Here is a 68,669-nt window from a genome sequence, read left to right on the forward strand (position 1 = left end):
ACCATCTTTTTGTATCAGCTTGCCATGCCTGCCCATTGTTTTAGCTTGCTGTCTTCTTTAGGAGGCACCAGGAACTGAACCACAGACCTCCCATGTGGTAGGCAGGAGCTCAATCGACTTGAGCCATATCCACTCCCCTATAACCAAACTCGCAGGGTTAGGAGGTTCAAATGTATATATAAAATACACTTTGAAAATTATACAGTGCTATGCAGAAGTAGGTTATTATGGGATTGTGTTATCATACTAGCCAGCGTGTCTCTGAACTTCTCAGCCTGGGATTCTGGAAGGAGCCGGAAGGAGCCAGAGGGAGCCAGAGGGAGCCAGGGATCTGAGTGCTGGGTTCACATTAGCAGCAAGGACAAGTCTCAACCTGGCAGCAACTAGCAGCTCTCCCCTTCCCCTTAGAGGAGGCAGACAGCCTCTCTCAGTTCCTGGCCAATCAATCCAGCGATATTTATTGTCCATTTTTATTATGTATAAAGCACTCTGCTAGCCATTCCCCACAGAGCCTGTGAGTAGGTTGGGAGGCACGATAGCTAAGCATTGGGTATAACCCACAATGCAAAGATTAGCAAATGCCTGCTGGAAGGGGCATTCTCAGAAAGCAGAGGGAGAAAGACGAGGGGGGGATGGCAGCAAAGCCTCAGGGGGAGCTGAGTTTAAAGGGGGATGGATTCGGGGAGCCCAGCTGAGGGGGAGGGCAACCTGCTTTGGGAACGCGGCACTGTGAGCAAAGCCACAGGAAGGGCAGCCTGGCTTCTCAGGCCGGACTGGCCACTTCCTGTGGGCAAGACGAGGGCGATGTGGCTGGGGCACAGGCTGGGTGCAGGCTGCAGGGGCCCCGAATGCCAGGCAAGGGAGTGTGGCTGTCCATTCAGAGGCAGTGGGAGCCAGGGAAGGCGTGAGGAGCCAAGAATGAGGGGGCCTCCAGCGGACGGGGGTCTGCAGGGGGACTGCGGGGTTTAAGACTGCAAGCAGTGGGTAACTTGGTTAGGGGATAGCATGACCCCTGGGTGAAGTGGAGGGCATACCCACTGCTGGAATGTTCTGGGTTTGGGCTGACTCCTGAGGGTAGGTGGAGCACACTGGTGCACTGTTTGCAGAAGGGGTGGGCTCCAGTGGCTGGAATCCTTGGGCTTGGCTTCGAGGCGGCTCCTTGGAGTCACCCAGTCTGTTGGTGGAGGCCCCCCAGATCCGGTCAGCTCAGGAAACCCAGTCTTCCCTTCCACCGGGACTCAATTGGTGGCCAGTGAGCAACGGGCAGGGAGAAGGGAGAAAGCAGAAGCAGATTTTGTGGCCGCTGTGGAAGGGTTTGGCATCAGGTGACATTCTAGCAGGCTCTGCCCCAGGGCCCACTTCCGGGTACATTTCCAAAGGGATCATCCATGGGCAGCCGGTTGTGATGAATGAGCGTTTAATTCACCTGGTCTCCGGCCCCTGGCTTCCTGCTTCTTGAGGGACCAAGTGCTACCCACCCCCCACCCCGGGCACCTGAGTGCTGTCAGGAAGCCAGGCGGTACCTGCTGCTCTGTGCAGGAGTCCTGCCAGCCCAGAGAAAAGGAGACTTAGCAGCTCCTTGGGCAGTAATCAGTTAAAACAGCCTGGGAGCAAAGAGCGGTCAAATGCAAAATCTGTTTACCAGCAGTTGGGAGGCACTCAGCCACCTAGCAGGAGTCAGGGCACCTACCTGTCAGGGGGCCAAGGGCCCCACCCTCAGCTCAGCGAGGGACTCTTCCCATTCCACTGGGTTCAGAGACACAAGGCTAGAGGCACAGGAGCCCTCCCGAAGGGGAGCAGCCTCTTCCTCGGAGCAGGAAATGGCTGCGCGAGAGCTGCAAGCTGAAACTGCAGTTCAGGACTCCAGGTACCCGGGCGACGGGGAGTCCCTCCAGGGAGCACCCCCCTCCCCCCCCAGAGCACTCCCTAGATAGGCTCCTCCGATACCCCAAGCCTGGCTGCCAGGGCCCCTAACCCTGGGCTCTGAATGTGGTGCGTGGCGGGCTCTGGGGAGGGGGCTCTCCAGCAGGCACTGGAGCTTGTCTGCTTTCCCGGAAGGTGCTGGTGCTGGGGTGTGGGTGACGTGGCCCTGTGGCCGGTAGAAGCCTGCTTGCCAGGCCCCTGGTATGGGGGAAGGGGCAACAGGGGTTGCCTTCCGGGGTGTACTGACTTGGACATAGAATGCTGGATCTTCCACCCATATTCACAGAAAACATCTTACCATGTGCCAGATATTGGGGACGAGACGAGTGAGACGTGCCCCTGCTCTTGAAAAGGGCACAGTCTAATTGGGGAGACAATAATTGAGAAGGTTACTTATGACATAATAGGGAAAATGAAAAAGAAACGAATGCATAAGGCTATGGGTAAATAGGGCAGCTCACCATGGTTCTTTCTGGGGCAGGGGAAGAAGACTTGGGGGGAGGGTTAGGAGGCTTTGCAGAGGAAGGGCCACTGGAGCTGGGCTTTGAGGCAGGGCAGATTGAAAACAACTCTTGGTCAGATAGAGAAGAGGAGGTGGGAGGGACAAGATATTGGAGGGTGAAGACAGCCCAGGAAAAGGCCCAGAACAGGGCCTGGCAAGGCTACTGGATCATGGGAAAACAAAATCAAAGAAGGCCAGAGAAGCAGCTTCCACGTGTGGGCATTTGGGTGCACAGCCATCAGGCCTCTTTAGCTGACGGGACTCCAGGTGGAGTTGACCACTGAGCATCTAGAAGCGCCAGGCTTGTGTGCAGACCGTTCCAGGTATGGCTTCACATTTGGACCCTGCAGCAAGATGTGAGTTCAGTGTTGTCATTCCCATTTTACACTGGAGGAAAGTGGGGCTCAGAGAGAAGTGATGTGTCCCAGGTTACACAGATAGTAGTTGGCAGAGCTGCTCCCTCCACCCCTGGCCCCATGGGTGCCCAATGCTTCTCTGAGGAATTCTGGGACTCTGGGATGAAGGGAGCTCTTGGAGCTCAAAGCAGGAAGTTTGCCAATGAATAAAGGCAGTTGGGTGAACTCAAGCAATCGCCTTACGCCTTACGGTGGGAGTACAGGCAGGGGTTCTTCCCTCCAGGATGGTCAATCCAGTAAATCCAGGATCTCTTTGAACAGTGGGTGGGCGGAGCCTTAAAGGACCACTTGTCAAGTGTTAGAAAATGAGAGTTCCTAAAGAGTTAAATGCCTAAGGGGCACGGATGGACCTGTGGTTGGAGTCTTAGACAGTAACAGCCAGACTGGGAGAATTTCTGCGCTGGCCTGTCCCCAGGTCTGACTAGCCAGGACCCCTCTCATGGTGGGACACAGGCCTGGGGACTGGGGAGAGGGCCACAGGGCTCCTGGCAACCCAGAGGCCAGCTAATTCGCCCAGAGGGACTTGCTTTGTTCTGAAGGCGGATCCTGTTCCAGAAGTGAAATGGGGTGACAAGGGAAAGATGAAACAGTTCTCAGAAAGCTGCCCTACATTTCCACTGCCATCTCAGCTGCAGGGTGCCTAGGCCTCTTTCCAAAGGCCTCCCAGTGGGTGGCCAGGCACCTGACACCGCAAATGTCCCCTGCTGGGGCCAGGAGCAAGAGGAGAGTAGTTGGAGAGGAGAGAGGTCCCAGCAGCTTGAAAGCAAACTGAGGACGTTCCACTGGACCCATGGTTCACTCTGGGTCCCAGCCTCCCAGGCCATTTCCCCTACACCTGTCCCAGGTTACCTACCTAATTGGCTTTTTGCATGTTCTAAGGAAAGAGCCTTCCTGGCAAACTGACTTCAACATTAGTTCCACTGAAATCTAGAATTGGAGGCCTCAGTGACTTCTTGGTCTCACTTGGGTAGAATCAGCCACCTGCCTTTGCGGGTGAAGGTGGGGGAGACCGGACCCAACTGCCAGAACCTTACTAGGGTTTGCACACCCTTCCCTGGGGTCCCTCAGTCTTGGGGTGTTTGGGGATGTAGGTAGAAAAGGGTGTCACAGCTTTGCAGCAGAAATACACTCCTCCTCTAAATATTTCAAAGAACTGAAACAATTCCCTGGGCCCCAGGAAGGGGTACAGGGGCCTAGAAAACCAGGCCCCCAGGGCCTGCTCAGGCCGCTATGCGCCTTCCCTGCCCCAGCGTCAGAAGCTGGAGAGCAAGGAGGAGGGACAGGCCCAAGGTTTCCACGCCCAGGCAACTCTGGCGATTCGGTGAGCACTGAATTTAGACTCCCAGTTGTTATAGATCGAGGCACGCAAACAAACAGCCCGCCAGGCGCCCCTCCCCTTTCCCTCCTGCCTAGCCCCTAAGCCGGTGACCCGCGGCTTCCTCTGCCCCCGCCCCGCCCCCGCGGGCGCCCGGGCTTGAGCACACACGCGCGCCGCCCGCCCCTCCACCCACCGGCTCCGACCGCGCGCGGCTGGCGATCCCCCAGGCAACCTGGCGTCACGAGGACGGGCACCCCGGAGACCCGGGGCCCTGCCCTGCCCTCCCTCACGTCCCCAGGGCCCCGGCCAGGCCCAACAAGCTCCCCCTTCTCTAGTGCGCCTCGGCCCCTGGGGCCAGCAGTGCCGGCTAACCAGGCCCCGCCGCGGGACCCCCGGCTGCGCCCGCACGCTCCCGCTGAGCCTGCGGCCCCGGGGGAAAGCGGCCGCAAGATCTCTGATTTGTTTACAAGGCGGGAGAGGCCCTGCCAGGCTTCGCTTCCTTATTTCAGCGGTTCCATTCCAGCTGATTCCTGGACCCGAGGGGAAAGGGTGGCACTCCGGGGCGGGGGTGGGGTGGGTGCGCAGCGAGGAGGGAAAGAATCCGAACTCGTGGAGAAGTCCGCGGGCCGCGTGGTGGGGGGGAGGATTCGCAGTCCGAGGGTGCTGTGACCGCGGGCGCCGGCTTCGACAGGGTACCTCGGGGAACAAAACCGTGAAGGCTAATTAGGACAAGTCGGAACAGGGAACCGGGACGCGGGGAGGGGAGCGCGCGCGTCGAGCGGGGCAATCGGGGCGGTCGCAGGAAACACCGGCGCAGGCCCTGGGTGACTCCTGCCCACCGTCCGGGGTAGTTCGGGGCTCGGCCCACGGCGTGAGGGGCGCGCACAGTGCCATTCCCACGCACACTTGCTGACTGGGGTCTCGGAGAAGGACCGCGCGCGCAAGAGGCGGACCCTCGCGGTGAGCGGTGTCCACGTGTGCAAGCTCGGAGAGGGGAGGGGGGCGCGGAAGGCGTGACAAAGATTGACTTTGTGTCTGAGTCTGCGCCCCGCTCCAGCCCGGAGCAGCGAACTGTGCCCGGTGCGTGTCTCACCGGAGGGCCAGGACGATCGTGACAAAGGCTGGGCGTCCGCCCCGGAGAGACGCGCTCAGAGAGTCCCCGCGGGCGACTGTGCGTGCGCTGGGGAGATGCGGGAAGGGGAGCCTACCTGCGGGGTGTGCTGGGCGGCACCCCAAATTGCTTTCGGAAGAGAAAACAGAGTCCAGAAAGTGAGTGCGCGTGAGTGTGCGCGCGCTCGCGCCTGCGTGCGGGGGCGTGGCAGTAAACAGCAACAATCTGCGAACAAGCTTGGCCGGAACCCCCAATCTCCCTCCAGGGCCGGAAAGCGCGACTCGGCTGCGTCGGGAGGTGAGTCCGAGGGGGCAGGGCCGGGCCGGGCGGGCTTTGTTATCGCGTAGACCGATTGCAGGTACCTGGAGCCCTGCGGGCGCCCGATAAGCGCCCTGAATGGAGGTGATGTCACGGTGATGCAGGCGCCCGCCCACCCTCCGCGCCGAGAAAGGCGCCGAGCGCGGGGGGGGAGGCCGAGCGCCGGAGCGAGCGAGGGAACCCGGCCAGCTCAGCCCGGGCCCCGGGGAGCGGCAGGCCCTGCGCCCCGAGCCCCCGCCCGGGCCCCGCCGCCCCAGGCCACGAGCCCTAGTCCCGCGCCCGGCGCCGAACCCCTCCCGGCCCGCCCGCGCCCCGCCTGCGCCCCGCCTGCGCCCCGCCTGGAGTTGAGTCGGCCCCAAACGCCGCGCCGGAGCCGGCCGGGCGGCGCGTCCCAGGTAAGGGCTGCTGCCTGCCCGCTCCGCCCTCTCCTCGGCCGCCCGGAAGAGTCGGGTCGGGCTGGCCGCTAGTGGGCGAGGGCAGAGGCCCGGGCTGGAAATCGGGGAGCCGGGGGAGAGTGCGCCAACTCCGGGCGCAGAAAGTTTCCAAACCCGGGGCTGGGGGCTGGGGAGCGGGGCGCTGCTCGCTCCGCAATCCAGGTCCCCAGGAGGTGCCCCCTCTACACCCGCAGCCTCTTCAGCGCTAGCGCCACGGTCTAGAGTGACTCTTGGGGGCCGGCGTCCCTCCGCTGCCCGCTACCGGGGATAGGAAGGGCAGGTTTCAGGGGCCCGAGGAAATGGAGGAAAGCGTGGCCGGCCCCCCTACCCCATTTCTTCCGACGTGCGGAGGAGCGAGGGCGTAGACCCGGATAGGGGGAGAGGGGTGGGGAGGTGGCTCCGAGTCTTCCTGCGAGGAAGCTTGGAACCTCAGGCTCCCAGTGCGCCTCTGCTTCTGGCTGCGTGGCCTCCAGGTCCCTGCGCCCCTCCTCCCTTGGCTTGTCCGGCGCCCTTTCCGGCCGCGGTGGCTTCGGAGCGCCTCTCCTCCCCCAGGCCCCGCCGCTTTACACCCGGGAAAACCCAGTCACTTAAAAACGGCCGTGAGCCTTATCCTAACGCACGGGAAGCAGAGAGTGGTGAATAAGCTGTTGTGCTTCTGGAGGTGTCCTCCCCCTCCCGGAGTGCCTTCCAGGGTGCCTGGGGGAGGGAGCGCCTTTGGGGGTGGGGTGCATTCCAGAGTGGCATTCCAGAGCGGACCTTCGCCCAGAGGCCTCGAGGACTTCCCAGGCGCAGAATGCTCCTGCAGTTTGGTCCCCTTGCCCACCCTGGGTAGGGGGTCCAGGCTGGAGTTCTAGGATCCCACCCCCCTCTCCTTGCCCAACCTGGGCACTGCGGTACCTCCTTCCAGGCTCAGGCCTCTTGGGTGCTCATTCTTAATTCTTACTGCTTGAATTAAACGTTAGAGGCCCAAGGAGGGTGACAGGACCTAAACAGAGACACAGGGAAGGAGGTTGGGAGGAGGTGGAGGGCTGGGTGTCCTCAGACCTGTCTCTAACCTGCTGGGGGCTGGCAGATAGGGGAGGAGGGGCTGCTCCGTGGCATACCTGGGTGACCTTAAGCACCCCTGGGAGGGGCCTCTGAATGGTCATAGCGTCCTTGGAGGGTTCCATGTCAAGGAAACCATTGAAGGTGGGGCTGTGTCTTGCCCTGAAACCCATGCCTGGGAGACTACGCAGTAAAGTGGACTTTCCAGGTGGCATCCTGTGCCCTGGGGCTTCTCAGGCTTTGGAGGCAGTGGTGGGGATGGGGGAGGGGTGCTGTTCCAGAAGGGCCAGAGACCCCGGGCTGCCGGCAGGCCACTGTCCTTACCATGGTCAAGGTGAAGCCGGCCAGGGCTGGCTGCCTCTTGAGCCCACCAGCACTGCCATGGGCCTCTCTGCTCCCCCTGGAGAGGGAAAGTGGGAGGAAGGGGATTCGGGAACTGGATTGGACTGACTCATACCAGAGCTGGGGGCTGGGTGGCTGAGCCTGGGAAAGGCCGATTTCAGAGGTGATTAAAAATACTTGTACTCCTGATTCCAGGGAGGTGAAGCAAAAGGGCCCTTTTGTCCAGAAAAATAATCTGAGATGGGCTGGGGCTGGGGGAGACTCACGGGGCAAGAGGAGGCTGTCCTCCCACTTTCCTCTGTGGGTCCACTTAGAACCTTAAAGCAGAGGATGTGACTCCAAAACGAAGGCAGCAGGACCTGGCCAGGGAGAACTGGGCATTGAGTCAGTCTGGCAAATAATTTTCAAATGCCTGCTCTGTTCCAGGCACGGTGCTAGGCGTTGCAGAGGAGGCTAAGATAGAGAAGTGTCCTCACAGCCCTTACAGACCTCACAGCCACCTGCCTAGGGGAGACAGGTACAGGCATGACCATCATTCAAGGCTCAGGAGGCTCAGCCTGAGAGGTGGGCAGGGTCAGAGGCTGGGGTCGGGGGGGGGGGGGGGGGGGGGGGAGGGGAGTGCATCAGGGTCCAAGGGAAAGCTGGGGCCATCTCGTCCCCGTCCTTATCCCTTCAGTCAGCATCTTGAAAGGTGGCACCAGCTGACTGGTTGAATGTCCAAAGGGCTGGAGCTGAGGTCCCTTTTCTTTAACCCATCTGCTCACCTCTGAGGACCCCTGTCCTACCTGGCTCAGTTTCCCTACCTGAGTCTAGTGTATTTCTGTCTCCCCATCCACCCACCTATTTTCAGGGGACCAGAGAGATGAGACATTTCAGGGTGGGAATGTCTGAAGCCAGTTTCAGGGCAGCCTGCGGCAGTGATACCTGGATGGGGACCTGGGGGGGAGAGGGCGAGCGCAGGTTCCTGTTGGCCTTCTTGGAAGTTCTGACATTGCCCAGGTATGGTGGGCACAGGTGAGACTTGAAGGGTCAGGTCCAGGAAGAGGTTGGTGGAGGAAATGGGGGTGAGAGGTGTGAAGCTGCCCTGGCCCTGGCTCACGTGCCTGGGGAGTGCCGGGGACAGGTCTTTTCTAGGGCAAGATGGATCCAGAATGAGTGACAGGTCACAGGAGACCTGGCTATTACCAGATTCGAACCTGTGGCTTTAGCATCCTTTCCCGCACATCCACCCAGTCCTTAGATTTTGTTTTGGAAAGGACTTCAGAGCTAGTCATCATGGCCTTACCTTTGGCCTCCATCTTTAAACTGGGATAAACCTGCCCCCAACAGGTTGCCTGTGCCTTTTGTCCGACTCAGCTCTTAAAGCGTAGCCGGCTGTGCTCGTTGCCTTTAGAATAATGTCCCATGGAGCATTGCTAACCTGTCACCATCCCGCTGCAACCTCCTCCTTACAAAGTCTGTACGTGGCAGACTTGATTTTTTTCCTCACTCTGAACTTGATCATCTCCGGGCTATTTATGCCAGCCTTGCCACCTGTTTAATCCCTACCTCCCATTCTCAAGGCTTAGCTTCTTTGGGTCTCTGTCTTATGGCAATGTGTAGGATATGGTAGGTTTTTCACTAAAATGTTAACTGGCCTCATCCATTCGGTCTTCTCTGGCCCCCACACAGAAAGGCCTTTTCCTCCAGACACCATTCTCTCTCCCAGAGGTAAATTCTATTATATGGCACTGTCCCCTTCTTCCTTGCATAATTTTTTTATATACTTACCTTATCTCTCTCCTGTTCGATTCTGAATGCCGTCGAGCCAGGGACTGTATTTGTTCACGTTGGTATTTTCCACAGCTCTGAGAACACCAGGGCCTTCTCCACTCCCTAGATGGAGTAAATATTTGCTGATTTGAAGTAATTGGCTGTTCTTAACCCAGGGACCTGGCCGCGCCTTGAGTGGGGTGCAGGTGCCTGGGTGCCCATTCTCAGTGGTCTGTCCCACATCTCCAGCTTTGCCCCTTGGGATGGTTTGTCTGGCTGGCTCACAGTGGGCCCAGAGCAGCCCAGATGGAATGGGAGGTTTATGTCGTTATCCAGAAATTATCTCCTGGTTCCGTCTGACTCCTTATCCACCATCCTCCCTGGCTTTCTCTTTTTCTCTCTTTCCAGCATTTGTAAAAACAGCTTATGCTTTATTGATTACAATTACAGAGTCCCTGCAATAATTTTAAAAAAAGTTTATTTCAAACATAATGAATGATGCTTTTGTTTTGGAAGTGAAGAGAAACAAGCTTTGTTAACTGTGCCAGTCAGTTATTTAGGAAAACAAGTAAATTTCTGTAAGAATGGAAATTTATGGACGAGTTAATGGTAAGTGGTATTTGAGGGAAAACCAGCTTAATTGGAAGATGAAGGAAAATAAAAGCTTTTCAAGGGGCATATAGGGCTTTGGAATGATCTTGATGCCAGTTTAACTTAATTTTTTGAGTTATTTTTCTTGATTAAAGACGTGTTCTTGTCCTTATCAATTCTAGAGAGACAATTTCTGTGGGCTGAGTTTTAGGCATTGTTTGCCTATTTTGTGCAAAGTGAGATTAATCAGGAATGGTCAAAAACTGTAAGGGCGCAGCGTGCCTCTATTATCCACCTAAAGAAGAAAGTATCGTGGTGGGAGAGTTAAGTCGTGCTGTTTCTCTTGTAACCACTAGTGGTCGCTATCAGCCCCAGGGCAGAGAAGTGCTGAGTGTATGGTCTTTTTTTTTAGGAGGTACTGGCGATTGAACCCAGGATCTCGTACATGGGAAGCAGGCACTCAACCACCGAGCTACATCTGCTTCCCAATGAGATTTTTTTTTTTCATTTGTTTTTGTTTTTAGGAGGTATCGGGCATTGAACCGGTGACCTTGTACATGGGAAGCAGGTGCTCAACCACTTGAGCTACATCTGCTTCCCGAGTGTATGATCTTGATTTTGGGATTCCCACAAGTCCTCTCTCTTCCTCCGGGACTCTTTGGACCTGGGTTATGGTTGTTGGTGGTGGGGGAGGCAGGAGGGATCTTTAATTCAATGATAGTGTCTTCCTTTCCCATGGCCAGAAATAGGAATGGGCTTCATCTGGTTTGCCTCTCAGGTCTGTTGATGTGGTTCCCAGGAGTTCTGTGTTAAGAAACCCAGAGGGACAGAGTCTCCCGTGGCCCTGGCTCAGCACCTGTATGTCAGAAGTCTGGCCTTGGAGGGCTGATTTCACCTCTTCTCCTTTCTCTAGAGACCCGCCGGGAGCCTGGCCTGGGAGCCGGGATGGCCGCCCCCCGAGCCTTGCTGATGTGCCTGGGACTGCCTCTCTTCCTCCTCCCGGCTGCCCAGGCACAGGCCAGTGCCCCGCCCGGCTGCAACCCAGACCTCGACCCCCTCTACTACAACCTGTGTGACCGCTCCGGGGCCTGGGGCATCGTCTTGGAGGCAGTGGCTGGGGCAGGCGTGGTCACCACATTTGTGCTCACCATCATCCTTGTGGCCAGCCTCCCCTTCGTGCAGGACACCAAGAAGCGGAGCCTCCTGGGGACCCAGGTGTTCTTCCTGCTGGGAACCCTGGGCCTCTTCTGCCTCGTGTTTGCCTGCGTGGTGAAGCCCGACTTCGCCACCTGCGCCTCGCGACGCTTCCTCTTTGGCGTCCTGTTCGCCATCTGCTTCTCCTGCCTGGTGGCCCATGTCTTCGCCCTCAACTTCCTGGCCCGGAAGAACCACGGGCCGCGGGGCTGGGTGACCTTCACCGTGGCTCTGCTGCTGACCCTGGTGGAGGTGATCATCAACACCGAGTGGCTGATCATCACTCTGGTCCGCGGAGGTGGCGAGGCGGGGCCTCTGGAAAACAGCAGCGCCAGCTGGGTCTCGGCCTCCCCCTGCGCCATCGCCAACATGGACTTTGTCATGGCACTCATCTACGTCATGCTGCTGCTGCTGGCTGCCTTCACGGGGGCCTGGCCCGCCCTGTGTGGCCGCTTCAAGCGCTGGCATAAGCACGGGGTCTTCGTGCTCCTCACCACGGCCACCTCCCTCGCCATCTGGGTGGTGTGGATCGTCATGTACACCTACGGCAACCGGCAGCACAACAGTCCCACCTGGGATGACCCCACGCTGGCCATTGCCCTCGCCGCCAATGCCTGGGCCTTTGTCCTCTTCTACGTCATCCCTGAGATCTCCCACGTGACCAGGCCCAGCCCAGAGCAAAGCTACCAGGGGGACATGTACCCCACCCGGGGCGTGGGCTACGAGACCATCCTGAAAGAGCAGAAGGGCCAGAGCATGTTTGTGGAGAACAAGGCGTTTTCCATGGATGAGCCAGCCTCAGGTAGGTCGTGGGAGACCCTCCGTGCGTCCCCCTTCCTCCACCCTGAGTTGTTCACTGCCGGGCAGGGTGCCGGTCTCTTGAACAGAATGGAAGGTTCTTTAGGCACTAAGCCTTCTGCTTAAATTCCCCTAATTTTTTTTTTTTTTTTTGGTATTCATGTTCTTGTGAAAATTCAAGCATTATGATAAGACACAATTTTGCTCAACTGCTTCCTTGTTTCTACTGAAATATTGACTGTTAGTTGTTTCTATTACTTTTTTTAAAAAATTATTTATTTATTTATTACTCTCCCCTTCCCCCTCACCCCCTCACCCCAGTTGTCTGTTCTCTGTGTCTGTTTGCTGCGTCTTTTTTGTCCTCTTCTATTGTTGTCAGCGGCATGGGAATCTGTTTCTTTTTGTTGCATCAGCATTCCTGGGCAGGCTGCACTTTCTTTCGCGCTGGGCGGCTCTTCTTATGGGGCGCACTCCTTGCGCGTGGGGCTCCCCTGTGCGGGGACACCCCTGCGTGGCACGGCACTGTGTGCATCAGCACTGTGCATGGGCCAGCTCCACACGGGTCAAGGAGGCCCGGGGTTTGAACCGCGGGCCTCGCATGTGGTAGGCGGATGCCCTAACCACTGGGCCAAATCTGCTTCCCTTTATTACTTTTATTCACGAAGAATACAATATCTTTCTAGAATTTTTTTTGTTATATACATTTCTATAGTCCTGTTCATTTCCCTTTTTAAAAAAAGATTTTTTTTTTAATAAAAGTGCTTGTGGTGCCCTATGTTGGTCTCAGCAGCCCACATCCAACTGACTTGTCCCAAAGCCCCCTGCCCGAGCTCTGTTTTAGTGGACAGGGCTTTCTTTCTTTTTTTTTTTTTAAAGATTTATTTATTATTTTTTAAATTTCTTTCCTCTCCCAGGCCCCCCCCCCAGTTGTCTGTTCTCTGTGTCCATTTGCTGCGTGTTCTTTTTCGTCCACTTCTGTTGTCAGCAGCACGGGAATCTGTGTCTCTTTTAGTTGCGTCATTTTGCTGAGTCAGCTCTCTGTGTGGGCGGCGCCATTCCTGGGCAGGCTGAAGTTTCTTTCGCGCTGGGCAGCTCTCCTTACGGGGCGCACTCCTTGCGCGTGGGGCTCCCCTACATGGGGGACACCCCTGCGTGGCATGGCACTCCTTGCACGCATCAGCACTGCGCATGGGCCAGCTCCACATGGGTCAAGGAGGCCCGGGGTTTGAACCGTGGACCTCCCATGTGGTAGACGGACGCCCTAACCACTGGGCCAAGTCCGCTTCCCAACAGGGCTCTCTTGATTGTAGCCCAGCACCAGGGGCGCTGGCCAGTGGCAGTGCCTTGGCGGTCTTAGCTGAGGACACCCTGGAGTTTGAAGGGGCAGTGGGGACAGTGAAGCTTGTCCAGCCGGTACCAACAGGCAGCCCGTCTGGGAGTGACTCGGGAGGCAGGAGAGGACGGTGGCCATTGTCCTGGAGATTCGGCCAGGTACCGAATTAAGGAGTATTTCTCTGGCTCATGAATCTGCTCCTTGTTAACTGTCAAGAGCACAGATATTTATTGAGCACCTAATGTGTACCAGGCACTGTTCCGAGGGTCTCGCATGCCTTTTCAGCCTGCTGGCTACAGCCCATTCTTCTGACATGCCCTGGAAAGCCCAGAGGTGCGGTCTCGAAGTCCCGGCCTGGCCCCCAGACGCTGATCCAATGTTTGGGGGCTTAAGACTTCAACTTGAGTCGTCAAGTGCTGGCTCTAGGGCCTCTGCTGGGGTCAGAGTCGGAGGTGATGCAAATTCCAGAATCTGAGCCTCCTGCCTCTTCTCTTCCTACACTGAGCTCTGTGGTCCCTGCTTTGGGGGCTGGAGTGACCCTTGTCCTGCCAGGCGCTTGACCTTTGACCTGCCCTCCTGAGCTGCGTGCTCCCCCTCCTCCCTCTCTCTCTGGGGTGGGCCCTGCTCCAACAGAGTGAGGCTGATTGAGTGGTGGGGGGCAATTGATGAAGCCGACAGGAGAGAGGGGGCTGTGGGCGAGTATTGGGGAAGCCCCCCCTGTCTTTGTCACGCTGCCTGTGCGTCAGGACCTAATGTCTCTCAGCCTTTGCCCAAAGCAAGTGCTTCTGAGGCCCTGAGTTGGTTTTTTTGTTTTGTCTTTCCCTTTCCTTTTTTTTTTTCCTAAATGGAAAAATCAATAGAGCGAGCCTGGTACTTAGGGAGCCTTATATAGGCTGTGGTCCCAGGGTGCTGGCTCGTCGACCTGCAGCAGGCAGACGTCCGGCTGTGTCCAACTGCCCTGGGCCCCCGGGGCTGGCCAGCAGCCTCCCTCAGGCACCAGAGAGCACGGCCGGCTGGAGCAGATCGGGAGACCAACTCGTGAAGGCGGCGCAAGTATTCCTGGAGCTGAAAATAGTTCTGGAAACCTGCCAAGGGGCCACAGGACGGGAAGTGAATCCCATCCCCTTGGTGGGGTTTGGGGGGGCCACCGGTCCCCGGCTCGGCCCCCGGCTCGGCCCCGTGAAGGCACAAGGGTGTCTTGGGCTGAGGGGCCTCGGCTGTATTTATCCCAGGACCTGGCAGCCCGCCCGCAGCAGAAGAGGCTGAGCTGGAGCGGGGCCATCTGGGAAGGCGGCCGAAGGCCCATGTGCCCTGCCTGGCCTTGGGGGGGCTGTGCGGGCTGCTGACGAGGGCATTTCTGAGCTGTCTGGTGGAGGGGGTCACCCACCTGGGAAAGCCAAGGGGAAGCCAGGCAGAGTTGGGGAAGGAGCCGTGGGGGGGGTGTTGCTTTGGGGCAGAAGCCCACACAGCCGTGACCTCCCCCCAGCTGGCCGGGCATGGCCGTGCCCTACTCGGTCAGATGGACACCAGGGCTGGCCTGGCTCATCTTTTCCTGCCCCTGGGGTGCCTCGTTTTGCAAGAGGCAGAAAGGGCTGAAGGATAGCAGTCCTCAACCCACTCATGTTTTTCCTTCCAGCCAAGAGACCGGTGTCCCCATACAGTGGCTATAACGGGCAGCTGCTGACGAGTGTGTACCAGCCCACCGAGATGGCCCTGATGCACAAAGGCCCTGTGAGTGGCTCCCCTTCCTGGGGTGGGGGGCCGGGCAGTGTGGCCTGTGCAGGGCTGGGGGTTGTTGGGGGCTGAGAAGGCACGTCTGCCACGGGGAGCCCAGAGCCCCAGTTCTTCATGGCCTTTCCCGGAAGCCAGAGTTCCCGGTGCCTTCGGGGACTTTGCCGAGGAACCTGCCCTTTGGCTTTGGGGCGTCACACACAGGCCGGCGCAGGAGCAGACCCTCAGTGAGCTGATGGGAGCTGCCAGCTTTACCCGAGGGAGCTGGGGGAGGAACGGAGGAGGGTCGAGGTGAGGTGACCTTCTTGGTGCCCCCAAAGGGCAGGGGGCCAAATGCAGGAGGACTGGATAAGCATTTACTCCCCAACCACAGCTGTCCCAAGAGAGCCCCCGACTCCCCTCCCCTGCCAGCCAGCAGCAACCCCTTGGCCTTGTACCTCCCCTGGGCTCTGGAAACCAGCTGCTCCATTAGCCACGGGAGGGCGGTGGGAACAGGAAGACGGTGGGTTAGTGCCTCCGTGCACATATGTGCCTCCCCCCCGGCTGGCAGCCTCCGGGAGAGGTCAGTGACTGCCTTGGCAGGACGCTGGGAACAGGAAACGCGGGAGGTCAGCAGGGTGGTGTTCTCATCCCCTCACCCCCCCCGTGAGCAGGAGACGGGTCAAGCCAGTGCATCTGCAGCTTACAACCCAGCTCCCTTCCTCTCCTCGGGGAGAGCGGCCATGCCTAGGGCCACGATAGAGTCAGGGGCCCACCCAGGTGTGGCCGCCCCTTCCGTTGCTGCCCCCTGAGTCTGCCATGCATTGATTCTAGCTCGAGGTGTGGGAGGGAATGCTCTAGATTAACAGGGATATTTTATCTAGCCCAGTGGTTTTCAAAAATGTGGATCCCAGGCCATCAGTAGGGAACTCACTAAAGATGCAGAAAGATTTTCCATTCTCACTATCCCTAATCCGACCTTATCAGAAACTTGGGGTGCAGCCAGTGGGTGCTGGAGCCAATTGTTAGCACCTCCTCAGTGACATCCCATAGTTAGCTCATAATCCAGCACTGTGAGAGTCATCACCCGAAGGAAATCGACAAACTCCCCAAATCAGCCCTACCCTCCTTTGAAGGTTCTGGAAACTGCAAGGGGTTGGAGATTGGAAACAGGTGGGTCTGCTTCGCCTGAAGGCGTGCTGGGGCCCTGGAGCTGCAGGTGTGACACCGGACCTTTTCCGGGAGGACCCGCTGCAGCCCCAGCCCTCATCTTACCCACACAGGAGCAGGAGGGGATTCGGGGATCGCGTCTCAAGATCAGACTGCCCGCCCCAGACCTAAAGTCGAGAGCTGTGTGGGTGCTCCAGGGCCTAACCAGTGGGTGTCCTTGGCCAGGAGGGTGGGCGACTGGCCAAGTGGGGGAAGCGGGGGAAGGGGTCTTGGAGGGAGGAGCTGGGCACATGGCCAGATAATAGCAGCTCGGTGGGGTGCACCCCTACGGGCCCCCTGCCCGTCTCTGTGAGGTATTGGGAGCAGGAGGGGTTTGAGGTGCCCCCTGCCGAGGAAGGAGCGGCTCCCGGGCCGTGGCGTGGCAGGGCCTCGTTCCCACGACCGGGGCTGGGCTCCAGGCGAGGTGAGCTCAGGGCAGGGTTGTCGTCCGCCTGGACCGCCATCCGGGGCCCCGGGGAGAGGGGACACAGGCTGGCACAGCCCTGCGGGCATGCGAGCATGGGCATCCGCCCGCCGGAACCTGGCTCCCAGCCCCTGACTGCGAGCCGCCTGTCCTTCCTTCCAGTCCGAAGGAGCCTACGACGTCATCCTCCCGCGGGCCACCGCCAACAGCCAGGTGACGACGGGCAGCGCCAACTCCACCCTGCGGGCCGAAGACGCCTACGCCGCCCAGGGCCACCCCGCGGCCACCCCGCCCCCCGACGGCAGGAGCTCGCAGGTCTTTAGAAACCCCTACGCGTGGGACTGAGTCGGCGGGGAGGGCCCTCGGGGGGGCCTGCGCCCTCTCTCTGCCCTCGCTGGCTTAGCGGCAGCTCCTCCCTGCCTGCCGAGGCCCGGGGGTGTCTCGGGCACCCCCACCTGCTCAGTGTTCGTGGAGTCGGGCGGCCGATCCCGGCTTCAGGCCGGGCCCCTGCGGGTCTGCTCCAGCCGCGTGGTGTTCTTGGCGGTGGCGGCCGGCCAGCGCCCACAGCTCTCCAGAGCCTTGGAGAGACCCCAGCCACCCCAGAGGTTCCCGGGGCCCTCTGTCCTGGGTCTTGCTCCTCTGTGAGGATCAAGGGTGCCGAATAAACGTGTTTCTGCTTTGGGATGTCGTTTCCAACCTGGGCTTCCTCTCCCCCACACTGGCCTCTGCGTGACTCAGCCCCTCCGCCTCTCTTTCCCCATGCTTACGCTGGGGGCTCGTTCCCGTCTCGGCAGCAAGAAGCCGAGCCCTCGAGCAGAGAGCTCGTGAACCCCGCGGCACGTGCCCCAGAGCTCAGCTGACGCCGAGTCCAGGCCAGCCTCGGGTCCCAGGACCCCCTCCACTGCTGGGTCGGGGCCGGGAAGGTGGGCCCCGGAGAAGGCAGCTCGGCTCCTCCTGGGAAGAGCGGTGGTTGAGATCCTTCTGGGGTCAAGAAGGAGAGCCGTTCTGCTCCAAGCTCTTCACAGCGTGTGGTTCGCTGGGGGGAGTGGCTGACAGGAGCCCAGGGCTTGTTTACAAAGGTGGACAGGGCTCAGGCAGTTCCTGGTTAGCGTCACTCCTGGGCAGTCTTCGCAAGTGTCCATTTGCTCAGTTCTTTACAGCAAACAAAGCGTTTCCACACCAGCTCCTTCCCCCGTGGCTGCCCCGGGAGGAGGTGGCGCTAGTGCTCTCCCCTTTCTAGAATCCCCGTCCCAGGGTGGAAGAAGACGGGCTGTAGGAGTCCCCCTGCCTCTGTCCGCGGCCAAACCAAGGCTGCCCGGGTTCTGTTGAGTCACCGTAGACCCTAGTGGCTGGGGCTCTGAGCCACACCTGGACTTCCAGCCACGTGCACGGGCCCGCAGTGAACCGACCCTCGGACTTGGGCTCAGGCTTTGCGAGGGGGCTGCCCAGCCTGCCCGCGGGAACCTGCCCCTCCCAGGCTGGGGAATGTTTTTCCCCAACTAGTCAGAAGTTATTTTCTGTCACTGGTTGTAGGCAAAAAATTATTTCTGGTGAAAGGGAGAGAAAGGTTGCCGGAAGAAAAAAAACTCCTAACCCTCTCCTTCCATGTTCAGATTGTACCAGTCCCCTGGAGACTGGAACTTTTTTTTTTTTTTTTTTAATAATAACCAGTGCTCAGGCCCCAAGTGGTCGAGTTCCCCTTTTGACTCTTGTTCTTTCTGGTTACTTTAGGCTCAGTCCCCGCAAAATAAAACGAGGTGGTAGACGGCCTCCTTCCCTGGACCGCTCGCCGTCCCGATGTCCTCATTCCTCTCTGCCCAGCAGGGCCCAGCACTTCCTCACCCCTGTCTTTGGAGCTGGGAGGGGACGGAGGTCACTGATGTGGAGCCGTGGGCAGGGTGGGGGGCTGGCAGAGTCCGGAGGCCCGGGCCGGGGCTCACGGAGCCCACCCTCCTCCCTGCCCAGCCTTGTCTCCCGGCCCTCAAGCGACCGAGGCTGCAGCACTCCAGCCTGCCTCCACCCCTCCCCACTGGGCACCCCCAAATCACAGCTCCTGCTGTCTGCTTGAGATGACGGGGGCCCCGTGCTGTGGTTCTCCAGGCGGCCATCCTCCTCACTGTGAACAGCGTGCCTCGGACGCCCCCCTCTTGACACCGTGGACCTTGCCGGCCTGGCCGTCTTGGTGTCCAGCATCAGCTTCTCCCACTGCACCTTGGCGGCTCCCCGTGGGTTTTCGGAGCTAAGACGGTGGAGAGTTGCCCTGGCCCTTCTCACCAAGGTCTCCTGCCGCTACCTGGACCATGGAAGGCCTCTGGGCCGGAGGCAGAGCTTGGCCGAGACTTGGACAGACACTGCTTCTCCCCATGGCCTGTAGGTCTCAGATCTGAGCCCCTTGGGTGCGCCCCTCCCTCCCCGTCTGTCCTTCTGCACCTGACCCTGCTGCCTTCCCTACCTGCGATGAACCAGGCTCCACCGGCCAGCCACGGCCAGCCCATCACCGTCTGGAACGTGGACTTCCAACCTGAGATGTGCCCTCTTCGTCCAGCACTACCTCATGGGGATCCCCACGAAGGAGTCGGGGGAGTTTGCAGACCACAGTGGCGTCTGGGTGCCGTTCTCCCTGTGCGCTCCTCCCGCTTATCTGCTTTTGGCCTTCCAGCCAGTTGGGAAGGTGGCTCCTGGGGCAGGGGCTGATGTAAGAGCCGGTGGGGCACCTGCATCCGACAGGCTCCAGGGAGGCCAGCAGGGCCTGCAGTGGCTACCTGAGCATCCCCGGTCAGCGCCTGCAAACACCCATAGGAGTCCCAGGGTGAGGCTTGGGCTGCGTGCTTGGGCCAGCCGAGAGCCCTGGACCAGTCGGCTGGGGTGTAGGCTTTTTCAGGGCTGAGGCCTGAGGGACCTGGGGAGGCCCCATGGACAGGTGCACCCAGGACTCAAGATGGGGCAGGGGTGCACCTTTCTACCTCGCCTGGGGCAGCAGGTGGTTATGGGGCAACTTGACTTGCTTCTCACTGGAGGAGCCTTCTTTATGTCCTTGGCCTTCCAGGAAAGAGCCTGTGTGATACTGGCCACCGAGGATAGAGCTGAGCACAGTGCCAGACTGGGAGGGATGGCCCTGTAGCACCCCCTTGCCTGGCTTTGTCCTTCCCTCAGACAGAAATGGCTTCTGTGCCCTTGGAGCTCAGGCCCCAGTCTAGAGTCACCTTTGGGTGCTGAGCTGGAGGTGAGGACAGGCAGCTCCCCAGGGAGGTGAGTTGGGTGGGGCTGTGCCTGCCCTCAGCCTGTAGCCAGTTCCACACTCTCCATTGCCACCTGCCTGTCCCCAGCAGCCCGTGCCTTTGTCATGAGTATTCTCCCAGAGCTTCATTGGGTGAACAGGTCCCACAGAGAACCCAGGATGTACCTCGCCCCATTCCTCTCCGTTGTCCTGGTCTCAATTCCAAGAAGGGAGACCAAGTGTTATTTCCCACTAACAGAAGGGCAGGGGAGAGCTCTGTGCACCTCAAAACTTCTCTTGGTCTAGGTTAGTGGCCCCAAGATCACTTACAGTGAATAAAGGCGCTGTCTTAACTTTCCTGGGTGGTGATTTCACACGAGTCCCTGGCAACACCAGGCCCTGAGGTTGCGGCCTGCGATGAATGTGGGCTCGTTTCTAGCTTTCTGAGGATGTCTGAGGCTTGGAGGGAAATGGGCTTGCTGGGTCCTGGATTCAGGAACACCCTGAGGCCCTGTTTACCAGAGGCCCTTGGCCTTGGCGGAGAAGCGAAATTAGATGTGGTTTTGTTTGTTTGTTTTGAACAAAGAGGTACCTTCTCTGAGATGGTCCAGCTGCATCACAAATAAGCCTTAAGTGGAAGAAAAATATAATAGGTCATAACCTGTTAAAGGTAACAGGAGACCCCTTGGTAAAGTTCACATCCACCTCCATCAAACCATGTAGCACACAGCAGGGCAATTTGGAATTCACCCGTAATTGCTTAGCATTAAATGACTTTATCCTCCATTTGGGAGGAATTTGTACCACTGCGTCCCTGTGTGTTCATTAAGAATTTTGGGGGGAATTCGTGATAATACACTTTTAACCCAGACCCCTTGACTTCCAGGCTAACAAAGGCTGTTGGGTCCAGCTAACCTTTTTCTTGGTCTGGGGTTTAAGGGGGAGAACTAAGACTGTTTAATGCTCAGCCGGCAAAGCCTGGAGACGGGCGCAGTGCACAGAAAAGGCCTGGGGATGATGCGGGAAGGAGCCGGAGAGGGACGACCCCAACAGCTGCCCCTTCGCCGGGAGGTGTACTTGGACCAAGGGATGCCCAGTAAGGCCCCCACGGGTCATGAAGTCAGGAGGACCTGCCCCCACCGCCAGCACCAGCTCACGCTCTCTGGACTGTCCTGTTAGCCCCCCGCTGCCTGCTCATAGGGCAAGATCTGGAGAGGTTACCTCGCCTGCGGCCACGCAGCTAGTTAAGGTCAGTGCCAGCTCTCCAGTCTGATCTCACCAAGGCTGGTGCTTTCTCTAGCATCCAAAAGACGTGCCAAGGTCAGACACAGGTGCTGGTGTCCAGGCTTTGTTTCCTGTCTGCTGTCTCCACTCGGGGCCCTCCCGGAAGCTGCAGCCCCTGCTCATTGCAGCCGCATGAATTATTTAGTGTCTACACCAGCTCTGTAATGCTCTGACCTCATCCTCCTTGAGCTCAGGGTGCGGCTCTCATCTCTCTTTAGAAGGTTCTGCTGGGCAGAGGCTGGGACGGTGGGTCCATCTATGGGGTGTGGGCGATTGAAAGTCACAGCCAAGGGGGGGCATCCAGGATCAGCTGCTCAGAAAAGCTGGTGTCTGGGCCCGATTTCAACGTCCCTCACACACCAGAGAGGGTGGGATGTTGACCACTGGGATTGGAGGGGGTGCTAAGAAGAGGGGCAGACCTTTGGCAGTCCCCTAATTTGCAGGTGAGGTTCATGGTAAAGGCTTTCGGAGGGGCACCTAGAGGCACAAGAAGCCCAAGAAATGCAGGTTGAAGAGCTGGGATCAAACATTCAATCGACAAGTGTTAATTGAGCACCTACTCTGGCATTCTGACACCTGGCTGCCGCTCTTGGGCTCTGAGCCCAGCTCCTTGGCCAGGCCAGACCCAAGGGCTAAGGTGGGAGTGGTGATGGTGGGTCCCACTCCTGAATCCCTGCAGATAGGTGCCCTCACGTGTCTACCAGGCACTCCCTTCCCAGGTTGCCAGCTCTGCCCACACCTTGGAGGTGGGCTCCCCAGCAGTTGAGAGGGGACCCCAAGCCTCAGGGCTGTGCTGAGGCTACGCCCCCCACCCCAGCGGCCTCCACTTGGTTAAGGGGCCCAGCTCCAGCAGAAGTGGGGCCACAGGGTGGGCATGCGGCTGGAACCCAGCCGCTCCCTGCTCCCCCAGGGGTCCCCAAGCCAGGGTCTGGGAGGAGGATCCTTTGACTGATCTGCCTGCCCAGAAAGGGTGCCCTTTTCTAACTGGCACAGAGGTGACAGCTGCTGGCTTAACCATCAATGGCACAAAAGGCCGCGGTGGCCTGGGGACAAGGGCTTTATTCTGGGTCCTTAACTGAACTTTTCATCTGTGGCCCCACACTGAGTGGGCAAGGAGAGAGCTCCGGGCCCGGAATCCCTTGGCTGTACCCTCTGAGACACCCCACTCTCCCCGCAGCACCTGGAGTGCCAGCGTCACTCGGGCGAGGACCCACCTGCCCCAGCCCCAGACCAACCCAAGGCTGCCTCCTGCCTCCCACCCCTGATCCCATCGGACCCCACGGAACTTGATTCCCTCCTTCTGGACCACCCCGAGGCCACCTGCCTCAGCTCCTGCGACCCGGCCCAGGGAGCCCCACCCTGCTACGGTACCCCCTCCCCACCTGCAGGCTGGACCCTGCCTTCCACTCGCCTTGCTGGGGTTGCAATTGTTGGCGGCTTTCCCTTGTCACCTCCCAGGCCAGCAAGCCCAGGCCCAGACGCTTCCTACCGCATCCATCCCTGCATCATGTCACCTCAAAGTGGGGGGCCAGGGAACCAGCTGCCCACTCCCCAAAGGAGGAAATACCTCCAGCAGGCCTGGCGCTCTAGAATTCCCATGGGTGGGTGTAATGGGGAGCCAGGTGCAAAGAGAACTGCCCCCCCCCCCCCCGCCCCATCCCTTTGGTGCAGCTCTAGGGCATGTATTCTAAGCTCCAGTGATCTTTGGGCGATCATTCTTTGCTGTAGGGGCTGCCCTATGCGTTGAAGGGTCTTGGCAGCGTCCCGGCCTCTTCCCACTAGGTAACAGTGGCACACAGGGGTTTGAGCCAGGGCACACGTCGGGGGCTCTACCAGGGGTGGGAAGGCCCCGGCCAGCCCAGGGCCCCAGGCTGGAATTGCTGGGCCTCTGGCTTCTCCGGGCTGGTTCCCAGCTGCCTCCCTCCAGTCTGGGGACTGGGCACCTTGTGTGCATGTGACCCACCAGTGCCTCTCACCGCGCAAGCACCCGACTCCCGTCCTGCTGTGGGTGCCAAGCAAGACCTGGGGACATGGGATGAGGGAGAGTGGGACCTGCTTTCCTGGCACTGGGCGGGGGGGGAGGGGGGCGGGTGTCAGTCTGGCTGGGGCACCAGAAAGATTCACAGCATGTTCCTGGAAGCCCCCTCGGGCAGCCTCGGGAGAGAGGAGCTGGGGGCTGCGGGGTGGGCTGTGGCCACCACCCGAGCCCAGGAGTGGTCAGGGCCGCAGGTCAGGGCATTGGCCAGCTGTGGAGCGCGATCCTCCCTGGAAAGTAAACCATGCATATATTTAAAAATCAACGTAAAAGAAAGAAAGGGAGCTCCAGTGTGAGCCATCGCCCTGGCAGTGGTTCTCTCCGTGGCCGGTGGTGGCCTGCCCTGGGCCCTCGCAAAAGCTACAATCCTCCAAAATGCACAAATAAACCAACAACAACAAAAAAACAAAAGGAAAACAAAAGAAAACAGCAATTCTCAGCCGTACCTCCAGCTTCTCCTCTGACCTGCCTCCAAGAAAAAGGATGGGCCGGCCCTCACCCTGCCTGCTTCTCTAATACAGCCTCCCCTTGGGGGGACTTCTGCATGGGCCGGGGACCCCACCCCACTTTGCTAAGTGTTCTAAGAAGGTCGATTTAGGTTTCCGTGCATGGAGCAGGTTGGTGTGCCGACGCCGTTCACCATCATCAAACCCGCCATGCCCTCCTGGCAGCGAGCCACCAGCACGGGAGTCACGTGGCTCAGCCACTTATCCGTGGGCTCTTCAGCATCCTTATCAAAGGCTGCTCTTGGGAAGCGGACTTGGCCCAGTGGTTAGGGCGGCCGCCTACCACATGGGAGGTCCGCAGTTCAAACCCCGGGGCCTCCTTGACTCGTGTGGAGCTGACCCATGTGCAGTGTCGATGCACGCAAGGAGTGCCATGCCATGCAGGGGTATCCCCGCATAGGGGAGCCCCACGCGCAAGGAGTGCACCCCATAAGGAGAGCCGCCCAGCGCAAAATAAAGTGCACCCTGCCTAAGAATGGTGCCACCTACACGGAGAGCTGACACAGCAAGATGACACAACAAAAAGAAACACAGATTCCCATGCCGCTGACAACAACAGAAGCAGACAAAGAGGGAAATGGAATTGGCCCAGTGGTGAGGGCGTCCGTCTACCACATGGGAGGTCCACAGTTCAAACCCCAGGCCTCCTTGACCCGTGTAGAGCTGGCCCATGCGCAGTGCTGATGCGTGCAAGGAGTGCCCTGCCACGCAGGGGTGTCCCTGCGTAGGGGAGCCCCACGCGCAAGGAGTGCGCCCCATAAGGAGAGCCGCCCAGCGCGAAAGAAAGTGCAGCCTGCCCAGGAATGGCGCTGCACACGCTTCCCGTGCCGCTGACGACAACAGAAGCGGACAAAGAAACAAGACGCAGCAAATAGACACAGAGAACAGACCACCACAGAGAACAGACCACTGGGGGAGGGGGGGAATTAAATAAATAATAAATAAATCTTTAAAAAAAAAAAAGCGGACAAAGAAGACGCAACAGATGGACACAGAACAGACAACGGGGCAGGGGGGCGGGAGATAAATAAATAAATAAATAAATCTTTTTTTTAAAAAAAGATTTATTTATTTATTTAATTCCCCCCCCTCCCCTGGTTGTCTGTTCTCTGTGTCTATTTGCTGCGTTTTGTTTCTTTGTCCACTTCTGTTGTTTCTTTGTCCGCTTCTGTTGTCGTCAGCGGCACGGGAAGTGTGGACGGCGCCATTCCTGGGCAGGCTGTACTTTCACGCTGGGCGGCTTTCCTCACGGGCGCACTCCTTGCGCGTGGGACTGCCCCACGCGGGGGACACCCTTGCGTGGCAGGGCACTCCTTGCGCGCATCAGCACTGCTCATGGGCCAGCTCCACACGGGTCAAGGAGGCCCGGGATATGAACCGCGGACCTCCCATATGGTAGACGGACGCCCTAACCACTGGGCCAAAGTCCGTTTCCCAATAAATAAATCTTAAAAAAAAAAAAAGGGCTGCTCTTGCCGTCCTTGTAATTGACGTTCCCATGCTGGTCTCTCTCCTAGCACCCAGCTCTGCCCCACACTTCTTTCACCTCCTGGAATCTGTGATCTCTGTTTCCCCAAGTTTCTGGCAAATCCGCCGAATCCATCTCCCCAAGTCACGTCAGCTCACACCCCTGGAGGAAGCGCCCTCCTCTCACTGTCCCTATGAATTCTGCGGCCACTTCCCTGTGTCTGTCGCGTTTGTGCGCACGTGTGAGCCTTCCTGGGAGGCTGGGGAGGACTCGCTTGCTGGGGACAGCCTTTGTCACCCGGGAGCACAGGTTGATCTCAGAGTGGGACGTGGGGTGGGGGACAGCCTGGGCTGGGGGCATCTTGCTGTCGGTCGTGACCAGCAAGGTCAAGAACGGAGGTTCTGAATCCCGGGAAGGTGCCTCCTTCTTGGGGACCCGAGCCAGGAGCCCAGGCACAGAGACTCGGACCCTTGGAGGTTGCAGGGGAGCAGGCCTCCTGGGTGACGGCCACCCATCCCCGAGCCGGCTGGAGGCAGGGGCAGGGCCTAGGAAGTGGCAGCCGTGATGTCCCATCTACCCCTGTGCTTTCTCCTTGTGGGTCTCTCCAGGAGGGGAGTGTCCTTTTACAGAGGCCGAGGCTCCCTGGCATCTCCGTGTTGAGATTTTTCCTTGCCCAGGGAAGCAGATGGGATTAATAAATGGAGACATTTATCTATTGTCCGTAAGCCAGGGACACTGAGATCCGCAGACCCCTTCCCAGATATGGGCTGCGGATCCGAGTCGAGGGGGGGCGTGGCACATGAGCAAACAGGCAGTGCCAAGTCCCTCTGAGTCGAAACCTCCTTCCTTATCTTTTACGTTTCAATGAAAGAATAGGGAAGACACTCTCCCCTCCGCATCCTGACGGAGGGAACAGAGCCGCCACCGGACGTCACAGCGGGCCCGCGATGACCACCTAGAGAAGCTATAAAAGCCACGGGGCATCTCCCACATTGGGCTGCAGAGGCTTCTCCCTCAGTGCCAGAAGCCCCGAGGGTGAGCAGCGCTGGCTCTGAGTCGGAGACCACTGGAGCGCGTGAAATCCTGTCTTTGACCAGGGCCAGGAGCCGGCAGGTAACATCTACCTGCAGTTCTGCATTCCAGCTGGGGGCGGAAGGGAGAGGGAGTCCCCTTCGACCAGATGGAAACTAAAAGAAGTTCGGTCTCTCTGGGGCAGGAGAGAGTCACCCGGCTCAGACCTCCTAACGATGGACCAGGTTTTCTGGGCACCCTGGGACCTGAGCGTTGAAGGGGGAGCAAGCCCCGGGGGCCAGCAGGAGAGAGGGTGCTGCGGAGCCAGGCTCGGGCCTGCTTGCAGAGCTACCCTTCCCGTCCGAGGAATCGTGTTTAAGTTTGATACTAACCCTTGGAAGTTCTGGGTTTTATCTTCAGAAGGGTCATGAGTTTAGAGCAACGTCTTCCAAAGTTCCAGCCTGAAATCCTTTGCTCTGGACATCGTCTCTCTCTCGCTGGCCTTACCTCCCCCCTCGCTGGGAACTCCGATCTCCCAGCCCGCGGATCTTCCTGTCCTCCCAGTTCACATCCCGCCAGGACACAGGGCCTGGCGCCAATGCCCTGGGCGAGCCAGATTCCGGGGCAGTGCTGCTGTGAACGGGGGATGTGCTGGCCCCAGCATCACCAGTGCCCCACAGGTGGGCCGAGCCCCTCCCCCCCATCCCTGCCTGTGTGATTGCAGCAGCCCCCCTGCTGCCTTAGCCTCCCACTTTAGCCTGTTCCTAAGGAAGCTTTGGAAGAATCTAGATCGCCACAACCATTAGTTATCGTCCCTTTGTGCAGACAACGCTTTAACAAATATTTCCGATCCTTGCAGATCCAGGGGTCTGGCAAGCACAGCATTTAAAGTCTCAGCTCAGTCTCCAAGGCCCTGCTCTTCTAGGTAGGACCCTCACCTGATGCCCCGGATCTCCAGGAACCAGAGTGGAATTGAGACCATCAGGGAAGTGGCAGAGCTGTGGTCTCTGCTCCCCTGCAAGCCATCCAAACCCCTCCCACCAATTCATTTGATTCAACAAATATCCCCTGAGTTCCTACCATGTGCTAAACAACTGTATTCTCTGTTCTGTTCTGTCTTATCCTTCTGCCACCACTGAGCACCTGGAAAGTGCCAGGCATTCCCAGAAATCCTCTAAGGTGGGATTTCCCCAACTCATTTGATTGTAGGAATCATCGGATGGGGGAGCTTATTATACTTACATCCCCCAGGTCCAGAGAATCCTGCTTCAGTAGGCCTGAGGTGCCCTGGAATTTGTATTCGAGCAGTACCTTGGGCCTTGGTTACAAAGGAGCAAGCGTAGAACACGCTGCTATAGGCCAGCCCTGGTCATATGTGGTCCCTCCACCCCTGACCTCACAGACCTCTAAGGGTGCTCTAGAGGAACCTGCAGAAGGAGCTGGGCTCTTGGCTGATGGGGGAGATGTCAAAGTGGGGGAGTAGAAGAGGGAAGAGTCAAAATATCGAAGGCTCAATCCCCATGAGTGGCGACCCATTTGGGGAGAAGCCAGATGCCTTCTGGAATTTTTAAGGGTTCTGTTCACCCTTCTTCCAAAATTCTTCAGAGGACGGACATCAAATGGGTCTGAGAGGAGAGCACAGGGCTGGACTCCAGGACCCTCTGGGCTGCTCATCTGTGCCATATTCCTCTGTCTTCTAGAAGGGAGGTACCCTGTCCCATCCTCATCCAGGCCACTAGGTTTCTTGGCCTTGACTTTAGTAGCAGTTCTTACATTTTAAGCAGTTCTTTTTTTTTTTTAAGATTTATTTTATTTATTTCTCCCCTCCCATCCCCTCCCCCCCCACCCCGTTCCTCCTGTTCCCCCCGTTGTCTGCTCTCTGTGTCCATTCGCTGTGTGTTCTTCCGTGTCTGTTGTATTCTCATTAGGCAGCTCCAGGAACCGATCCTGGGACCTTCCGGAGTGGGAGAGAGGCGACTACTCTCTTGCGCCGCCTCAACCACCTGTTCCGCTACATCTTCTTATTTTCTCTCCTGTGTCTTTTGTTGCGTCATCTTGTTGTGCCAGCTCTCAGTTAGCCAGCACTCCTGTGCAGGGTGGCTTTCCCACACCGGGTGGCTTCCTATGTGGGGGGGGCACTCCTGCATGGGGCAGCATTCCAGCGTGGGCCTGCACTCTGCAGGGGCCAGCTCATCACGTGGGCCAGCTTGCCCTCACCAGGAGGCCCTGGGCATCAAACCCTGGACCTCCTAGATGGTAGATGGGAGCCCAATTGGTTGAGCCACATCTGTTTCCCTTAATCAGTTCTTATATGTTTACCTGTTTCCCACAAAGCTGTGAGCTCCTGGAAAAAGGAGGTCTATTTGTTGTGTGCTTGTTTTATTGTGATAACGTATATACAACATAACATGTCCCATTTTAACCACTTTCACATATAAAATTGGTGGTATTAATTATATTCACATGTTGTGGTACCATCACCACTGTCCATGACCAAAACTTCCATCATCCCAAACAGAAACCCTATACCCGGATGCATCGAACATTGACTCTCCGTTCCTCTTCTTCCACTGTCCCTGATAATCTGTAATCTACTTCCTGTCTCTGAATTTGCATATTCTAGCTATTTCGTGGAAGTGAAGTCGTGTGGTATCTGTCTTTCTGTGTTGCACTTTTTCGTTCAATGTGAAGTCCTCAAGGTTCATGCATGTTGTAACATGTATAAGAAAGTCATTCCTTTTTGTGGCTGAATGTCATTCCCTTCTACATATATGCCACACTTAGTTTATGCATTCATCAGTTGATGGACATTTGGGTTGCAGAAAGCACCTTTTGGCTATTGTGAATAATGCGGCTATGGATATTGGTGTACAAATATGTTTTAGTCTTTGCTTTCAATTTTTTTGCCTATATACCTAGAAGTGGGATTGCCAGGTCATATGGTGATTCTATGTTTAACTTTCTGAGGAACTGCCAGAGAAGTCGTATTTTTATCTTCATGTCCACATTTCTGGGTCCAATGGCCGGCACCCAGGGGACAGCCATGAAATGTTGGTGCCTGGGCCGAGACTGCCCCCTGGCGGAGCCGGAGAGCGTGACGCTGTTTTGGATCTTGCGGGAGGAGTGAGCCTGGAGTCCAGCTCCTGGTGCGCGGGTTCCGGGCAGCGTGTCCAAGTGTATGGGCGGTGGGGCAGAGGTCTGGTGGGGAGGGGAGTCCCGGCCCTTCAAAGGATGTGAAAGAAGGACAATGCAGGGCGGGTGGAAAAGTGAGCCGGGAGGGCTCGGACAGAGAAGAGGAGGCTGAGCTGACAGCCAGCACCAAGAGGGCTGCTCTGTGTGGCCTTGGGTAAGACGAGGCCCAAGCCGAGGCCCACTGGGCTTCGCCCGTGAAGACGGCAGGATGGTGGAGATGTAACAAAGACAATGGAGATAAAACCCCACACCTCGATGGAGAGCGTGCTGCGTCCCAAACCCAGTGCTTACACTCACACTTTGTGTGGGTCCTCTCATTCAGTTCGCACCCCAGCGTTGTCTAGTAGTGCTGGTATTAGCCCCATTTACAGGTGGAGAAGCTGAGGCTCAGAGAGGTTAATAACCTAGTCAAGGTCACACAGCACTTCAGCGGCAGGACTGAGCAATTCAAAGCCAAGCAGTGGGACCCAGAGTCCATGCTCTTGGTCACTGCCAGCATTGGTTCACTCATTCATTCATTTCAGAGCGAGCTTCACGGGCCTGGACCCCTAGAAGGGACACCTGGTCCCCCAGTGGCAGGCTTTGTTGTCATCCATGCCTATTCCTCCTCGTAGGAACCCCTTCCTTCTCTGAGGAGAGTTTTGGCGATCCGGGGGTTAGAGAGCGACTCCTGAAGCAGAAGCCCCCGCTGATGTCTGTGTTTCCTCTTCGCTGGAAGCTCTTTTCGCCCCCGCAGCATCCTTCCCCCCTCCCTGTCCCTGCTCCCGCTTCGCCCCGCAGCGCCCTTCGAGCTGGGCTGCATCTGCGCGCTCTGACCCCGACCCTGCCCACGTAGACACTGAGCCTCCCAGGCGCTGAGAGCGGGACCCGAGCACTGTTCAACGTCACATCCTCGGGTCCCTTCCCTGCGGCCCAACGCCTGTTGGAAGGCTTCCTGCCGGCTGCGAGCTCTGGGGGCCCGTCTGAGGGCGGGGCACCGTCGATCCCGCCTCGGTCACCTCTGCCGGGTCTCCGTCCGCCCGCCCCTCCTCTGCAGCGACGGCCGGCCCCGAACCCCAGCCCCGCGCTCAACCTGCCCCCGCCCGCGGAGCCGGCAGTTCTGCCCGCCACCCACAGAGGGCGCTGCTGCCGCCTGGGCCGACTCCCGCCGCGTTTGTTTCCGTGGGTCGCTGGAGAGCTGGGGGCTGTGGGTTGCTCCGCCAGCAGCTCCTGCTGCCACAGCTTCCCCTCCCGGGTGTGCAGACCCCTGACTTCTCTTGAGTCTCTTTTTTGTTGAGGCAAAACTTAGTTGAAGTGCACAAGGCCCAAGGGCGCAGCTTCATGGATTTTTGCAAGCCTGCATCTCTTAAAGACGTTCTCCCTGCCTGCTCACTGGGAGGTGGAACTTGGTAAGAGGCCAAGGGAGGCCCCGATGCCTGCCCCTTCTCTGTATTTGTCCCCAGTTCTGGTTTCCCCTGCCCTGGGAAGTGTGATAGGGTTGGGAGCAGAAGCAGGACACAGGAGACCTGCAGGGTGGTGGGTGGCCTGGGGTGGGGGCATGGTGGTGAGAGCCCCAAGCTTCCTCTCGCTTTTTATTTTTTGATTTGACTTTTTAAAAAATTGTCTTAAAAAAAAAAAGATCGCACAAATGTTACATTAAAAAACATAAAAGTTTCCCATATTCCCCAACCCCTCCCCGCCCAGCCCACTCCTCCCATATCAACAACCTCTTTCATCAGTGAGGCACATTCATTGCATTTGGTGAATACACACTGGAGCACTGCCACACCGCATGGACCATGCTTTACATTGTAGTTCACACTCTTCCCCCCATTTCTCCAGTGGGCTATGGCAGGATAACAATGCCCTGCATCTGTCCCTGCAATATCACTCAGGACAACTCCAAGTCCCGCAAATGCCCCATGTCACACCTCTTCCTCCCTCTCCCTGTCCTCAGCTACTCCTGTGGCCACCGTCTCTACATCAATGATACAATTACTTCCATTGTTAGAGTCACAACAGTTGTATAGTAGAATACCAGCAAGTCCACTCCAATCCACATTCTATTCCTCCATCCTGTGGACCCTGGGATGGTGATGTCCACTCCACCTCTAAATCGAGAGGGGGCTTAGATCCCACATGGCTGATGGGGGCGATTCTCCTGCTTGCAGTTGTAGACTCTCTCGGTTCCCTGGTGTGGTGTTGACCATCCTCACCTCCCGGTCAGCCTACCTGGGAGCCTTTCTGAACAGGTGCCCTGGACCAAGGCTGGGATGCGCTGTCCCTGGGATGGTGGGACACACCAGAGCCCAGGCCGCTGGAGCCAGCTGGGCTGGGGTGGCCTCCCCAGGACGGGTGGGCATGGGCACTCTCCAGGAGTCCAGCAGAGCCGCTGGCCTCCGCTCCCCGTCCTTCCGCCGCCTCTCCCCTGACGGCGTCTCCTTCAGGTCAGGGCTGTTTGCTTCCTGGGGCTCGCAGTTATCCGACTCTGAGTGTGTGGCGTCAACCACAGCAAAAGCACCCGTGGGCGCTCAGGGGCTGTGGTTACCCCCCTCCCCTTCATCACATGGTCACCCACTGCCCAGACCTCCTTGCTATGGTGCAGCCACAACCAGGCAGACCTGCTTCCTGTTTCTCAGCCCTCGGGCCTCCTGGCCACACTTGAGCAGCACCCATGGGTGGTGAGGCACCCCTTGTGTCCCCCTCAGGCTGTAAGCTCAGAGGGAGGAAGAGAAGAGCAGCTGGGGAGCCACGGGACCGCCCTGGGGGAAAGAGACGTGTCGGAAATGGAAGTTCTGCTGAGCGGCCCCGTCGCCCCACCCTCCCCAAATCTTTTCTGGGGACCTTGTGGTTTGCAAGACTCAAGGATGCTGCCGTCCATTGGCCCGCCACCACCACCCTTCCCCACCGGCCTCCCAGCACCTGCATCCGCCCTGGGAGGAGGCTCCAAACCAGGTCGGAGGTTTTGCGGCTGCAGGATGGGTGGGTCCCCCCACTCTGCCTGAGAAACAGGGTTCAGCCCTGGGGCACTGGGGTTCACCCTTCCCCAGCTTCACTCTAGTGATGGGAACCGGGAGGGAGTGGGAAAAGTGCCACTTCCTTAATTTTCTGAGGTCATGTGTCATTTTGTATCATGTAGCTCCTTCCTGAGAGTTTGTGAACAACTTGGGGTGAGCAGGACGGATGTGCCTGGGAGCGATTCCCTAGACCTTCCCTCTTCGCAGGCGCGTCTCTATCTCCCAAGGAGAACGTCATCCCCTAGATTATTTGTAAGGCATCTTTCTCTTATTGAATCCTATTTTCTGACTATCTTTCATTAAAAAGTAGAGAAGTATCCTTTTGGAAAAAGGCTAGTGTAAAGACATTAAGTAATGCCTCACGTTTGAGTATTTTTCTATTCACTCTACTGCTTATTCCCACAGATGAGCTGTTATTGTGCACATTTTCCAGAAAGGAGGGCACAGGCCTTGCTCAGTCACGCAGGTGGTGATGGATGATGAACCACCTTGGTGCCTGACCTGCTTCCCAGTCTCAGCCTTGACGTTCAAGATGGTAGCAACATTTGGGGATCATGGTTGAATTAAAAGAAAGACATTTCTGGGAAAACATTATGATTATCAGACCAAGGAAACCACCGAATGTGCCTCCTCTCCTATAGCTTTATGCTCAGCTCAAAAGGTCAAGATCCACAGGAAAGACATGCTAGCACTACATAATTGAGCCCATCATCATAGCAATCCCCCCAGTGCCTCCCAAACCCTGAGAATCTTCCAGCAGGAGAAGCAGCAAATCTCTTTAGTTTCCTAGCACTCTCCCGAGGAAGGTGTTGACGTGGCTATAAGGAAGGAAAACTGAAAATTCCAAGTGGAGCAGCAATGAGCAGAAGGGAAGGGCAGCTAGAGCAGGCTCCCTGTGGACGATGCTTGGGGTTTCCCAACGCGAGCTCTCGGGCGATGCCTGGCACACTCCGACTTGAGGTTCGTGTCCACGTGTGGCCGTTCTGTGCAAGCCGGGGGCACGTATCATGGAATACATGCCTGTGTGTGCATGTGTGTGTATTTAGAGGTGAAACTCCATGTAGATGTGGGGGGACAGCGGGTCCCTGCAGGTTTGCTGTTTCCCTGCTCTGTCCCAGTCTTGAACTGGGTCCAGTGGTGCCTACACAGGAAGGAAGACCTGAGGACCTTCTATTCAAGTTGGGGACACATGTCCAGGACTGGGGACCGTTCTGGGACTCTGGAGTTGTTGTAGAAGTTGAGAGGTTCAATTATTTGCGTATAGTAAGGTCAGGACTCAGGAATAATTTTTGGGAAGGAAAAATAATTTATTTATGACCGGCCAGGCTTGGATCTTCTCGCTCCAAAATCAGAGCCTGGAACAAGCTTTTTGAGTTCCTTCTATACAGAGGAAGGGCCAAATGGTTCTTTATTTCAGTGCTCAATAGGCTTGAATTAGCATATATCTTCCACATCCTAGGTAAGTTTTTAGCATGGACTTCCTACATTCTAGGTAAATTTTTAGCACATTTGGTTTGCGTTTTCCCTGAATATTTAAAGTTTATAGAGTTTGCATTGCTGAACTGTTTCCTGGGACCGGACTCATCGCCATGGTCCCCAAGGGCAGGACGGCAGCCTCTCCCTGTCCCACACCCACGAGTCAGGACACAGAGAGCTTAGGTTATCTACGAAGAGAGGAACAGCTCCCACCCTTAGCCCACATCATTTCTCCCCCTTATGCCGAAGCTTAACTTGCTAAGCCTTGGCATATTATTGTTGGAGTTATGAGGTGGGTGTCTGTTTGTTGTTTTGATTGATTACTTCACTTATCAATTTTCAGTGAGGACCTAAAGAAAAAGTTCCTGGGTAGCATCCAGGATCCTGTTTTTAGAAGTTTTCATTCAGGACAGTAGAATCCTGGGGCAGAGCCCCCTGCAGTCATCTTGGGGCCACCGGTGTTCACGTGGATTTTCAGTCAGGCTCCAGATCCGTCTATTAATTTTATTTTACCCTTAAAGAGTTTACACCTTTAATCTTAAAGGAGTGCTGAAGGGAGATGATCTCTTTTCTGTAACTGCTTCCTGCTGGCCATGGGCTGTAGTCATTGCCCAACAAGGTATAAAACTTATTATATTTTAACTGGAGGACGATGGCTCTGGCATTCTGTATGAAGCTGGATGAAGTTTTCGTATGATTAATAAGATGTTCATTCTGAAAGAAACAAACTTAATTAAAATTTTGGAATACCCGTTTTTAAAAGAGGACATTGGATTACAGAGGTAGACAAGGTTAGGTGCCTATAAAGATGTCACCATTTTTAAAAGCTGGTGGGAACAGTATATATGTATATGTATATATATATATATATTTTTAAAGTTATTTATTTTCAGAGAGAAATTGCAACAGATACTTAGCTTTGTTTTGAAGATGCATTTTAGGCTGTTTAATGACTGGCATCCATGTGCTCTGTCAGGTGCTCCTGGTGAACTGGCGCCTCTTGGGCAGTTGGTTTCATTTAGGATTAGTGCACCAAGTTGGACATTTTCTTAGTTTTTAGTTGTGGGAGTGATCAGAACTACAGAATAAAGTTTTCTACATTTTGGTTTTAATTGTACAATTTCTGGTAATTTTGACTATTCAATAGGTGACCCATTATTAGCAAGTAAGCCTCATTTTTGCTACACAGCAGAGTACAGTAGAATAGGAGGTTAGCCGAGGCTGGCACCAATTAACCGGCTCTCTGCAAGCCACTCGCGGCCCCATTGTTTTTCAGCCAAGACCGTCACCTTATTTTATAGACATGTTTATTAACTATTTAGAAAATGAAGTTACCAGGAATTTAACATGTCTATAATATACTTTTGTACCTGATCCAGAATAGAAAAGATAACGTTACATTATTAAGCATATATTTAGTACAGGATAAAAGTACAGCACTTAATATTAATTAATGCATTACTTAATACATAAGGATTCAGAGTTGCAATTAATAGTGTTAAGTTTCAGGTTCGTAATACTTTGCATGCTATCTCTCCATGGGAGCAGGCCATAATGCCAATAGTGTTTAAGTTTTAATTACAGTGTCCTGGTAATCATGGCTCCACTTAGCATATTTTTCACACAGTGAGCAAGTTGCAGCATCGTCGATCCTAGGGAGAGTTTCCAGTATCTACCAGCATGATGTACAGTGCTATCTGGTTCTATGGAACAGTGCCAGTCTGGAGATGATGTCCATTGTACGCTTGGCTGTACCGAGTCATCATTGGCTGCTGCAGGAGCTTGAAGCTGCAACGTAGTTTCCCTCGACTTCAGGAACATAACCAAAGGCTGATATAGTGAATATTTCTATTTGAGGGTCAGTGACAGCTGTGAGAAATGAAGATTAGTTTGGTTCTCACGTAAAGGAAGAAAATATTGATTAATGTAACCTGGCAGCCTACTGCCTCAGTCTCCCAGTTCCGGGTTAAACAGCAACAAAGGGAACCAGCTTAAGCTAGTCCTATAGGCAGTAAAAAAGATGCCCAAGAAAGAGCTAAATCAATACCAATTCAGCACTAAATTCCATTTCTTATTTGACAAAGAGGAGCAGATAAAAACTAAAATGGTTGGAATGTGATGAGGGAAGCAGTTAATTACAAATTTTTGTGCGGGGAAAGTTAGATCTTCTAGGATAAGCTGTAACTTCTGAAATATCCAATCTATGAAGAAACAGAAGAAAGGCTTGCGTATAAATTGCATATAAAGAAAGGCTTAGGGGTATAAATTGTGTCATTTTCCTTTGTTTGGGGCACCAGCCACGTTTTCTGGTTGTGCGCCCCTTCTTGCAAGATTGAGAATAAATTCTTTTCTTCTCCACAATCAGGTGAGCCTTATTTTCTTCCAGAAGAAGATTTCTTTCTAACAGCTTTGGGGGCTCGTCCGGAATTCTGAGGCTTCAGAGAGCGGACCCCTGGGGTGGACGACAGGGAGACGCGCCCGCTGTTTAAGCAGTCTTGGACTCCTCCGGTGAGGGCCTCGCCTCTGGCAGCCAGGAGGCAGGCCCGAGAACAAACACTTAGATCTGCTGATTGTGAATGAGAAAAAGGGAAGGGAAAATCTGCCTCTTGTTGACCAGGTGACTCCATGCATGGACCAAGGTAAGAACAAAGGCTATTAAGTATTACCTCGGTGGTCGGGAATTCTGATGAGTCTGAGGTTCACTGTGTGTGCATGGGATGCGTGACACACCGTGTGGAGTGAGTGCGGAGTCCCAATTCGCATTTCCCTTCTCCCATGAGTGAAAGGGCCAGAGATAGACAAAGCAAAAGATTCAAAAGAAAGAGACCCAGACAAGATTCAGAATGGGAAATAGAGGCAGTCAGTCGACTGGGAAAAAGGGGAAGGGGGTATCTGTAGGATCCCCTGGAGACATTCCTCCAGATAGCCCACTAGGGAGGATGTTAAGGCATTGGACCGATAGTGATCGAACCAAGGGAAAAGACAAGCAGAAAATGATTAAATACTGCTGTTGTATCTGGACCAAGGAAAGTATTTTACTGCCTGACGTATTCTGGCCACAATACGGGGCAGATGAGGATATGGTAATGGAAAAACACCCTTCTCCAAAGAAGAGTCTGACTATGCCATGTGCTGGCTAAAGGGAAAGGGGGCCACTTTCTACCCTGTGAAAGCTGAAAATCCAGGCCCCAAGACTAAGCTTGCAGAAACTAAGGCTGCAGAAACAAAAGCTGTAGAAACTAAACCCTGGGACCCCCTGTCTAATCTCCCTCCTCCTTATGTTCCCCCTCCCCTCCCAGGAGAAGGGCCATCAGACTTGGAGGGCCGGAGAGAACCCATTGTAAGCCCTGGGGAACCAGAGAATCAAGCGGGGCCAACAGCCCCACCGGTTATAACCCACCAACAGCTGAGGAAAGAATTAGAACAGTGTAAGAAAGATATACAAAATTTTCCATTCCCCAGAGCATCTGAGGAAAAGAGAGCCAAAGAACTAAGTACCAATGGGGCCAGGGGAGATTGGTTATGTAAATGCCCCACTGACAAGTACTGAAATAAGGAACTTCAAAGAGGAGATGAAATCTCTAATGGAAGATCCAGTGGGCCTGGCTGAACAAGTAGATCAATTCCTAGGTCCTAGTTGATACACCTGGCCTGAACTTATGTCCATACTGAATATCCTCTTCACGGGAGAAGAAAGAGGAACGGTGTGGAGGGCAGCTATGAAGGAGTGGGAAAGGCAGCATCCACCTGCACAGGGGTAATGGCAGCAGAACAGAAGTTCCCAAACACAGACCCTAATTGGGATAATAATGACCTGGGGGACAGAGCACAAATGAAAGATCTTAGAGACCTCATTATACAGGGGATCAAATTGGCTATACCCAAATCTCAAAACTTGAATAAGGCCTTTGAAGTAGCTCAGGAGAAGGATGAAACTCCCTCTGCTTACCTGCAACGATTGAGAGACCAAGTGAGGAAATATTCAGGGATGGACCCTGATGATCCTGTGGTTCAGGGAATGTTAAAAGTCAGCTATGTGAAGGGGTCTTGGCCTGACATTCAGAAGAAGATTCAGAAAATAGAAGGATGGATGGATAAACCATTGGAAGAGTTGTTGAGAGAGTCTCAGAAAGTATTTGTAAGGAGAGAGGAGGAAAAGCAGAAACAGAAAGTAAAGGTTATGATTAGCACAGTCGATCTCGAATGGTTAGGAAAAGACTGGAGAGGAGTCAGGGAGGGAACCCGCAGAGGTGAGATAAAGATGCAAAACAGGCTTATTTAGATAAGGGGACAAAGAGAATGCAAGGCTCTGCAGGGTGCTATCACTGTGGGAGGCTTTGTCATTTCAAAAGGGAATGCCCGAGTTTAAAGAAAGAGAGTCAAGTAATTCCGCTCAGGAATTTTGAGGATTAGGCGGGTCTGAGGCTCCTCACTTCTAAAGCCCACTGGGAGCCTTTAGTAAATCTAAGGGTGGGCCCATATCAGGAAGAAATTACATTTCTAGTGGACACTGGCACAGCCCTATCCTCTGTGACTCTTCTCCCCAGAGGAACCAAATTCTCTGGAAGTTCCCTTACAGTCTCAGGGGTAAAAGGAGAAGGATTTGAGGTCCCCATTCTTTCTCCCACTAATATTTGTTGGGCAGACAATCGAATTGTAAACTCTTTGTTGTTCATCCCAGAAGCTGGGAGTAATTTGTTGGGAAAGGGCTTAATAGTCTTCATGGGTTTGGATTTGGAAGTAAGGGATGGGCAATAGAAGTAGTCTTAGCCAGGCTCACTGAAGAAGATGAAAAAGGTATCAGAGAGGAAGTGTGGGTAAGAGAAGGGAATAGAGGGGGTTTGGAAGTACCCCCTATTAAAATCAAATTGAAAAAGGAAGGGGAAATTATTTGTCAAAGACAATATCCCATTCCCCTTAAGGGGAGGGAGGGACTTCAACCCATCATCGAAGGCCTCCTTGGGGATGGACTCCTGGAGCCCTGCATGTCCCCCTTCAATTCTCCTATCTTGCCCATTCAGAAATTAGACAGTAGTTGGAGGTTGGTACAGGATCTAAGGGCCTTTAATAAAATCATTCAGGTTCAACACTCAGTAGTTCCAAGTCCATACACTCTCCTTAGTAATATCCCCTGCCATCATAAATGATTTAGAGTAACAGATCTAAAGGACGCCTTTTAGGCCTGTCCCCTTGATCCAGAGTAGAGACTTGTTTGCCTTTGAGTGGGAGGATCCCTCTACAGGAAGAAAACAGCAGTATATAGGTGGACAGTTTTACCCCAAGGCTTCACAGAATCCCCCAACCTCTTTGGGCAGGAACTGGAAAAAGTATTGGAGGAATTTGCAGTCCCACCTGAAATTTCCCTTTTACAATATGTAGATGATATGCTATTATCAGGTGAAGAAAGGCAGATAGTGGTCCGAACTACAAAGAGCTTATTGAATTTCCTAGGGGCTCAAGGGCTAAGAGTGTCACAAAGTTAGCTACAATTTGTAGAAAAGGAAGTCACATACCTGGGTCATCTCATTAGTGAGGGAAGGAGGAAGATAAATCCAGAAAGAATTCAGGCCATTACTGAATTACCTCTTCCCCGGACAAAAAGAGAACTAAGAAGATTTTTGGCATTGGTGGGATATTGTAGATTATGGATAGATTCTTATGCATCCCAAACCAAAGGGTTATACCAAAAACTGTTGGAGGAGGAGCCTTACAAGGAGGAGGAAGTAAAGGCCTTGGAGGGGCTCAAGCAGGCATTGGTGCAAGCCCCCGTTCTAGCCCTCCCCTCCCTCGAGAAACCTTTCCACCTGTTTGTGACAGTACATAAGGGGACAGCCTTGGGAGTCCTAACCCAGATCTGGGGAGGCCAAAGGAAGCCCGTGGCCTTCCTTTCCAGAATCCTGGACCCTGTCTCCAGGGGAGGGCCAGGGTGTGTTCAGGCCGTGGCAGCAAGTGCTCTCTTAGTAGAAGAAAGCAGGAAACTGAGCTTTGGAGGGGTCTTAATTATTAGCACCCCTCATCGGGTCAAGACTATTTTGTCTCAAAAAGCAGGAAGATGGTTAACAGATTCCCAAATTCTGAAATATGAGGCAATTCTAATGGAAAAAGACGATTTGATACTGACAATTGATCATAGTCTAAATCCAGCTTCTTTCCTTTGGAAAGGTCTCAACCAAGTAGAAACTCCTGAACATGATTGTCTAGACTTAATTGAACACCAAACCCGAGTCCGGCCTGACCTAGGGGATCTTCCCTTACATTCGGGGGAAAAATTGCTTATAGATGGGTCTTCTAGGGTCCTGGAAGGAAAAAGGCACAATGGCTATGCTGTTGTTGATGGACTAACTTGTGAGGTGAAAGAAGCTGGCCCACTGCCCAATGATTGGTCAGCTCAAACTTGTGAGCTGTATGCGTTAAATCAAGCCCTTAAATTGTTACAGGAAAAAGATGGTACAGTGCACACAGATTCTAAATATGCCTTTGGCGAGGTCCACATCTTTGGAAAAATTTGGGAAGAAAGGGGATTGACCAATAGTAGAAGGAAGGAATTAGTCCATGTGGAGCTTATAAAACAAGTGTTAGCCAGTCTGCTCTTACCAAGGGAAATATCTGTGGTACATGTAAATGGGCATCAGAAGTGTCACACTTTTGAAGCAAAAGGCAACAGATTGGCAGATGAAAAGGCCAAAGAGGCTTCCCTCTGTTCCCCTCTGGAACTAATGGTCCTGATACCCTCCATCCCCAAAGAAATTGGAATCCCTGTATTCTCTGAAAAGGAAGTAAAAGAACTAGAACAACTGGGGGCAACCTTAGATAGCCAAAGGAAGTGGCTCCTCCCAGACAGCCAGCAGATGTTGAATAAGCAAATAATGAAGGAAGTACTAGCGGTTTTGCACCAAGGGAGTCACTGGGGAATACAGGTCATGTGTGACCTAGTCCTCAAGCATTTTGGGTGTATGGGCTTTATGCTATAGCCAAACAAATAAATGAACGGTGCATAATCTGTCAGAAAGTTAATAAGAAAGTTTTAAGAAAGCAAGTGCCAGGGGGGAGGGAGCCTGGCCTCAGACCATTCCAGAGCATTCAGGTTGATTATACTGAAATGTCCGCTGTAGGTCGATTAAAGTATGTTCTGGTTATTGTGGATCACCTGACAGGGTGAGTAAAAGCATACTCTCTTGCTTCAGCTACAGCATCAGGGACTTCAAAAATTATCCTTGAACAAATCATTCCCCAGTACCGGTTAGTAGAAAACATAGATTCAGACAATGGTAGTCACTTTACATCCAGAGTGTTGCAAAATACTAGGCAGGGTCCAGGTATCACATGGAACTTCCATACACCCTGGCACCCACCATGCTCAGGGAAAGTGGAAAGAATGAACCAAACCTTAACAAAACATCTCTCGAAGTTGGTCTTAGAAACCAAATTACCATGGGTTAAATGTTTACCTATAGCTCTGTTAAGAATCAGAACTGCCCCTAGGAGGGAACTGGGAATTCTCCTTATGAAATGCTTTTTGGTCTGCCCTTACCTGGGAAGTCAGGAGAACTCCCCTCCTTTGAGTCGAAGGATCTCTTTCTTCAAAATTATATACTGGCCCTGTCTTCTACTTTGTCATCCCTCAGACTTCGGGGTTTGCTGCTCAGACTCCGCCTCTTGAGTCTGCAGTCCACCAATACCATCCTGGCAGCTGGGTCCTAATCAAGTCGTGGAAAGAGTCCAAACCCCAACCGACCTGGGAAGGACCTTATCAAGTCTTGCTGACAACTGAAACAGCAGTCTGAGCGGCAGAAAAAAGCTGGACTCATTACACTCGAGTAAAAGGACCAGTACCTGAACTGGACGATAAGTACCCAACAACTTCATCTGAGTCTTGGAAAATAATTTCAGCCCCAGCTCCCTTAAAGATTACACTGAAAAAAACAATAACTGGGGGTGGGGCGGTGGGGAGGGGGGTGAGCTGTGTATTGTCCTAATTAACAATGGCCCTAGTCCTATCAGAATACCAAAGAAGAAATTCAGATCTTAAGTTACAGGTGAAAATAATCTTACTAGCCATGATGTTTCAAACCCGAGAAGCAACTAGCCCCATCAAATTAGTTATAAATGTGACTGAAGGCCTGGAGTCCCAGACGGTGCAGTTTGATGCCTGCCAAGTAATAGACTGTGGGAATTTAGAGCACCAGCGATGGCTGAGTGGGGAAAACAAATACCTATGCCCAGAGCCAGTGGGGAATGGTTACAGTCGAGCCCCCCCTTGCCCCTCCTGGGATGATGTATGTTGGACTACCCAATATAAGGGATGGACCGTGAATATGGGATGGGTCTCACCAAGTTCAAGGCCATTAAAGGGTAAGATAACCTTTTAAAAAGGTAATACCCCACCAGACTGCAAAAGTCTGCAGTGCAATCCAGTAGTAATAACTATTAAGAAAGCAGACAAATTAGAAACTAGGAGCAGTGGCAGGGACCAAGTGGTCGATAGAGTATATGGAATGTGAGCAGATGTTACAGGTAAAGCTCCTCTGGGGAGGCTCCGTATCCAAATCCTTCCTCCCCCTGTAGATATGACATCGACAATGCCCTCTCCAGCCAACCCTTCAGAAATACCACAGGAAAACCCACCAAAGGCCAGTTCCCCAATTCAAAATGATCCCAAAGCAGTCAGGATAATTAAGGCAGAAGATTTAAAGCAAACCATAGAAATAGAGACAGGATATGGGGACACAAATGCCTGGGTAGAATGGATCAAATACACAGTCCAGAGTCTAAACGAAAGCAACTGTTACACTTGTGCAACAGGCTGACACACTGCTCATATTGTACCCTTTCTGCTCGGTATGGAAAAGCATGAAAAGGAGTTTAAGTGCATGATACTCCTCTTTCAAAATGCTGCTCCTGGTGAAAATTGTAGTACGTTGTCCTCTCTCTTCCCACCAGTCAAAAACGGAAACATCAAGGCCGTACCTGCCTCCCGTCTGGGCCCAGGGAATCACTCTGCTTGTCTCTCTAGACAGGAGAAAGGATTCCAGGACCTTGGAACTATGGCCTCGTGTACACAAGTGTGGAATGTAAGCAGTGATCGTACTGACAATTTCTCCAGTTGGTCAGACCTCGAGCAGACCTGTGGTGGTACTGTGGAAAGGGTGTTCTCCGACCAATACTGCCTGAGAGGTGGGGCAGAACCTGTGCTCTGGTCCAACTGGCTATCCCATTCACCCTGGCATTTGAAAAAGAAGCGAGAATATCATCCCAGGGAGGGAGAGAGAAAAGAAGTTTACTTGGTCCTTTTGATGAGTGGATCTATTTAGACAATATAAGAATTCCCCAAGGAGTCCCAGATGAGTTTAAGGCTAGAAATCAGGTAGTAGCTGGGTTTGAGTCATTCTGGTGGGTCACCATTAATAAAAATGTAGACTGGATTAATTATATCTATTATAACCAACAGAGATTTATTAATTACACCAGGAATGCAGTTAAGGGAACTGCAGAACAATTAGATGCTACTAGCAGAATGGCATGGGAAAATAGAATGGCCTTAGATATGAGGCTCGATGAAAAAGGGGGAGTCTGTGTTATGACTGGAGGTAGTTGTTGTACATCATCCCCAATAACACTGCCCCTGACGGAACTGTCACTAAAGCTTTACAAGGCCTAACAGCCCTATCTGAGGAATTAGCAGAGAATTCTGGCATTAGCAATTCACTCACAGGATGGCTTGCAAATTGGTTTGGAAAATGGAAAGGGGTTGCCCTGTCCATCTTAACTTCCCCCATTACCTCAGCTGGGGTGCTTACCGCAGTCAGATGCTGTATCATTCCATGTGCCTGAGGGCTAGTTCAAAGACTCATTGAAACTGCGCTAACCAAACAAATGCCCATACAGTGTAGGCAAAACAATCTGTACCCCCTTAAAGGAGATCCTTATGATGACGAACGTGAGACAGCGCTTAGAAAATTTGAAGAACGGAAATGTGAAAACTAAAGAGTTTAAAAGAAAGAGCGGCAATTGTAAGAAACAAAGATTAGTTTAGTTTTCACATAAAGGAAGAAAGTACTAGTTAATGTAACCTGGTAGCCTACTGCCTCAGTCTCCCACTCCTAGGTTAAGCGGGAACAAAAGAAACCAGCTTAAGCCAGTCCTATAGGCAGTAAAAAAGATGCCCAAGAAAGAACCAAGTCAATACCAATTCAGCACTAAATTCCATTCCTTATTTGGCAAAGGGGAAAAGGTAAAAGCGAAAATGGTTGGAATGTGATGGGGGAAGCGGTTAATCACAAACTTTTGTGCGGGGAAAGTTGGATCTTCTCGGATAGGTTGTAACTTCTGAAGTATCCAATCTATGGAGAAACAGAGAAGGGCTTGCCTGCTAGGCTTTTAGGGGTATAAATTGTGTCATTTTTCTTTGTTCGGGGAGCTAGCCACGTTTTCTGGTTGTGCACCCCTTCTTGCAAGATTGAGAATAAATTATTTTCTTCTCCACAACCGGGTGAGCCTTATTTTCTTCCAAAAGTTTTTTTTTCTTACACATGCAGTTAGACAAACCCAAAATACCAGGCTTTTCCCCTTTTTTCTCCTTTTTCCAGACCTAGAGAGAATGACTTCCCCCCCAAATTTCTGGAGGTACTGGGGTTCTCTCGGGAGGTGATTGGCCTCCCTCCTAGCAATTAAAGCTAGTGTTCTCCAGTTTGTGCTCCCCTGGGGAGTCTTACCTTCTTCTGTGTTGGAGTTCTTTTTTGTTTCCAGAATTTTCCTTCAGACCAACCATTGCCCTCGATTTTCATCAGGAAGATTCTGGTGGAGCCCACATCTTTTCTGGATTAAATTTAATCCAGGGGTGCCCAAATGATTGGGGTTCACCTGAGTCCTCCTGGCTTCTGGAAGGGTCTGGAAGGGGCAGCAAAATGCTACTGTCTCTGGCCTTCGTTTGCAATCCTGGGAGAGTATTAATATCATAGAAGTCAAGAGGTTCAATGATTTGTGTATAGTAAGGCCAGGACTCAGGAATAATTTTTGGGAAAGAAAAATGATTTATTTACGACCGGCTGGGCTTGGAGCTTCTCATTCCAAAATCAGAGCCCCAAACAAGATTTTTGAGTTCCTTTTATACAGAGGAAGGGCCAAATGGTTCTTTGTTTCAGTGCTCAATAGGCTTGAATTAGCATATATCTTCCACATCCTAGGTAAGCTTTCAGCATGGACTTCCACATTCTAGGTAAGCTTTTAGCACATTTGGTTTGCATTTTCCCTGAATATTTAAAGTTTATAGAGTTTGCATTGCTGAACTGTTTCCTGGGACCGGACTCATCGCCATGGTCCCCAAGGGCAGGACGGCAGCCTCTCCCTGTCCCACACCCACGAGTCAGGACACAGAGAGCTTAGGTTATCTATGAAGAGAGGAACAGCTCCCACCCATAGCCCACATCAGGGTCACACTGCCTACTTGGGGGTCCAGGGGTCTTGCTGGGAGGCCTGTGGGGGTGGGGCGCTCTCAGGACACAGCCTCACCGCTCGGCTGGCTCAGCCCCTCCTGATGACCATGAGGAAGTGAGGGGGCAGGGACCAGCCTCCGCCGGAAGGAAACCGCCCCCCGCCTGGCCCCGTTGCCCTGGCAGTGGGGAGAGCAGGCCTGCGATCCGCGGTGGTAAGCGGGTGGGGGAGACGTACGGCCCCTGGCATGGCTCTGGAAACTGCTGCTCACGCGGGGGCTAACAGGTGGGCCCAGCGGGCATCTCAGCCAGCCCCCGCACGTTGCTCCCCGGCTTCCTCCATCTTCTGGTCCGCTCTAGGAACAAACCCGAAAAGCTGAACAAGGAAGCAGAACGGCCCGAAGAAAAGCAGAAGTGAGAGCCCCGGAGATCTGCCCCTCCCGGCCCGAGGGGCTGACACCTCAGGCCCAGCTGGGACCTGGACCTGCTCAGGTGGCGTCCGCCGCAGAGAGATGACCCAGCGGGCTGGGGCCACCTGGCTGTCAGCGCTGCTGCTCCTCTGGGTCCCAGGTGAGGGGTGCCCTGGACTGGAGGGGAGCAGGAGGGTGGGGCGTGTGAGGGCACGGCTGCAGGGGGTTGGCTCGAGAGGGTCAGGACTGACAGCGCGGGTGCCGCTCTGTGCACGCAAGATGAACGGAGGGACCAGGTGCTCAGCCCTGGTGGGGAAGGAGTGAGGCTTGTCCCTCCCCTGCACGCACCGGACCTTGGATGAGCCACGGTGGGGTGTGGGGCGGGGTGGGCGTGGAGGAGGGGCTTTGTCAGAGTTTTCATTTGAATTATTCCAGGAAGAAGGGAGCAGAGAGGCAGGGGCGCGGGGTGGGGGTAGAGTGATGGCTGCCGAGATTGTGTTTTGGGGAGCTCAGCCTTTTCAAGGTGAGAAGGAAAGTTGGGGACTGGGGAGGGACGGGTCGTGGTCCCGGGGACATGGAGGGGGAGCAGGGGCAGCTCCAGCCCCAGCATCCGCCTATGGACCAGGGGTCAGCTGCCTCCCAGGAGAAGGAGGGACACAGAGGGGCCGAGGGCAGGAAGGACGGAGGGGGAAAGGAAACAGAACTGGGCGAGACAGGAGGAGGCTTCCTCACGGGAACTGAGAGTGGGGTCGTCCCAGCCGAGAACACGCTTGTCTTGTGGCCCCGCAGGAGGGTTTACAGCTTTCCTCAAGGAGCACATTTCTAGGGTATTCGGGATAGTTTTGGTTATTTTCCTTATAAAGTGGACATTTTCTTCCACTATATTTGCTAACTTGATGTCTACAGGAAAGCTTTGGTTTTGCGTTTTAATTTTTAAGCCACCCACCTTGCCACTCCTAGATTTTCCATTGATTCATTTAGATTTTCATATTGACCGGCATGCACTGAGAATTCCCTGTTTCTCGCTGATATGTTCTCCTCTGGTTTCTTTCTCTCGGTGACAACGATGCCCAGCATCCCACCAAAGCAGTCAGAATGCAAGCGGCCATCCTGGTCTGGACCAGGGGGTCGCGCTAAGTGTTGACGTCCAGTTACGTCCACGTACGAAGGGTTTTAAAAACACCAGCAGCAGGTGTAGGATGCCTTCTCATTATCTGGGGAGAGGATTATGATTCTTTTCTCTTTTGAATTATCAAGATGGTGAATTATATATAGCGATGTGGTCAGATTTTAGTCTCCATCTATTATGCTGACTTCATGAAAAGAATTAAGGAGATTTTCTTGTTTCTACATTCTCTGCAAATGTTTAAATAAAAACAGAATTGTTGGTTCCCTGAAGGTCTGAAAGAATTAACTTGTGGAACTGTCTGAGTTTGGCCTTTTTTTTTTTGGAGGGGAAAAAGCCCTTGATAACTGTTGGAGAAAATACGGTGCTTACTGGGACATGGAGACTGACTGGCCATAAGCAAAGAATTTATTGAGAAGCTCTCCCAATGGAGGGGGTCTGAAGAACAGACTTCAGCCCCCCGTGGAAGGGGGGACTTATAGGAAGGGGGAATTTATACCGAACTTTCCTAGGTGGGGAAATGATAGCTGGTGGGAGGGGGTTGAGGGTCCCAATGAAGAGCAGGGGCCAATGGGAAGCCCTCAAGGTGAGAACTTTTCCTGAGAGTGACTAGAGGATAGTGGGCTAGGGAGTTACAGTTTCTTGGAATGCTGCAGGGGCAGATGTTTCTTTGTTCTGTAGAAATTTTACCTTCCGTTGATAGGTAGGTAGGGAAGGTTTCCCTTTCCCTTTACTCCTGTCTCTATGTGGTTTCTTTATTTAACCTGTGGGGAAGCGCCAGGCCCTTAGGCACGTAGGCTTATGGGGGATGGGGTTAGCCTTTCCCCAGTGCATATCAGGGGAAACTGAGCTACAGCTTGTTAATTATTGCAAACCTCTAACAATAACACTTTCCATTATTGGCCTACCTAATTAAAAAAAAATCTATTCTGGACCAATTTTGGTCATTTATATTTTCATAGAAAATGATCAGTTCCATCTAGTTTTCCAAATTTGTTGGTAGAGACTTGTAAATTACCCTGGTTATAATTTCTTTTAAATTGTGTATTTGTGTCTTCTCCCCTTTTCATTGATTTGGCTACCCACTGCATTGTTTATGTTTCTTCCTCCCCAAAGAAAAACCAGTGCCTATTAATTCTTTTGTTTTTCTGTTTCCTAATTTGGGTCAATTTCTGCTTTATTTTTATCTTTTTCTCCATTTTTGGGTGAGTTGCATACATATGTTCTTTTCCTAACTTCTTGACTTGTACCTACCTTCCTGCTTTCTCATTTTGGTGACACAAGTGGGATGGCTTTGCATCCAGGTAGAGGAGTTTGGGAATGGTGAGGCCCCTGGCCCCAGGTGCTCTCTGTCTTTCGTGTTTGCATTTGGTGGGCAGGGGGCAGGGATGGGATGGGGAATGAAAAGTGTCAGTCAGGAGAAAGCACGGAGGGGCAAAATGGGAGGCCTGTAAATAGGCGGCATTGCTCGGTGGGGGGGGAGATAAAACGGAAGGGTTTCTGACACCCTCCCTGTCTCCAAGTTGTGATGACACCATCATGGGTGGGGCAGAACTTTCTGGGAGACCTAGTGACATTTTTTCTCCAAGTTTCAGATGTGGGGTGTGCTCAGAAGGGCAGGTGCTTTATTGTTTGTTGCCATTATGAGGAGAAAAGTGAATCAGGGGGAGAGGGAGGGACTGAGGGAGAGAGACCTGGAAGGGAAATCAGACACTGGAGACAGACCAGGACTGGGGGCCTCGGGCAGGGCGTGGGGTCGCCCAGATCAGGGAGAGGAGCCAAGGCCCAGGCAAAGAGGGTGGCAGCTGACGCGCACTGGGGAGGGAAGAGGCCAGGAAATGGGGATGGGGGCAGGCCTTGGGGGAGGAGGCCTGGGAGCTGACATCTATTAAACACTTAGTCTGTGTCCATTTTAGTGACTGGTGTTTTCCTACAAAATCACTCATTGATGCAGCTTTACAAATTTCTTTGTAGAGAATTGCTGCAAAGTACTGTCTCAATTCTTTTAATTTCCTCCGTAACTACAGTTGTTTTCTTCCTGTTCACTTCTCATACTGGGCACTTGTGTTTTCTTTTTTTTTTCCTTATTTAGGCTAGTAGAGGGTTATCAGTTTTTCTTAGGTTGAACCATAGGAAATTGCTGAGGGTTTTGGTTAAAAACATTTGAATATCAGCAGTTTCCTATGGTTCAACCTAATATTATTTGCCAGGCATTTTATAGCTGTTATTTAATGCTGTATGAGGTAGGCACAGTTGTCATCATTTTACAGATGAGGCACCTGAAGCTCAGAGAGGTTGAGTAACTTGCCCCAGAACACACAGCTGATACATAATAGAATAAGATGTCACCCAGATTCTTCTGATGCTGAAGCCAGAGGAACCTTTGTAGTCCACCTTGGCAATCACTACCGAGTCTTTCTATAAATGTCACATCCCGACAGGGATTGCGCAGTCCTTCTCTGCACCCTTCTACAGGGCACCTGCACCCCCGGGCAGGAGAGGAGGTTGCAGTGGAGCCTGCGGAAGGACTTATGGGGCTTGTGGTAGCTCTGGGAGCCGTGGCTGAGAATGGAGGGCTATGAGGTGGGCAGGGGCCAAAGGCTCTTGGAGAGGCCCCGGGTGGGGTGGGGGTGACGGCGGGAGGCAGCTCGCCTGAAGAACTTCTTAGGGCCTGCTCTGTGCCAGGCACGTCTCGATACTGAAGGTGTAAGAGGGCTAAGGCCTCTGCCCTCCTGAGCTTACCTGCCAGGGGCCCCAAGTCTCCAAGTGAGGGTTCAAGAACCCCAAAAAGCAAGTAAAATTAAAGAGTTCTACCTCTAGGACTCTAGATAATGGTGTAAAATGTCTGGCCAATAATTAGGTCGAACCACATGAAATTGCTGATATTCGATAATTTTTAACCAAAATTGCCAGGAATTTCCTACGATTCAACCTAATAAAAACCGATAATCCTCTGCTAGCCTAAATAGGAAAAAGAGAAAATACAAATACAAAAATTAGAAGTAAAAAGAAAAAGATAACTGCAGATACAGAGGAAATTTAAAGAATCAAGACAGTACTTTGCAGAAATTCTCTACAAAGGAATTGGTGATCCTGGAGAGAGCAAGCTGTCACCTTAGTCCCAGCCATCATGGGGACCTGGTCCCAGAGCTGCACGGATGGTGAGGAGTGGCACTAACAGCTGCCCAGTGGGCACGTGTCCATCAGCCCGGGCAGGGCTGCGTGTCGTCCATGCGGGTGGCCAGCATTAGCTTCACACACGTGACCGTACCCTTATCTGAGACTTGCATAAATCTTGGTAATAAATAATGAACTTCCTTGAAAATTACATCTATAAGAAGATGAACTGAAGATTGCCATCAGTAAACCTCTGTGTTTTGATCCACACCTTTTGTCAAGTGTGTCCAGCGTTTCTGCTACAACTATTTGGCAGCCCTCTTTCTGCCCTGGATTATCCTCCCTCCCCGGGAGCAGATTGCTGTGCGGACCAGGAGGTGCTCTGGGCTGGGGCTGGCCTCCTGGTGAGGGCAGGTGTTCAGGGATGTGAGTTCTTTTAGTCCTGGCAACCTTGGGAGTGGGAGGTCCGAGGTCAATGAGAGGAAGGGGAAGGGCAGCAGGGGAGGAGATGGGGTAGGAAGGAAGGGGCTGGGTGACAGTCAGCCAAAGGGCTGCTGATGCAAAATACCAGAAATCTGCTGGCTTTTGTGAAGGTATTTATTTGGGGTAGGAGCTTACAGTTACCAGGCCACAAAGCATTAATTACTTCCGTCACCAAAGTCTGTTTTCACGTGTTGGAGCAACATGGCTGCTGATGTCTGTGAGGGTTCAGGCTTCCTGGGTTCCTTTCTTCCAGGGTCTTGCTTCTTCCTGGGCTCAGAGTCCTCTCTTCCTGGGCTGGCTTCTCTTTCCTCTGTGAGCTTACTTCCTGGGGCTCCAGCATAAGGCTTCAGATCAAACTCCAACATCAAGACTCCAACATCAAAAACCTTCAACTCTGTCCTTTGCCATGCCTTTTATCTGTGAGCCCCTCCCACCAAGGGGCAGGAACTCAATGCCTTAATGATGTGGCCCAATCAAAGCCCTAATCATGACTCAGTCATGCCCAGGTACAGACCAGTTTACGAACATAATCCAATATCAATTTTTGGAATTCATAACCATATCAAACTGCTACAGGCTGCCACGGCCAAAATCTTAGGAGAGCCAGAGCGCCAGGGGAGGACACTCAAGGTGTGACCTGGTGATGGGGGGCAGTGTGGAGTGTGGGAAACTTCAGGGGATCGACTCGGGCCCCCTGGTGAGGACCTGACCCCCAGGACCCTGCTGGCCCATCCCCGCTGCTGAGGAGCCAGCCTTGGGCGTGTCTTTCAGGTTGCCTGGCTCTGTGGGGCCCCAGCACCGTGACGGGCCTCAGCGCTGTGACAGGCACCGAGGGGGGATCTCTGAGTGTGCAGTGTCACTATGAGGAGAAATTCAAGGCGCACAACAAATACTGGTGCAGAAGATCTTTTATTCCACCATGTGAAAAGATTGTGGAGACCAAAGGGTCAGAGAGCGAGGTGAGGAGCGGGCGCGTGTCCATCAGGGACCATCCTGCAAACCTGACCTTCACCGTGACCGTGGGGAACCTCACCAAGGATGACAGAGGCCGATACTGGTGTGGGGTTGGCACGTCATGGTTCAGCGGGCCTGACCCTGCTCTTGAGATTGTGGTGACAGTGAGCCCAGGTAAGCCCTGCCCCTGCTGCTCCAGGGCCACCTACTGGAAGAGGGAAGAGGCTTAGGTTAAAAGAGCTGGGGCAGGTCTGGGATCAGAAGCGAGGCAAACTACTCATGTGTGTGCTTGTGTGTATGTGAGAGAGAGGGAGACAGGGAGCTGGGGCTGGTGGGAGACATCTAACTTCTTGCCCCCCTGGTTGGTGGCCACAGCAGGGGCCTGGGGCCCCTGAGGCTGGTGGGGCAGGGCTGTGTGTGGACCGCAGACCTGAATCTGAGCCCTGCAGGACAGGGGTCCTTGTGCCTTGCCACCCGCACCGGAGCTGTGTGTGGCTGGTGCATCCCAAAGGACCTGAGCCAGCTGCCCAGCAGCCTGTGGGTGGGGGAAGGCAGCCGGGCCCAGCCCAGCCACGCCCTGTGTCCCAACTGCATTCTGACGGCATCCTGACTGCGTCCTGACCACCCTCTGCTTTGGAAGCTCCAGCCCGGACATCCCCCTTCCTGGACTCCGTCCCTGCCTCTGGGTGCCTCCCTTTGCCTCTGCGTCCGGGGCGGCCCTGGAAAAGCCCAGTTCCTCTGACCTTCGATGCACCGCCCCTGGGAAGGTCCAGCTGCTGGGCCCAGGGTGTGGGTCCCAGCCTGCCTGTGGGGCTCCCTCTGCCTCGCCGTGGGGCTCTTCCCTCTGCACCCCCTGCCTCCTCCTCAGCCTGGGGCCTCCCCCCGCAGTGCTCATCCCTCGGGGAATTCATTCCCCTTTTTAGGGGGCCTCTTCTCTGCCAGGTGCTGCCTGGATTCCAGAGCCCTCAACTCAGCTCTGGGGCCCAGGGCTCAGGCCTGGTGGGGCAGAGCTGAGGAAGGGGCATCACGCCAGCGCAGCAGTGTGAGCTCTGACAGGGAAAGGGCAGCAGGGGCTCCAGGCCACAGGGGCAAACTGTGTGTGTGTGTGAGAGAGAGAGAGAGAGGGAGGGAGGGAGGGAAGGAACGAGGCAGGGAGGGTCAGGGAAGGCTTCTGGTGGAGTTGGCAGCTCTGCTCAATCTTGATGGGTGCATGGAGAGCAGTGTGCAAGGGAGAGAGAGGGAGAGCTGCCTGAGTGTCAGCGCCGCAGAGACCTGGAGCTTCAAGGGGGAAGGCTGAGGGCTGAGGGCAGAAGCAGGTAGGGCCTGGTGGGGCAGGGTAAGGGGTGCTGAGTGCAGGTGGGAGCTTTGGCAGGTGACATGTCAGATTTGCAGTCCAGGCAGAATTCTCTGGCAGCTGTGTGGCCACTGGTTGGAGGGGGACGAGACTGGGGGTGGGAGATGAATTGGGGGTGGCCCCAACACTCATCACCAGGGTGGAACAGGACTGTTGGGGTGTGCCTGGGTCCTGTTTGGAGGTGCTCTCCTGCCCTGTTCCCCAGCCCCTGGTACCCTGTATGTTACCTTCTGTCCCTAGGCATTGGTATATTCTAATTATTTAATATAAGTGAGGTCACCCAAAATTCATCCTTCTGTGTCGGGCTCACTTCACTCATGCTGTCTTCTCGATTCATCCACGCCGTCGTGTGCATCAGAACTTCCTTCCTCTTTGCTGCTGAATAATGTTCCGTGGTACGTCTACACTGCACCGATTTGTGTTTTTACCAGCAGCAACACCGACAAAGACACTTCCAAGTACCACGTTAACCACGATTCCAGCTGTGTTGTCCACAACGGGGGCCACCCCCAGTGCAAGCAACCAGGACAGCCCTCACCACAGCCAGGGCACGAGGTGAGGCGCCCCGACCCTCTGACCTGGAGGGGGACCTCAGGCCTGGGCCTCACCCCACCTCCCTGCCCGGTGGGGGCAGGGACCTCACTCACGGCTGCCTTTGCCTTACGCCCAGGTGGGGAGCCCTGTTTGCCTGTCTAGCTTGTTTTGCCAAGGCCAGGCTGGGCCTGCACTGGGCTTCGAGGGAGGGATTGGGCTGGGGAGAAGGTAGGTGGGGGGAGGAAGCAGCTTTTAATGAGAGCTGCTGCCATCCTGCCAGGCACATGCTAAGTGCTTTACAGGCACATTTTCATTTGCTCCTCACTACAACCCTTGGCTGCTATCATCTTCATTATACAGAAGGGTAACCTGGGGCTCAGAGAGGTTAAGCAATTTGCCTAGTCACACAGCTTCAAGAGGCAGGGCTGGGCCCCCAACTCAGATTTATGTCTCTGCAAAGTCTTGGGTTCTTTTCCTCTAAACCAGAAGTTCTTAAACTTTTTGGGGGAGTCACCAACCCTAGGGAGAATTTGATGAATTCAATGGACTCCCCCCCAAAATGCATGCCAACATAGGCTGTTTCTGGGATTCACAGACTCCCAAAGCCCTTCCAGAGGCTTCCTGCAAGCCTGGAGTCATAATCTTAATATCGGACAAGGTGAAATTTGGGCTGCAAGCATGCCATTTACCCCGCAGATACACGAAGGGGCAGAGCAAGGTTCTGTGACTTGTAGCTTGTGCAATGTGAGGAATACAAACTTAGGTATGAGAGGGGCCAAGCGAGCAAGAGCCATCAGCCCAAGCCTTGTGAACTTCTCGGTGAATCCCCTGCTTGTCCAAGGGTATGACGGCAGAGAGACAGGATATTTATTACAGCAATACTCAAAATCATAAAGGACTGGGGAAGGGTGTCCATGAAGAGGGACATACTAAAGGAATTGTGGTGCATCTTTGCAATGGCATCCTACAGAAGAGCAAGGGACTTGCTTATGGACTGCTTTGGAAGGATCTCCAAGTAGTGTTGTTAAGTGAAAAATAGCATTGATGCCATGACCCCTTTTGTGTGAAAGGAGGAGGAAAACAAGGCACATTCCATATTTGCTTGTACATGAATAAGAGCTTCTGGAAGGTTCCTAAGGTGTGTGGGAAGGGAGGGGGAGTGGGTAGATGGGGGTGTGTAGAAAGGAGAGGTTTTTGCTTCTACTTTTTTGAACATTGAACCTTATCTATCTATTTTAAAAAGCAGGGAAGGAAGGATCCCACCATCTCACAGCCCCATACATCTTTCCCAGGGTCCCCCCATTTCACCCCCCAACGTCTTCCCCAGGGTCCCCCCAGCTTATATCTCCACACATCTTCCCTCAGGCTCCCCCTACCTCACACTCCTTCCATGCGTCTTCCCTCAGGCTTCTCCCCCCACCTCACACCCTCACATCATCCCCCAGGCTCCCCCCACCTCACACCCCCACATCTTCCCCCAGGCTCCCCCCACCTCACACCCCCATATGTCTTCCCCCAGGCTCCCCCCACCTCACACCCCCACATCTTCCCCTAGGCTCCCCCCACCTCACACCCTCACATCATCCCCCAGGCTCCCCCCACCTCACACCCCCATATGTCTTCCCCCAGGCTCCCCCCACCTCACACCTCCATGTCTTCCCCCAGGCTCCCCCCACCTCACATCTCCACATCATCCCCCAGGCTCCCCCCACCTCACACCCCCACGTCTTCCCCCAGGCTCCCCCCACCTCATACCTCCATATGTCTTCCCCCAGGCTCCCCCCACCTCACACCCCCACATCTTCCCCTAGGCTCCCCCCACCTCACACCCTCACATCATCCCCCAGGCTCCCCCCACCTCACACCTCCATGTCTTCCCCCAGGCTCCCCCCACCTCACACCTCCATATGTCTTCCCCCAGGTTCCCCCCACCTCACCTCCCAGGCACCGCCCACCTCCCCCCCACGTCTGCCCCCAGGCTCCCAGTCCTGCTGTCCGTGTTAGCCCTCTTGCTGCTTCTGCTGGTGGGGACCTCACTGCTGGCCTGGAGAATGATGAAGAGACCCAGGAAAGGTGAGCCTCTGCCCCCACGGTGACAGCTCTGCTGCCCTGTCCCCCGGCCTGGCCCCTGGAGGCGGGCCCAGAGGAGGCGTCCCTGGGGGGGCCCTTCTGCCCGGGGCCCGGGGCTCAGTGCCCCTGCAGTAGGCCCTCTTCTGTTTAAACCTGGGGGCTCCCCCACTTCGGGCCACCCAAGGCGGCTGGCCCTGCCCCCCTCCCGCCTCACTCCTGCTGCGTCTCCTTGCACCAGCTTCCTGTGACTGGGCAGGAGCCGCAGGCTCAGCTCCTCAATGGATCTCTTCCTGTGCCTCGGTTTACACACGTGCTTTCCCCGACCCCCATGCCGGGTCCTCTTCCCCGGGCTCCGTCCCGGTGGGTCAGAGGCTGCCCTTAGACCTCCTTTCCTCTGGGGCTGTTTCTGGGCCCCCAAAGAGTGGTTTTGGCCCCTCTGGGGTGTACGTCTACTGCTCCCCCATTGCTCCCCTTTGCACCCTAGATTCACCCTTCTCACCCTGGACTGCTGCCTGTGCGCTCAGTTCAGGGACGGTGACTGAGAAGGCACACAGCACCCATTTGCTGAGTTAGTGTGTGGTGTAGTAGTTTCAGCCACGCCGGGCACCCCGGGGGCTCCGGGCGCCTGTTGGTCAGTCCCTCTGCTCTGAGCTCGGAGGGCGATCGGCACACGCGTGTGCAGCCAGCCCTGCCTGGCTCAGCGAGCAGGGGCTCTGCAAACGCCGGGCGAACAAATCGAGCAAAGAAATGCCCAGAGGAGCGAACACAGCTGTGGCCTTGCTGCCCTGGGCTGGGGCCACCAGTGGCCTCCAGAGAGCTGACGTGCCTGGGGTGGAAGCGCCAGCCTTTGGCCTCCTTCCTGATCTAACAGGTGATGAGGATGTGAGCAGACAGTCCTTCCAGGAGTTTCTTTTAATTGTCCACCTTCATAAGGCCCAAACAACTTCTATTTAAAACCTTCCAACATGCGCAAACACTCTCCACACTGAGCAACCACGTCCCCCTCCCCTGCGCCCGGGCGCACTTCCTGTCTCTACACATTTGCTATTTCTAGTATTTCAGGTAAGTGAAACCCGGGCAGTGCCTGAACATTTGCATCTGCCTTATTTCACTCAGGTTCATCCCCAAGACAGCACTTCCTTCCTTCTTATCCCGAGGCCTGGGTCATGGCCCCCGGGGACCTTTGCCCACAGTTACTGAAGCCTTTTAAAGCTGTGATGAAATCCGGACTGCAGAGGGAGGAGCTCGTGCTTCTCCACCACTGGTGCCCGAGGGTGGGGGCGGGGTGGGGGGCTCTGCCTGACACTCCCACCTCCATTCCTGGGCCCAGACCCCACCTCGGCACTGCCATGCCTTTGGGGAGACAGCTGCCTCAGCGTTCCCCATGTGTGATGGTGATGGGAGGAAAGTCATTTCCTCTTCCCCATCTGCTCAGTCTCCCCCATTTTCTGGGAACCCCCTAAGCTCCAGCCCACATGTCCTGCCAACTCAGAGCTGGGGCTTTTCCTAGCCTGGGTTACCTCTGTCTGTGCCCTTTCACCTAGAAACTCTCTCTCTCTAAAAAGAGCTTCCTCCCCCTTTAAAAAGCAATGAGTGATTATTGTAGAAAATCTGGAAAATAAGAAAAGCACAACAGAGAGAATAAATGACTCATAATAAAAGACAGTCAAAAAGTCCTGCCCCCTGGAGGAAATCAACCTCTGACTTTGAGGTATGTTCTTCCAGGCTTTTTTCTACGCCTCTATTTACATAAGTGATTTCCATAAAAATTTGCTTCATAACAAATCCTCTTTTAAAATTATTTTTTTCATATTTACCATATGTGCCATTTTTCCTGATGAAATGTTCTTCTAAAAATCACTGCCTGCAGGGTTTATCAACATATGGGTGGATTAGCCTTTGTTAACCAATCTCCTGTCATTGGAGAAAGGCTTTCTGGTTTAATATTCTCTCTCTGTCTCCCTGCTGGCCTTTTACTGTACATCCTGGTTGTCCCTGTCCTGTGCCTGCCCCCATCACCTCCGCTTGCAGTTCTTTTCCCCTGGCTCATTCTCATGGTCCATCCATCCAGCCTTTCATCCATCCACACAACTAAATTTTCTTGAGCACCTATTGCATGCCAGGCCCCACGCTGGGTACTGGGGCCACCATCGTGGCCCAGGCAGACTGGGTCCCTTCTTCAGGGGACTTCTAGTCAAGCTGGCTTCTGCCGCACCTCCCCACTGCCACCTTCCTTCCCTCTTTCTCACACCCCACACTTGTCCCAGGTGAAGAGCAGGAGGGCGGTGTGGAGCACATTGCACGTAGGACTTGGAGACACGACGTATCACACCCCAGAGCCCCGGCTGCACGTTTCGTTGAGCCTGCTGACAAGGGCTCAGCCAACACTCTGCTGTAGGTGGTCTTGTGTCGTCCAGTGCTGGGCAGCCCCCTCTCACTGTGGGGGCTTCCCGGGGAGGCTAGTGGCTCTCCCTCCTCTGGACCCACCTACTACAAGAGTGTAGTAGCTTCAGGGTTACCAGGCTGTGGAATTAGACCAAGGGCATTCCGGCTGTGTGCGCATAGCCTGGCGCCCACCAGGGCCTCGGCGCCCAGGTTGGAAGGGTCAGGGCTGTGCACCGACCACCTGCAGAGAAGTACTGTGGGGTTGGAAGGACAAGGCCATGGGAGCTGGAGCCGGGAGCCCACGAGAGGACAGAGCCCCCATCCTACAGGCTCTGGGTCTGTGGCCCGGTCTAGTCCAGGCCCTGGGGTGGAGCAGGGACCCATGGACTTCTCATGGTTTGAGGCAGCTCCAGGCCCTTTTACCTGGGCCTCCTTCCTTCTCTGTCTTCTCCAAGCTGGACGTGTTTTTCTAAGTGACTTTTGAGACTCAGCTCCGTTTGGCCCCACTCCTCCAGCTGGAGCCTTTTTGTTCCTTCCTTCCTTCCTTCATTTACTCCCTCATCAATTCACTCACTCAACACTGAGCTCCCACCATGTTCAGACCTGAGGCCCAGGCCTGAAATCTCTAGGGAGACGCCTGTTTCCAGATGGATCAGGAGGCCTGTCCTCTCCCTGCCCTTGCTCTGGGGTTTCTGTGGCTTCCACCACCCTCCTCTCCTCTTGTCTCTTTAGCAGGTAAGAATTCAGAGCCACCCTGGAACTCCACTCAGGTAAGAAAAGGCTACAGCAGGGGTGCATCAGGTGACTGGGGGAGGGGCGGGGACACAGAGGCTGGGGACGGGTCACACCATCCCTTAGGTCAGTGGGGGCCCAGGTGCACCAAGGAGGGAGGGAGTTGGTGCTTGCTCAGAGCAGGAAGAAAATGTCTGGGCCCCCTACCTGGTGGTCTGGTCCTCCCCGCAGGGGAATTGAGTGAGGCAGGGGCCTCCCAGCCAGGCCCCTGGCCAGGGGAGCATTCAAATCCTGCCCCAGAGGACCAGAGTGGGAGCTGGTGGGAGAGGGCAGATGCACGCAGGGGCTGGAGTGGGGGGGGGCTCCGTGGACACCCACCGAGGCTCCCCTGCCCCGACTTCCTGCACACCCCAGGCTGCTGATCAGAGCGAGGTCTGCTATGCCAACCTGGAGCTGCCAACGTGGCCCTCGCTGGGCGAGCCTGTGCACCCGTGGGGCATGGAGGTGGAGTACTGTACAGTGGTGAGCGCAGAGGGCCGGCTCCTGGGCTCCCGGGCCCTGGTGTTGCCCAGGGGGAGGAGGGCGGACAGGGAAGGCATACGTGGGGGGCTGGCTCGGCCTCGCAGAAAACGGGGCCAGGATAGATTATGCCAGAGTGGAGGCCTTTGAAGGGCTTGGTGCCATTGTCTTAAGGTGTCTTAAGGTTGCCATTGTCTGGGGTGAGGGGATGGAGGGGCTGTTGGGGTGGCCACTGAATTATGGCCCTGATGTCACTAACGTCCAGCACTTATTAAGTGTCGACTCTACACCCAAAGCACCAAGGGTCCCAGCCTGTGAGTTCTCACTGACTTAGTCCTGGTATCAATTTGGCCTCAGCTCAATTTTTCACGTTTCTATACACGAGCCCCTGTGGGTCAGCCCTTAAGCACAGATGCCTTGAAATGGGCTAATGGAGTGGGCTGCTTCCCAGGGCCTGATCCACCTGTTCTGGAATAGTTCAAGGAGAGGCTGGGGGCCCCGTGGTGGAGAAGGTGGGGAAGAGACTGAAGCCTCAGACAGCTGCATGGGGACACCTCCAAGTCCCCATGCCCACCCCAGCCCTAGCCCAGCCCCTTGCACCTTCTCAGATATGCCATGCAGTGTCCTGGATGGCTGGCATCAGGTACCACGGCCACTGGGCTGCTCTGGAAAGGTGGCCGGATTCCCTGTGATATTTCCTACCTGGCCCCATCCACCAGACTGGGGAATAGGGGATCCCACTGGGTGTCTCCTCTGGGTCCCCTGGGAACCCTGCCTCTCCCCCACTCCGGCCAGCTGTCTGCAGGCAGATTGGGGTGGTCTGGGGTCCCAGGTCCTGGCTCCCTCTGCCGGGGCCCCGGAGCAGCTGGCACAGTCCAGTTCCCCTCTGATGGCTCCTGGCCCAGAGTCCGAAAGCCCCCGGGAAGGTCTACCCTCATTCCTCCCTGCCGTGACCTCTTCTCAGGCCACCTGCACCCATGGTCACACGGCCTCGGACTAGCAAGAGCCTGGTTTTCCTAACTTGGTGACGAGTGACCTCAACGTGGATTTGGGGCATGGTTTCCCTCCTCCTGCCACCTCCCTTGGCACAAGTTACCAGACTTGAGCCCCATGGCACGGCTGGTTAAACGCCGAGCGGTAGAGCAAATGGGGCGTGCCTGCACCTGTCCAGACTCTACACGGAGGACCCGGGTCCTTTGCAGAGTCCCCAGAAAGGGGACATCTCATCAAGCAGCGCCGAGGTCGTCTCGGGGCAGCCTGGACACTTCCTGGAAACCTTGTAATAGGCTGGGCCAGACTCGGGGGGCCCGAGGGCCCTCCTGGCTCTGGTGCCTGCTGGCTTTGTGCTGGGGCAGGGGAGCGGGGCCTTGGCCATGTGGGGTGGAGCGGACGTGTGCACAGACAGGGTGGGGGCCCAGGTGTTGCAGGACAATCTTGAGGGAGAAAGAGGCCGGACGGCGGGGAGGCCGGGGGTGGGCGGGCCTCCCTAAGCTCGGGCCTCTCTCTGCAGGCAGCCCCCAGGGAGGAGCCGCACTATTCCCTGGTGGCCTTCGAAGGCCAGAGTCTGGATTCCAAGGCCAACAGGAGCCCCTCCCAGAGGTCCCGGGAGGAAACAGAGTACAGCGTGGTGAAGAAGACGTAGGCTGCTGTCTCTGGCCTCACCCGCTGGGGGTCTCCCTGGTCCTCAAGAAGCACAGGGCGGCCCCCTTGGCCCGCGCCCCCCTCAGCCTGCCCCCTTGGTGGTGACTGACGAGGCAGCTGGGAGCAGCAGGAGTGGGGCCCCTGGTGCGGGGGGGGGGGGGGGGTGTCAGTGGGAAGTCCCCTGTTGCACCGGGTCTTCTTGCCTGTTTCTCCTCTTCCTCCACCCCCCGCCAGCTCTGTCTAGGAGGACCGGAGCTCCTGCGCCCTTGCAGCCCCAGATAAAGACGTGGCTCAAAGAGAGTGGTACCTGCTTATCACTTTCTAAATGTCCGGGACCACGTGGGAGTGGGGGGAATTGGCAAAGGGGGCAAGATAATGCAGAGGAAGAATTTGTCCACGTATGAGGGGCCGCCCAGGGCCACTAACAACCAGAGCCCTCCTCATCTGCAGGCAAGGAAACTGAGTCCCCGGAGAGTGGAGACGGGGCCACAGCTCCAGAATCAGTGGCAAGTTCCTCTAGAGTCTTAGCTAGGCTTATTTTTAATGTAAGATATAAATAAAATTTAAACTATCTTATTAAAAGAGAAGACTTATTTCAACAGTGCCTTCCATGTATCTCCGTCTTCTATTACGGAAAGCTTTGGGCTTTGATATCAAATGAGCACAGAGAAGCTCTGAGGACACAAGGGGTTGAGGAAGCCCTTGGGGTTGTCTGTGGCGGACAGAAGGGGGAGGGACAGTCGCAGCCGCTTTCCTCCACGCCAGGAAGCGCTGCACCAGGAGGCTGGCTACGCACAGAGGCCCCGACCCCTTTGCGCCTGCTGCTGCCTCCAGCGACTGCAAAATCACATCTCCACGTCCCTCGGCTGCTGCGGGAAACCTCCGTGCTTCTCTTTCCACACTTAGCAACGTGTTGATCTTCTGTTTTATATAAATCACTGTGAAAAGCAAAGAGCGTATTTCACTTTGCAACAACACTGTGACATCTGAGCAGTTTCCTCTGGGAGGTGGGCCGCAGCTTTCAAAACCTCCTTTAGCGAGTAGATGGCCCCAACAGGTGGTGACACTGCTCTGGTTGGTGTCTTCTTTTGATCTGTCACTGTGTGTGCAGGTGCACCCCCCAACACTTCCCCTCCGTTCTGACACTCAGCAGTGAGAAGGGGCATCGCACACACAGTGTAGGTCCAGCAGGAGGGGGCTGGGAGGGCAGCGTGGCACCAGCAGGGCTGGCGGGTGCAGCTCACGGAGCCCAGGACCCTCCCAGTTCTGCCTGGGCTGAGGCCTGAGCCGGAGAAGGCCCCCCCCCCCCCCCCCCCCCCCCCCCGTGCCAGAAGGGAAGCAGCGGGCTGCCCTCCTCTCCTTCCCCTAACCCCTCCTAAGGAGGAAGTGGGGAAGCCCATGACCCCAGATAGCAGATACCAGCCCCAAATCTGGGCAGCCACAAAGGCAGGGCACTGTGGGTGAAGTGGGGATGTGAATTCGGGGTGTGGGGTGGGAGCCGGCTTCTCGCTGTAGTCTGACTTATCTCTGGGGAAGGCCAGGCTCCCAGCCGCACAGCCAGCATGCAGCTGTGCCTCTGCTAAGGCGCAGCCCCTCCTTTCCCCTTCCTTTACTGGCTTCTCTGCCCCCTCCCCACCCCTCACCCCCTCCGACTCCCCGCCCTGTCTGGGGAGGGTCCCAGGGCAGCTTCCATTCCCTGATTCTTTCTGCAGCATTCTCAGGCAATGTGCCCTGGGGGCAGGGGGAAGCAGGTGACCTGTCCCCACCCTGGATGAACTTTCAGTTTTCCAGGCATGTGGATGCCCTGTCAGCCCTCACCTCCCAGGCTCTGGGGCTGTGGGCAGGGGCGGGAATGCCTCTTAGTTGCTGGCCTCGCCTTTGTAGGAATGGGTGGTGAAGAGCTCTTTACTTATGGCTTTCATCTGTGCCATGGGAAAGAGTGCTGAAGAGTGGATACAGGGGTTGATGGCACTGCTGATTCAAAAGATAAGGCAATGGCTCCCATTTCTTCTTTACTCTGGGCTGGCTTTTTTGTTGTTGTTGTTTGTTTGTTTTTTAGGATGTACGGAGGATTGAACCTGGTACATCATACATGGGAAGCAGACACTCAAATCACTGAGCTACAACTGCTTCCCTGGGCTGTTTCCTGAAAACACAACATATATACTTATACATATATATACTGGACAAAACTGGAAAAAGAATATGGGACATGTAAACAGAGTTTCATGTTCATTGTCTTCTTAGTTAAACAAATATGGGAAGCCATGGAGCAGGCTGGGTGGTGGAGAAGACAAATTCCAGGCTGGATGGGGCAATCCCATCCACACCCTTGTTTCTTTGTAGTAGTGGGGAAAAGACTTTCCTCTGATTGCTTCCGAGGCACACTTGAGTCTGAGCTCCTTTCTGCCTCTCACAAATTGAATGAAACTGGGCAAGTCACAGATGGTCTGACCTTTAGATTTCCCGTCTGTGAAATGGGGAGATAACCGCAACGCCCTCTGTATGTTTGTGGCAAGGAACTTAAAGGACATAGCACGGTGCCTAATGGCCTCTAAAGATGTGGCTATTATAAAATACGACCCTTGCCCCTGAAAATTGAGTCTGTTTCCCTTTAATTTCAGTCCTTTCTGCAAAGCCATCCTTCCCTAAATTTCTTATATTCACACGAGCAATTGATGCCGATGTATGAACAATCAGAGCCTTAGCTTAAAAAGAGGGGTCAGTTAAGTCTGAATCATCCCCTCCTGGTGGAATGTAAGATTTGGGGGAAAATCCTTCTTCCACTTGGGAGCCATCCACTCCTCCTCCCCGTCCTCCACCTCCCACCAAGTACACACAGAAAAGAAAACTAAGCTTCAAAAAACCTTGTGGTGGGAAAAGTTTTGTAATAGTAACCGATGTATTTTTGTAATTGCTTGTGCCTCCTTTTCATCCACTCAGTCTCTGGCCTGCAGACTTTATGGCTTCAAGGAAGAGATGAGATAGCATAAAGCAGAATTCAGGGTAACTGCTTCGCTCAGAAGTTTCAAAACCTTTAAGCCGTTGTTGGAGGGGGAAGTAGGCTCATAGACCATGGATTTGAGGGAAGTGTGATGGGTGAGAGCAAAGCTTTCTACCCTCAGACCAGTGAAGAGTGGCCTGGGCAGGGACAGAGAAGCAGGGAGGAAAAGGAGAGAGTCGCTGGGCCTCGGGTTGGGCCAGCCTGGAGGGCGAATCAGCCTGACCTACCCCGCAGGTGCTCCTTACTTGTCGGTCTTGAGTCTTGAGCCTTGAAGCTTGGCTCAACCAAACTGAGATGTGCTGGGAGTCTAAGGGGACAGTACAAAGAAGAGAGTGTAAAATAGCTCTTTAATAATTTAATACAATGATGACATTTCAAAATGGTGGTAGATGTTGGGGTAAATAAAATATAAAAATCAACATGATCAGTTTCTTTTGTTTCTTTTTTATTTATTTATTTATTTTAATTTTTAAAATTGATTTTGTAAAAATATTACATTACAAAAAAATATATGAGGACCCCTTCAACCCACCACCCCCACCCCACCACTCCCCCCGCAGCAACACTCATTCCCATCATCATGACACATCCATTGCATTTGGTAAGTACGTCTCTGGGCACCTCTGCACCTCATGGTCAATGGTCCACATCATGGCCCTCTTTTGTTTCTTTTTAGGGGACTGGGTGAGCTGACGTTTTCATACAATAAATAGACTACATTACGGCAGCGAAAAGAGAGGGCGTCCTTATTTTACAGAAGAGCCACAGTCCAGAGAGGTTATATGAAATGACAAATGCCACGCAGAGGGGAAGTGGAAAATCCGAATCTTGAATTCGGGGCTTCTGGATTTTAGTGCCTCAAAAACAAACAAAAAGCAAGCATAAAACCCAACCCCACAACCTTTCATTTTGAAATAATTTCAAACTTTAGAGAAAAATTATGGAAATAACTCCCATATATCCTTTACCCAAATTCACCTATTTTAAACATTTTCTCATATTCACTTATTATTCTCTATCGTGGTTTCCTGAGCCACCTGAGAACAGGCTGCTGACATCTCTGTGCACGTGAGCTCAGCACACCAAGGCACCCTCCTGGCTGGGTTAGGGCGGGTGGCCCGAGCCCTGGTGAGACCCTGAGCTTGCTCCACCCTGTCTGGTGCACACTTGTGGACATTTACCTTCCACCATCCCTGGTCACTGCTAAGCCCCCTACCCTAGAGGGCAGGGGTGGGCCTGGTCTTGAGAGGCCCCAAGCTTTGTTGTGGAAGTTCAGGATCACCCTCCAGAGCCAGGGCGTGGTAAGACACACCCCAGCCACGAATCTTCGATAAAAGAGAAGCTGGAAATCAGCACCACCCACACCCATAGCGCGGCTGTGCCCTGCAAGGCTTCATCTGGGAAGCGGGACACAGGGCAGAGTGCTGGTGGCTGTCTTGTAATGATATTACTGTTATTGATGTGCCGGTTAGTGTCTTGCCGTTGTTCCACAACCAGTTTGCTCTTCAAAATCTAGCACTATTCTGGACAGAGAGTGCCAACATGATAACTATTTGCTGAATTAAATAGTGTTAGGTTAATTATCAGTAAATTCGCAAATGGCCTAGGAGGCGAAAGGTAATTTCTCCACTGGCCCGAGTCCTTCAGAAAGAATACCCAGGGCTGACTTAGAAAATGACCTCAAGACTATGTTTGTTTGTTTTTACACCTTATAGCCCCATAAAGTTTACTGGTTTGGGTAAAACCACGTGAGCTGGCTCAGCCTTGAAGCAGACGTGGAGATGGGATCAGGGGGTGGGTCCACCTGCTGGCCATGCCTGGAAGCACACTTTCCGGACCTAAGCCTGCTGAGATTCCCCAGCATGGTCTGGCCCAGAAGGAAGTCCGTGTTTTCAGGGTCGATTCAGCGAAGAGAGGAAAGGAGGCTGGACTTGGGAAACTCCTTGAATGTTATTGTGTCCAAAAGAACTTAATTCCTTCTCACCCTTGAGCTCCCTTATTTTGTGCCCTGTTACTTCTGCCCACTTCCTGAATTTTCCCCACCTGCCTGCAGCCTATCAGAGGAGTGGGCAGTCACCCCACCTGTACTTGGTGTAAGGGATTTGGGATCAGACAGATCAGGGTTTGAAGCACAACTCTGCCCTTACCAGCTCCATGGTCTGGGGCAGTCATTTGAGACCATTTGAGACCATCCAAGCCTCAGTTTCTCCATTTGTAACCAACACTGGCTCTAGTCAATTCTTTCTCCCCTCACCAGCTCTTTAAAAGGCTCTTTGCACTCTCTCGCCCTTCCCTCCTTGCTGCTTGGTGGCCTCTGGGACTCCTTCCAGGCACCCCAACCTTTTTTCTTGTGTTCTTTGTTGCCAATTCTTTCCTTTCTAGCTCTTGGCCAGCTCCTTTGAATTTGACCCTTTGTTCTCCTTTTTGCCCTACATTCTGCAAATTTGGGCCACCTGATTCAGTGGAATCCAAAACACACTCCTGAAACCCAAGCTAAGGGCAAACCCTGAGTTCCCATGTTTTTGGGGTAGTAGCAATGTTACCGGATCTCGTTTAGGTTCTTCAACTCTGCTGAAGAAATGAATTTCAAGAGCACGTCAGGTGAGTTAGGCCAGTAATTTATTTAGGTAGGGAGGGAAGAGAAATGGAAGAAAATAACAGATCAGGAGTCCCAGGTAGAGAGGAAGAGGCTGGAAAGTGGTAAAGAGGGTTGATTTACAGGCTACAATTTCCCATTATAGGTTATAAATGCCCAGGTTTTACTTGCGTGGTGATCCAAGTGGGGGAGAGGCAGCTGGAGCCCGGGTCCAGAGGCAAGAGAGCAGGAGAGAGTGAACTCAGGCCTTGTGCCTGCTTTTGAACTGTTAATTATCCCACCCCTTTGCTAATGGCAGGGAGGAGTTCCAGCTGTTTACTGTTGTGGTTGCTTATTTCTCCCATCAACCTCCCAGGAGGGCCCAATGATAAAGTCCTTAGGGAATACCCGGGGCTTCTCCTGGCTTTGGAGGAAGTCTTCTTCTGAGTGGCAGAATCCTGGGGGAGGGTTTTCCAGCAGCCATTTTGGAGTTATTGATGTCCACGTGGACTCCTTGCTAGGTTCCAGATCCATCTGTTGATTCCCTGTCTTACTAGTCTGCTTTAGAGAGTTCTGTGGAAGAACTGGGTAGAGTCCTTGACCCTCCAAATGTTCTCGACTTGTGATAATTTTGTTTCTTCACTCCTTCATTCCTTCCTCTCTGCCTCCCTCCCTTCATTCTTTCCTTCCTTTGTTCTTTCTTCTTTTTTCACAGTAATTGTTAAACAAGCAAGGCCCCATGTTATCCATTTTTAAGAATTATAAGTGTGAGCATAGTTAGATACTCTTCTGCCAGTAAAGCCCAACAGCACAAATTTGACTGAAGAGTGATGAGGTAAGTGATTCATCTTTGGCTATCTTATGCAGGTTGAAATAGCAAGTGTTTAATAGTGACATATTAGGACAGAGTGTAAGAAGGTGACTGTACCTACCAGACAAGTAACTGTTTAACAAGTAAAGCACATTGGAAACTGTCTATTAGTTAATATGTGCAGGCGATGAATTAGGAATGAGCCTGAAAACAAGGGGTAATGGGTTATTGACAAGAAGCAGGGAGCTTTGGTTTACAAGAGCCTGTAGTCAGTTAATACTCAATGAACTGAATTCCAGATCAGAGTCACCTACAGAATATCAATTGGCCAAACAGAGCAGAACCGTCCTCATAGAGCTGCATGGTAGAATTACCCTTTTGGGCATTCCACAAATTAATCATTGAGAGGATCAAACTTGCCAGATGATCAACCTGATGGCCATCAGCTGATTAAAAAGATATGGGGTCAGGAGAAAGGTCTGCATAAAACCCCTTGAGAAGTATCAGGGAGCTCTGGGAAAGGGACTTTGGGGAGGTGGATTTCCACCCATGTTGTAGCAGTTTGATATTATTGATGAACTCCAGAAAGAAATATTGGATTATGTTTGTGACCTGGTCTTTTCCTCTGGGCATGTTAGATTATATTGGATTCAGAGGTTTACTTGTTTATTTAATCAAGTAAACCTCTTGTGCCAGTAGGGCATTGAGCCCCCACCCTCGTGGGGGCTCACCAATAAAAGACATGGCAAAGGACAGAGTTGTGGGTTTTTAATATTGAAGTTTTGATGCTGGAGTTTGATGCGGAAGTCTTAAGCTGGAGCTCCAGGAAGTAAGTACACAGAGGAAAGAGAAGCAAGCCCTGGGAAGAGAGGGACCCAGGAAGCCTGAACCCTTGCAGATATCGGCAGCCACCTTGCTCCAACATGTGGAAATAGACTTTGGTGAGGGAAGTAAGTTATGCTTTATGGCCTGGAATCTGTAAGCTCCTACCCCAAATAAGAAATTGGGGGAAGGGTGGGGGAACATATGAACATAGGAGATTGTCAGGTATGTGGTTGAGAGTATAATGTTGAGAAAACTTTTTAAAAAATATAAGGAAGGCTAACTGTTTAAGATGCTTAAAGGGGAGAATTTGACACAGGACAGGCTTCTAGGGAGTATGTGAGTGATCATTTTCTCATAGTGGGTTATATCATTGGATGTAGACCCATACAATGAGAGTGAAGGTATACCCACATCCTGGGGAAGACGGATGTTCTCAAATAGAGGGAACTGTATCTCTCGAGAGAAATGGTAGCTCCCAATGCATTAGGGCAGCCGAACATGTCAAGCCCTCAACATTCTTGCAAGTATCTCTGAACATGGCCCTTCAAGCAATGAAGAGTGATTGTCGCTGTGGGCCCTGAGGGGAGGGGGAAAGAGGTATTGAATAGGTGGAATCAGCATACTGTGGGCAATGGAAGTATTCCACAAGATTATGCAAGGATGGATATAGGACATGTTAAATTACACCAAAAATGTATAGGGGCCTATAGGCTAAAATGTAAACCATAATGTAAAACATAAGATAACTAAAAATTTAGAAAATTGTGTAGTCTAAAATATAAACCATAATATAAACCCAAGTGTAACCTTGTTTGAAAGCTATTGTCGCAGTATCTGTACATCAGTTGCAGTAAATATAGTATGAACATGTAAAAAGATTATTGCTGGGCAAGGGACAAAGTGTCTAATGTTGAATATGTGGGAGTACTGTATATTGTATATATGAATTACTGTGGTCTAAAACTTTTATGAAGACAAGCTTAATAATTGGAAAAAAAAAGAGAAAGAAAGTACGTAGACACTGAGGAAGAGATGGAAGAAGTTGCCTTGCCAATGTGCATACAGGGCAACAGTTATTGCAGTGAGGGAAGGCAAA

At 53.8% G+C, this 68,669-nt stretch overlaps 2 protein-coding genes and 1 long non-coding RNA gene across 13 annotated transcripts in view; 2 read left to right on the plus strand and 1 right to left on the minus strand.

Annotated features, from left to right (window-relative positions):
• Positions 1-4,500: 4,500 nt before the first annotated feature.
• On the plus strand, positions 4,501-20,439 carry GPRC5C (G protein-coupled receptor class C group 5 member C). 5 transcript variants are annotated; one of them, XM_058284660.2, is made up of 6 exons: positions 4,749-5,567; positions 7,835-7,972; positions 10,665-11,747; positions 14,713-14,807; positions 16,582-16,734; positions 18,520-20,439. In XM_058284660.2, exons 1-6 carry the CDS (start codon positions 5,348-5,350, stop codon positions 18,568-18,570), a joined length of 1,740 nt encoding a protein of 579 aa, XP_058140643.1. In that variant the 5' UTR covers positions 4,749-5,347; the 3' UTR covers positions 18,571-20,439. The 5 variants fall into 5 exon arrangements, with proteins under 5 accessions (XP_058140646.1, XP_058140643.1, XP_058140644.1 ...); XM_058284661.2 differs by having other exon boundaries at positions 4,751-5,567; positions 18,151-20,439; XM_058284663.1 differs by lacking the exon at positions 7,835-7,972 and having other exon boundaries at positions 4,501-5,567; positions 18,151-20,439.
• A 24,693-nt stretch (positions 20,440-45,132) lies between these two features.
• On the plus strand, positions 45,133-60,962 carry LOC101431350 (CMRF35-like molecule 8). 7 transcript variants are annotated; one of them, XM_012524080.4, is made up of 8 exons: positions 45,133-45,248; positions 45,394-45,603; positions 50,941-51,297; positions 52,909-53,032; positions 54,933-55,084; positions 58,199-58,236; positions 58,613-58,720; positions 60,228-60,962. In XM_012524080.4, exons 2-8 carry the CDS (start codon positions 45,546-45,548, stop codon positions 60,357-60,359), a joined length of 969 nt encoding a protein of 322 aa, XP_012379534.2. In that variant the 5' UTR covers positions 45,133-45,248; positions 45,394-45,545; the 3' UTR covers positions 60,360-60,962. The 7 variants fall into 7 exon arrangements, with proteins under 7 accessions (XP_012379534.2, XP_058140649.1, XP_058140648.1 ...); XM_023587936.3 differs by having other exon boundaries at positions 45,185-45,319; XM_012524082.4 differs by having other exon boundaries at positions 45,181-45,603; positions 54,990-55,084.
• Positions 60,565-68,669, minus strand: part of LOC131275088 (uncharacterized) — a 12,254-nt gene continuing 4,149 nt past the window's right edge. The window contains exons 2-3 of the long non-coding RNA XR_009182530.2: positions 63,608-63,669; positions 60,565-61,296 (exon numbers count right to left, since the gene is read on the minus strand). This is a non-coding gene — a long non-coding RNA (uncharacterized lncRNA). The remainder of the gene's footprint in view (positions 61,297-63,607; positions 63,670-68,669) is intronic.

The sequence above is a fragment of the Dasypus novemcinctus genome, chromosome 21, assembly GCF_030445035.2.
Source record: "Dasypus novemcinctus isolate mDasNov1 chromosome 21, mDasNov1.1.hap2, whole genome shotgun sequence".
NCBI lineage: Eukaryota > Metazoa > Chordata > Mammalia > Cingulata > Dasypodidae > Dasypus > Dasypus novemcinctus.

Coding starts and splice junctions, on each gene's coding strand:
- LOC101431350 (XM_012524080.4), top strand. CDS start 45,546: ATGACCCAGCGGGCTGGGGCCACCTGGCTGTCAGCGCTGCTGCTCCTC. Junction 51,298..52,908: donor TGTGGTGACAGTGAGCCCAG/GTAAGCCCTGCC, acceptor TGTTTTTACCAG/CAGCAACACCGACAAAGACA. Junction 58,237..58,612: donor CACCCTGGAACTCCACTCAG/GTAAGAAAAGGC, acceptor TGCACACCCCAG/GCTGCTGATCAGAGCGAGGT.
- GPRC5C (XM_058284660.2), top strand. CDS start 5,348: ATGCGGGAAGGGGAGCCTACCTGCGGGGTGTGCTGGGCGGCACCCCAA. Junction 7,973..10,664: donor CAGGAGGCTCAGCCTGAGAG/GTGGGCAGGGTC, acceptor TCCTTTCTCTAG/AGACCCGCCGGGAGCCTGGC. Junction 11,748..14,712: donor CATGGATGAGCCAGCCTCAG/GTAGGTCGTGGG, acceptor TTTTCCTTCCAG/CCAAGAGACCGGTGTCCCCA.